Source organism: Lutjanus erythropterus, chromosome 16 (genome assembly GCF_056507025.1).
Source record: "Lutjanus erythropterus isolate fLutEry1 chromosome 16, fLutEry1.hap2, whole genome shotgun sequence".
Classification (NCBI taxonomy): Eukaryota; Metazoa; Chordata; class Actinopteri; order Lutjaniformes; family Lutjanidae; genus Lutjanus; species Lutjanus erythropterus.
In genome coordinates this window covers 7318706-7379409 of record NC_139332.1, presented here as the reverse complement: position 1 = coordinate 7379409, position 60704 = coordinate 7318706, and the positions used below count along the sequence as shown (strand labels likewise).

The 60704-nt window shown below is 38.3% G+C and overlaps 1 pseudogene; it reads left to right on the top strand.

Moving 5' to 3' along the window:
* The first annotated feature begins 31801 nt into the window (after positions 1-31801).
* On the top strand, positions 31802-35504 carry LOC146312690 (E3 SUMO-protein ligase ZBED1-like; annotated as a pseudogene).
* The last annotated feature ends 25200 nt before the right edge of the window (positions 35505-60704 follow it).

Here is a 60704-nt window from a genome sequence, read left to right as displayed (position 1 = left end):
TGTGAAAGTTCAGCAGCAGTATTAACTGTAGATAATAGCATCTATATTCTTAGTAGAAAATAATATCTCGAGTATGAGGCCACCTGAATAAATTCTTTTCACCTGACTCAAGGATGTGCCCTTCACATGGTAGCTCATCAAAGGTTACAATCACAAACTTGCCACTCAACTCTTGAAGATTAGTTTGTTCCCATGGTGGCTGAGGAGTGCTTAAAGAATCCTCAGTGTGCTACATAATGTATCTCAGGTCTACTTTTACAGGCCAGGAACAAGGGCACATATTAATTTTGTGCATACTTGCAGAAGCATGACACCTCCCTATGGCTAATTTATACAGTTTCTGAAGACAAAACTGGTCTTTAGTGTCCCCCTCACAGCCTGGAATCAGCTCATCACATTTCTGAATGTTCTCTTCACTTACCTGATGGTGACCCTGATTTTTTGGCCCGCATCTCAAACAAGCTCAGTGGAGTCTGCAGTTTGCTTCTTTGTTGAATGGAGAGATCTTTACCTTTCTTTACAGCATCACCAATGCCACTCGAGGCACCCTTTCCGTGGGACTGTTAAGTTCAATGTAACATGCTTGAACATAGAAAGATGCAGTAAATAAAAGATGGTTTTGTTCCTGGACTGTGTAGCAGGTCTGACTGATTATATGTAGAACTATAATCTGTGGGCAGGTTGCCCGAAACTCTTTCAGTAGGGGCTTGATGGACTGCCACAGACTGTGTAGAGAACAGCCCCATGTATTGTGGCCTGCTTTAAGCTACCTGCAAAATGATAAGCTTGTATTTATGTACTCAACCTGCAAGCATACATTTCCAAGAAATCGAACGCCTTCAGATTCGGCGAGATTTTGTTTTTTTAGTCAACCAAACTTGGTTAAACTGGCTAGATTTTTGTAGAATAGATTTCTTAAGACATTGATTGTTTTACAACATTTGCAAAGGTTTTCTCTCCATTCTCTCTGCCTTCAGTCCCTTACACTCAAATAATCCATACCAGGTAAGCATGAGCACCCCAAGCACCCCAAGCTAACGATGAGCTTTTCTCTGTTGCCCCCACACCTTACACTGGACTGCTCTTGGGACATCCACCAGGTGCAGGGTGTTGCTCTAATACCTGCTCTTTACTACCTGAGCCACAAGATTGTTAAGTGCCATCTCTATCAAATCTTAAGCATAATCCAAGCTCCAGAGGTAAAGTTCCCTCATGGAATTGGGGAGCACAGCACTCCCCACTTAAGATGCTGATAATTAGTGACTCACTTATCAGAGATATAAAGCTCAAGTCAAAGCAAAGACGTTTTCCTTCCCCAGGTGCTACACTCTCACACATTTAATGGTCAAAACCCCCTGCCTGCTCTCACAACTAGAATATTACAAAGGTTGTCATACATGCCGGCACAATACTCCCTGGCAGCAATCTGAAGCGTTCAACAAGATTTCATCAGACTTTCTAAGCTTTCTAAACTCTATGGGAAAGACAATTTCATCTCTGGCACTACTCCCACTCTGGGCCACGCAATGGGGTGCTTCATCAGACTCCCTCAGTTCCATTCTTGGTTTCAGCTGCACTGCAGGGTGCAGAACATTGGTTTTATTGGCAATTTTAATTTGTTCTGGCAATGAGCTGTACTCTTTAAAGGGAATGGTTTACATCCAAACTAAATGGGTTCTTATATGTCACCTGCCAATATATATCTTTGCTCACCGTGCATAACTGTGCAACCAGCATTAGTCCCTTACATTAGCACCTCCTTCCAGTCCACCATCATAAGAAATAAGAATCATACTCAACCAGCTTATTTCACCCACCATATGATAGCTCCCTTATTGGCCTCCAGTTTCTTATATCCAGTTTTTCTGCTTGAACTTGCCAGTCAAGGGGTGGTCCTGATAAGAGATCACTGCACTATATTAAAGGGCCAGTGTGTAGGACTTACCAGCACCTCGTGATTAAGTTGCAGACTGTAACCAAGTGCCCCTCATCTCACCCTCCCTCTCCAAGAGTGGAGGAGAACCTATGGTGGATGTGAAATTTGTAAAAAATTTTAAAGGCCCTTTCTAGAGCCAGCGTTTGGTTTATCCATTCTTAGATACTGTAGAAACATGTTGATGCAAGATGGCGGACTCCATGGAAGAAGACCCACAACCTCTGTAGATATAAACAGCTTCGAAGAGAACAAAAACACGATTCTTACAGGTGATTAGACATGAATGAAAACATACTTATTAGGCTGCAATCAGTTGCTTAACATCTTATTCAACTGAAATTCTACCTACTCTCCAAACAATGGGGTAAAAATTCTGTATCTGTATTTCTAGATTGCCTAATAAGCCACAGGGCACACTGACATGCACTCTACCACGTAGTCTAAATGGGAGCTAACACAGCTATATTGTTACCTTCAGGGAAGGTGTATTGTGTAAATTTAGCATTACATACAGCAGGAACACATACACAAACACATTGGTGACGATAGTGCCCTCCGTATACAAACAAAGCTACATGCTAACACAACGAGCACAGCAATTACTAGCTTCTGACCTCCTACTCTTGTTATTTAGTTGGCTTCAATTAGGCTTAACACAATTTCTGTTCACAGCCCCCGAAAATTACAATATTAGTTCAACATCACCCCAACCTGTGGAAACCGCCACATTAGCAACAACATGCTAAACTCAAGCTCCAAAACACAAAAATATAAATAAAATATGGAAAAACTTACAGCTTTGGAGTTTGAAGTCAGGTCACAGACAGCCAGTATTGATCTACCACTGAGCTTCAACCATTACCAGCCCTCATTGACAACACTCTGATGGAGTAAAATCCAAACATACCTTGTCATCAAAAATAAACGTGAGTGGATGAACTCAGCTCTTCTGTCATTTGGAGCTGGGGGCTGATGCAGATATTTGTGCTGCTACTTTGTCACAGTGTCCATTAGTTTGGAGCCAAGTAAATAACATCCTAATAGCATCTTCTCTCCTTACTAACGTAACACCAGAGACAAAGTCTCATTGGTCAGACAAGAGCATATTGACAAACCAACTGACCAACCGACAAGAAGGTGTCAGCCCTTATACCTGAATATTATATTGCATTTCTGCCATATTCTGCCAATAGATTCCCCTAAATCTTACACACTAGTCCTTTAATTGTTTGCTCCCTATCCAGCTCCCTGCTTTGTCACCTGCCCCTCTAAAATGTGCCCTGTTTAATGTCCAATCCTTTTCCAATAAGTCCCTTATTTGCAATGATTTTATAACTGCTAATTGCCTTGACTTCTTTATTGCATCTGAGACCTGGCTCGCTCCTGATGATACCATCCCCTTAATTGAGGCTACCCCTGTTAACTTTTCTCATTTTCATCTCCCCAGGCATTTGGGTTGGGGTGGCTGCACTGCTGTCATCCGTAGAAACAGCTGTAACTTTCTTAATTTCTGGTCTAGTTCCTCTGCTTTTTAAAGACCTCAAATGCTTTCTGGTTTTATTCATCAATTTTCTGAGCTTCTTTCTCTTGTTAGGCCCAAATATTCTTGGTGATTTCAACATCCATGTATGCTGTCCTTCTAACCCTCATTTATGTGATTTCCTGATCTTATGGGTCTTAATTTTAAACCAAATTGTTAAATGTGCTGTGCATTCCAAAGGCCATGTCTTAGATCTGGTCCTCACTTGTGCTTTTCTCTCCATAAATGTGAATCTCATTGACTTTCATGCCTCAGATCATAAAGCTACTGTTTTTAATGTTCCTTTATCTTGTCCTACTGGTAAGCCTTGTGCCGACGTCTTGTCATGTATTCTTAATACTTATTATGCCAGTAAATCTTTAATGTGGCAACAGTGCCCTGGTCCCTTGGCTAATTCTTTCAACCAGTATCTGCCTCTCTTTCCTTGACCATTTTGCTCCCCTCAAAGTTAGAGAGAAAATGCATAATCCCTCTCCACGGCCCAATGAGCACACTCCAGCCCTCTAGAGACAATGCAGAGAAGCTGAACGTATATGGAAGGCAAATAGGTTAAGTCAAGTCTCCCCTGACATCCTAAGCAGTCACATGGTCAACTAAGAGACTGCTGTTAAAGAGGCAAGGTCAGCCTATTTCTCCAGTCTGATTTCCACAAATTCCCACTGGTCCAAAATCTTATTTAGGATTATTGATTCTGTTGTGAGCAGTTCCTTCACCTCTATTACAGAGCTCAGCCCTGAATTAGCAGAGGAATTTCTGAATTATTATACTAAACACTCTCTAACATGAAATCCTGTTCCCAGCTTGACATTATTCCCTCTGAACTTTTACTGTAAAATACCTATTGCCAATGTCAGTCCCAGCATCCTATCAATTATTAAATGCTCCTTAGTCACTGGTATTTTTTCCTTCTTCTTTAAACATGCACTTCTGCAACCCATGTTGAGGCAACCTAATCCTGACCTGCTCACCCTCACCAATTGCTGACCTATTTCTATAATAGCCTTCTTATCTACAATTATTGCCTCTAGACTAATTGCTTATGTTGTTAATGGCATTTTTGATACAATCTTTTTTTTTCAGGTTTTAGTGCTACACTCTGAGACTGAGACTTCCTTAATTAAGGTAACAAATGACTTATTACTTCACACAAATAAGGATTAAAACTTAATTCTGGTCCTACAACCTGCCTGCCTCTACTTATTATGCTCCTGTCTATCTAATAGAACATTGTCTGTTGTTGGAAATTCCCCATTTCTTTTTATTTCTCTTCACTGTTGTTCTCCATTTACATGCTGCTTTTAGGTCAGGGCTTTTGTAAACATAAGACACAGTACAATTGTTAACTGTGCACTTAATTTAAGTTCTTACCTCTTTTTTGTCTTGTTTTTGTTGATTGTCTCTGTTTTGTGCTGTGATTTTGTCTTTCATGTGCTGCATAACAGAAACCTGCTGTCAACCTGTTTTAACTGAGTCAGGCCTGTTTAACTGTAACTGATTTTATTATGTTACTTTTAATCTTTTCCTGTATAATCATATGAAAATGAAATGAAATGTTATGCTTCCGATACCCAGTTATATGTCCCGTTATAATTAATTAATCATAGCAACCCAGCCCAGCTTATTATCTGCATTTTTGATATCAATCCCTGGACTCAAAAATAAAAAAAGCAAAACCCTTCTCCAAGGTTCAATGACGACACTCAAGGAGGTCAAGAGACAGAGGCGAAAGCTCCATTCTGGTTCTGCAAGACCTGAGTGCGGTCTTTGATGTAGTAGCATCAAACCTCCTGAAACTTAACAATGACAGAACCAGGCTTATCTTGTTTGCCATACGCAGTTCTTTCAATCAGGTTGTCAGCAATCGTGGAGCCTAACAACATTAAGCTGACTGCAAGAAATTTGGGAAATTTATTTGACTTTGGCTTTGTTTTGATGGCCAAGTAAAGAAGGTTGTTACGTCATGTTTCTCTCAACTTGAGTTACTTTCAAAAATTTGATCCTTCTTATCCTTTAAGGTTTTACGCAGGGTTGTCCATGCCTTTATTTTTCTGTCTACATTTCTGGAATGCCTGCTTGTAATGCCTGAAAGAGACAGCTATTACTCAGGCTTCTCTCTATTGCCTTCAATTTGATCAAAACACTGCTACTGCAGTTTAAGAAAACAGGATTATTCAACTCAAATTCTGGCCTCCCTGCATTGGCTTCCCATTCATTTTTGCGATGATTTAGAAATGTTATTGTTGACCTTCGAGGCTTTACATGACCAGGCCCATAATCTCTTCTGTCCAATGCCTAGCCTCTTAAACTCAAAGCAATCTCTCATTTGTCATTTCTTTCTTCTGCCTTTCTGAAGATAAAACATATTTTGCTTAACCTCTGGACTTGCCTCTTCTCAATAATGTACAATGTACCCCCTGGCACTTATGGAATATGGTGTCCATTAACAGTCACAGAAAATAGAAATATTAAATGAGAAATACTGGATTTTTTTTAAAATTGCACCCTTATCTGGACCTTTGGAGTTTAAGGTTTTTAGATTTTTAGTCATTTTAATATAATACATTTCAATGTCATTTCAATGATTTCGAATGAGTTTGAATTTCGGGCAAATTTTCCTCCGATTCACCCTTCCCTAGAATCGAAAAAGAAATCTGGGCTGGACCTCGGACCTCGGCATTATTCGGTAATGTGATCCCGTTTTAACTTCCCCCAATTTGCTCTTAGAATCATCAGGTTGCCCCGATAATTTCAAACATGTTTGATATTTACAATTTAAAATCCAGATAATTTCAATGGCACAGACGTGAGAAAGAGGTGTTGCCAAGTAATGGTGAACTTTTTTCATTTTCATCTTGATAATATCCTGTAGCTTGTGCATGTTTAGAGAGAAGAGAATCTGCGAAGTTTCTCCTGTGTGTGGTGCAATCAGATTTTAAAATCTACCATGTTGAGCCAGATTTCAGTCAGTCAAATGCATCTTTTTTCTGTCTTTTTAAGGAAATCATCACAATCTGACTAGTATGTACAACAGTAAGTGTGCCATTTTAAAAAACAACTTACACTTATCTCTTTTGTGTAGTTTACCGATTTACTCATTCGTTATTTTCTAACAAGAGGACAAAGGAAATGGAAAGCGTATATGTACACTGTAGCTGAAAAAATCATGCAATTCAATTTCAGGTGGACGTGCACATATGGATTATGCAAAGAGGTCCTGCATATTGCATGCATGTAAATCTATAGTGGATTCATATCCTATAGGTTAAAGAGTTTCAGGAAATGCTGCCAAGTGTTGCTACAGCTAAACTTTAAAATTGCTGCACATCATTATCCATGTTTTAGCCCTGTCATGGACTCAACTGAAGTTGTCATGACTACAGAAAGCCCTGCCAGCGCACATCCACCGCGGGGCTTTGCCAGCAGGACATGACTGCCGGACTGAAGATTGCTTTAATCCACGGAGCTAACCTCTGTGAGGGATTGAAATCAAAAGCAGATAGGCGTCATCGTTTACAGTAGACTGCATATGGACATAATGATGGGGCTTACCCCGCAGCTTACATTTAGCTGCCCACCTTATCAGGCTCACACAGGGTTTCACTCTGGCCTGTGTGTGGCTGTCAGTGCTGATAGAGGCAACTCTCACGGACTGCATGAGTGGCTCTATGGGTGCTGAGACAAAAGAGAAGCTCACCAGTGGCCTGCCTGCAATCGACCAGCCATGGCCTGTCAATCTTACCATTGTAAGAGACAAAACCTCAACGCTTTGATAGTTTTCTTCTCTTTACACCTGAGGTGGCCTAATTATGTGGCAAACTGCTGAGAGCAAGTGGTGTTTTTTTTATTGTATAAATTATATTAATTACTCACCATTATATTAAATAATCAGAAACAAAGTAAACAGTGGCTGATTATAGTTTTCTCTTGTGGAAATAGTTTCTATTCTTTTCTATGAATGTAATCCATTTACAACAATATTACCATGCTTATTAACCACATAACCACATCCACATCTTCAAAACATTACTTAGTTTCAAGTGATGTGTTTTGAAATATTAGTTTGTATTTTATTGTTTCTATGACTCAGGTTGCATTAAATCATAATTACCTCTTTTTTTAATAAATCATGATGTGACAAATGCAACAATATGTTACTTGAGCTTATAGTAAATACAGTAGGCTCTCCAAAATGCCAATGTTTTGTGAGATTAGGAACCCAGTGCCAATTCTTTTATTATTATCACTGCCAGGCATAAGCTTGGAGGGGATCATGTAATCGCTTCAGTATGTTTTATGTCATCCCACGCTTGTGAAAGCAGCATCCTTGAGGGAACTTTTCAAACTTGACATAAATGTTCACTTGACTTCACTAAACACATTTTTGGCCATAACCCAAAAATTCATGCATTGATTATGGCAAAATTACACACTAATAGGAAAAACTGATGACATGATGGCATTTTGTATCCCAAAGGTCTAAGGTCAACTTCACTGTGACATCATAATGTTCAGCTCTCTATCAGTCCTCTGTCCTCCTCTGTAAATAAACAGTCTCTGAGTGAATTATTCACTGGAATCACACATGTATAATGATTAGACTTGCACCGATTAATCGGCAATGCTCGGAATCGGGCCGGTTTTCACGTGACTGGCCTTGACCGGTGACCGGCCGGTCAGCGTCACAAATCCGGTTCTGTGCCCGTCATTGTCACACACATGTTCTGCACGATGGTCACGTCATGCGCGCAGCAGACAAACTGACCGTGACGTCAACACAGCGCTGATAACAGCTACACACTCAAGACACATGCTTGCTTGAAGCTGGTGTCAGAGACAGATTCCAAGAACAAGATAAAGAGAAGACAGACAGTCTACAACGAGACAGAGCAGCTGACAATGTCGCAAAACAGCCGTAAACTCTCTCGCACTTCAGGCTAATGCTAGCAAGCTAGCAGCAGACTGCTGTTCACAGAGGGAGAGTTAAAATCTCACCTCCTGTTCTGGCTGAAGAATAAACAACCTGTGTTGATGCGTCTCCTCAAACATTTTCTCATCCAGACACCTTTAACTTCTGTGTTTGTTTTTCTCACGGCAAAGTTTTACTTCAAACTGTTGCACCGCGTTAGTCTCCGGTTTGTTTACATCTGCTTCCACAAAAGATCACGTGAAATCGCGTCCCACGAAATCCCGCGAGATATCGCGAGATCACGTTCACCCAATTCAGAAGCTTAATATAAAATTATAACAAGGCCTGGTTGTAATCTGGATGATTTTGGAGAAAGTATTAAATGAATATTTAATAGTCAGTGTCTTATTATGAACATATTTACAAGAAAAGTTGCAAAAATGTTTGTGAATGCTGTCTATTACAGTTCTTAGAAAGACTGAAAATCGGAACCGGCCAAAATCGGAATCGGTAGGTCAGACCCCTCAAAAATCGGAAATCGGAATCGGCTAAGAAAGTTGAAATCGGTGCAAGTCTAATAATGATATATGTATAATAACTTCCTTCAAAGTTACAGGTCAATTTAATTTAATTTATGACATTAAAGCTGTGATCAGCACAAAAAATTCCATAATTACTTTTAAGCATATTGTAAATCAAGTGGTCCAAGAGAAAACCAGACTTCTGCCCCTGTTCTTGGCTCTATTTTCAGGCAAAATTTGGCTCGTGACTCAAGAATTTGACCAAATCACATCATTTCACAGAGAGGGGATTCCTGTTGGCTGTTCTACAAATGCAGATGCATGATGCATGCACAGACAGTGAAAGCCTGAGTCAGTGGTAGAATATCCTGCAAGTTGTGATACATTTACACTAACTCCATTGTTTGCAACAGGGTATAGTACAGAACACGTGCGATCACGTCTCAGCTCCACACAAAGCTGCAGTCTCATTATGTCCAATGCCATGGTGCTCATATCAGCAAGTGGCAAAGAGACATGATGGCAAACAGTGAGGAATAACTTTTGAGAGGGGTCTGTGGTATGTATGTGTGTGGTGTAGTCACTTCTCATCCTGCTGTGAGTTGGCATCACAGCTGCCTCTGAAGCCTGGGGCGCTCTGCCACAGGGCTGCAAAGTGCTGGAGAGGCATATTTGAGAATGCAAGGCACACTTAGAGGGACCATTGTCTTGGCGAGGCTCACGAGAACAGAGTCTTGTTTTGCAGGGTAACTTGCCTGCCGTGTGAGCTTGTGGGTTTGGTGGGAGGGGCTTAGCAGAGTAACACATGGAGCAGAGAAAGAGGTGGAGGTTTTTTGATTTGTGAATGTTCCTTTGTTCCCTACTGAAGCTGTCCTGTTGATGTCCCTATTACTAAGCATTATTAATAAGCACCATCAACACTTGTAGCGCATTGTTGCATATTAAAACATTACTACAGTCTTAATGACTGTCTATGACCCATGAAATCAGCACGATGAATCATATCCATGATAAATATATGTACAGTGTATATCTTACTTCAATCATTTGAGCAAATAACAAATTAAGATAAAATTGGTTATTGTGCATTCCACCATAAGAGTTACCTTGTGAGGCAGCTAGATTTACGAGATCATGCAAGAATCCATCTTGCCAGGCCTCAAGTTATCCGTTTGTGTCTGCACCAAAAGTTGTGCAGCCAATCAGCATCCTAGGAGGGACAACTGGCAGCAACAGGCGTGGTTTTAGGTGTTACAACAGCAAGCAGAGTGGAAGTGACTTGTCTCAAAGAAATGATGTCTGCTCCTGAAAAGGTTGTATGGATGTACTGCTCAACATCCATGTCAATGTAAAGGGCCCATGGGCAGTGATGGTTACATTGTTTGAAATGGACATACCTACACTGCCTGACCAAAAGATCCTTCCATTGGATAATTACTGCAGTGATTAATATGTTTCAACTGACAACAAGTTATTTAACCCTAACTGATGTAGTGAGGAGCTTCTCATTTCTTAAAAAAACATGTCAGAAGACATGTGGAAAAGATGTTACTCTGTTTCAGAAGGGTCAAATTATTGGCCTGCATCAAAGAAAACAACTAAGGAGATTGATGAAACTACTAAAACTGGGTTAAGAACTGTCCAACACATTATTAAAACCTGGAAGAATAGTGGTGAAACATCATCTTCCAGGAAGAAATGGTCAGAAAAAAAAATTTTGAATGATTGTGATGGGTAACCAAATTGTATAAAATGAACAGTAGAGCTCATTGCTGTGTTTTTAGTAGTGAAAGTAAGAGCATTTCTACACACAATGTGAAGAGAACTGAAGGGATGGGGACTAAACAGCTGTGTAGCCTTAAGAAAACCACTTATCAGTGAGACTTATCAGAAAAAAAGGCTTCAATTTGCTAGGGAGCATAAAGATTGGACTGGGAGCAATGGAAAAAGGTCAAGTGGTCTGATGAGTCCAGATTTACCCTGTTCCACTGTGATGGGACCATCAGGGTAAGAAGAGAGGTGGATGAAGTGATGCTCCCATCATGCCTAGTGCCTACAGCACAAGCCTGAGGGGGCAGTGTTATCTTCTTGGGTTGCTTCAATTTCAGGTCGAGGTTCAGCAACGTTATGAGCCCAAAAAAAAGGTCAGCTCACTACCTGAATACACTGAATGAGCAGGTTTTTATATCAATGGATTTTTTTTTCCCTGATGACACGGACATATTCCAAGATGACACTGCCAGAATTCATCGGGCTCAAATGGTGAAAGAGAGGTTCAGGGAGCATGAGACATCATTTTCACACATGGATTGTCCACCACAGAGTCCAGACCTGAACCCCACTGGAGAAGATTTCACGCAGTGGTCCAACTCTCCCATCATCAATAGGAAATCTTGGCCAAACATTAATGCAACTCTGGACAGAAATTAATGTTGTGACATTGCATAAACTTACTGAAATGATGCCACAGCAAATGTGTGCCATAATCAAAGCTAAAGGTGGTCCAATGAAATGTTAGTGTGACTTTTTTTTTTTTTTTTTTGGCCAAGCAGTGTATTTTAGTGCACATATTTCAGATGAAGATTTATTAATTGCTTCAAAGTAACTGACACAGAGTATTAATTCCAACAAAGGATATAAAGTATGTCATTCTTGGTGTCCTAGAAAATAAAAAAGGTGCCACATAAAGAAAGGGTGAAAAGGGGACCAACAACACATTTTCATCCAGGGGGCCCCTGAGTGGGTTCATCTGGCAATGCATAGGTAGTTTTATCACTATTTTTGTCCTGTCACATCTCATAAAATGATACAAATTGTGGAAAGAGTGAAATTTCCTTTTCATAATACTCTACGGGTTCAAGTTATACCACTGACCCTCCAGCTGCTGCTCTTATCAGATGTATACATTTCAAGACAAACTGTGAAATACAAGAAAACAAATCTGATAACTGCTCATGTGGATATTGCAGTTAATAATAGGCCTCCTGTCTGCGAAAGATAAAAATAAATGTATGACGCTATATGTTCTTCACCCTGAGATGCCTTTCATCTCTGGGCAGCCCTCCACAGTGACTATGGCAACATACTATCATTCATTTGTATCTGACAACATCAGCTGAACCGTGGTTTAGAAATAAATCCATCTAACGTGTCTGCAGCTTCCCTCCGACCAGAGAACATGAAAGAAACCCTCCCTGAATTGCGTGGACTTGCCCATCGTGGGCCCTGACGCGCCTCATCTCACAGTTCAAAGATTCACCCTAATCATCAGGACACTCTTGCTAATGAGTCCGAGTAGCTGGCGTTGACTCAACCTTCATATCACAAGCGAAATTATTAGATGCAAAATGAAAAGCGAATGTCAAGAGGCGAGCTGTATTTTGTCTCAAATGCCACTATCCATTTGTGCCGCTGCGGCTGAGGAGGTGGTGGTCGGGGAGGGGAGAGAGCGAGGGGAGGAGGAAGGGCCGCCGCAGCTGCATTTCCATCAGAAAAGGTGCTAAAGAAGGTTAAAGAAGACCCACTGAAAGGGAGGAGATGGTGTCTGCATCAGTGACATTTAGATCTTATATTCTTATAAATGGCTGCCTGGTCCATTAAAACAGCCTCCATTAACCTTCCCCCCTCATTAAGTCCTATGGCTTGGTCAATGAAAGGAAGCTGCTAACATGGGCAGTACACTGTAGGGCTGTCCGTGATAGTAAACGAGAGGAGTAATCAGTTTTACATCCTTCATTGCACACAGTCCTCCATTTGATTCAGCAAATAGATTATCCAGCAGGTTTTCATGACTTTGAGGCAGAGGTGGCAAAAGTACACGCATTCTCTACTCAAGCAGAAGTACAAACACGACAAGAAAAAAAGAAAGTACAGGCTCTGCAATGTATTCAATGTATAAAAGTAAAAAGTCACTCTTTTAAGGACATTTCTACCAACTGTTTCTGTGCGAAGACATCTAAACCTCACCTTGTCTCCCTTCCGGTTTTGCCTGGTTACATGATTTTTCATCTCACATTTTTTCTCGTTATGTCGTTTTTGTCTTATGTTATTTTTTCATCTTATTACGTCTTTTTTGTGTTGTTACATCTTTTTTGTCTTGACATGTCTTCATCACAGTTTTGTCCTGATACTTTTTTTCACATTGTCATGTCTTTTATGTCTTATTACTTTGTCGTTACATCTTTTCATCTTGTGACTTCATCTTTTGTCTTGTTGTCTTGTCTTTTTCATATTGATGGTCTTTTACATAGATTTTCATCTTACTAGAGAATTTCTGGGATGGTTACGTTTTACGTCGCATTACATAATTGTTTACCTTTTTGTTACATTTCATTACGTCTTTTTGTCTTAGGTTACTGTTCATCTTGTTAGACCTTTTTCATCTTGATTCTTCTTTAATGCACTTTTTCACACTGTTACATCTTTTATCTTATTATACTGTTTTTGACTTCTTTCACAGTTTTTCATCTTGTTACATAGTTTTTCAGATTATTACATCTTGTTAATGTCTTTTCTGTCTTGCATCATTTTTCGTCTTGTTATATCTTGTTCATCTCGTGACGTCATCTTTCATCTTATGTCCGTTTTGTCTGATGTCTTTTTCATCTTACAGTCTTTTATGTAGTTTTCTGTCTTGTTACATAATTTTTCTGATCGTACATCTTGTTTCTTGTCTTGTTTTGTCTGTCCTATGTGTTTTTCACTGATAATACATCAAGGAATTGTCTTTACTATGTGGTACTGTTCCATCCAGAAAGTACAGATATTTGTGTAAAAATGTATGGAGTAAAAGTAAAGAGTTGCCAGGAATATAAATACTCAAGTGAAGTACAGATACCTGAAAAATCTACTTAAATACAGTAGTGAAGCATACATACTTAGTTACTTCCCACCCCTGCTTTTGAGGATTAACACATCTTTGAATACCCATTATTTCAAGCCAACTCTATCATGTTGTGTAAAATGTTTGGTATAGGCCTCAGATCCAGCCTAAAGTGCTGGTATTGATATTGATGAGTAAGCAAGTCCATGCACCAATCCAATCAACCCATAAAACTGGACCTCGCTATTTCCCTGCAGCATCCTGTGTGCCTTTTTTTTTTAAACCAGAGCCAGACTGTATGACAATGATAATTATAGCACATCCACACAGAGTTACTCATAAATAGTTATTAATAAATAATAATTATGGTCAAGAACTGCACGGTGGTACAGTGGTAAGTACTGTCAAAGGCCCCAAGTTTGAATCCCAGTTTGCATGGGTTACCATCAAAAACATGTCTGCTAGGTCAAGTGTTCTGTCCTCCCCAAAACACCTGAGACTGGGAACAGTCTTGGAGAACAGAGTTCGCCTTAGAGCTGTGAAAAGTAGAGAACTTATAGATCGAGTTAGGAGTAGAAATACGCAATAAAATGATAGCTATGTAGATATATAGTGATATGTCATCAATAGTAATAAGAAATCAGTGTAGTTAGTTTCATTCAAATGCATTAAATGGCTCATAAGCAGCTCATTATATACCTATTTTCCATGGGGGATGCACAAACAGCCAATAATTTAACAGGTGTGTGTGAGGACAACAATAGAAACAGTGTGGAGTGGGAAAAAGAGTGCTGACAGATTGTGAATAAAAAAAGGATTGGTCAGTTCACCGGTATGGCAGTTTTTTGTTGTTTTTTTCCACGTTGGACAGCTGTCAGAGGGTGAGGGGCTCGGACATCTGGAGGGAGCTTGGAGTAGAACTGCCCCTCTTTTGCATTCAAGGGAGCCAGCTGAGGTGGAGGAGCTGGAATGCCTTGCTGAGGAGAGAGACATCTGGAATACACTGCTTAGCATGCTGCCACTAATGCCAAACCCTGAATAAGTGGTAGATGATGGATGGATGGATGGATAACTATCAGAGCACTGTTGAAACCTCATGATAGACTTCAATTATATTGCCAAGCAATGAGGCTCACTTATAAGCTTACTAACCCACTTGAAAGTTTGGTGCAGAGAACTTTTGTTTCTCAGAGACAGATTAGCAAACCATGACAGAAGGGAAAAAGACGGGATCGATTCCATAAAAGCTTGATAAAAGAGGATTTCATCAACGTGAAAAAGGACAGTTTTCTGAGATGTCTTTTTACACACTGCCACACAATTCTGCCCAAAGGTCAATTTAGAGTCTAGGCTTGCCCAAGAAACCCATAGCTTTTGAGCCAGTCGAACAATATAATGAATCTTATACAATGAGATTCCCTTTCACCCTTTGTGTTCGGTTTCACAACAAGTCCATTATCCAGCCCACCAGATTGTGACTCAACTTAAAATGCCCCATTAGTCTCATGGTTAAAATGTGGAGTTGGATAGAATTAAAGGCTGAGGAGAAATCAATAAACAGCAATGCAGCAGGGGTTTTATTCCCCTGTAGGGCAACAAGAGGTTAAGTAGGGTATTTGTAGAATCCTCTTTTAATTTAAAGGTAAGGAGCTACATTAAAATATTTCTAACTGTATGCAATGAAATAAATGTTAGGCAAACTCATATTTATTATGCAGGAATGCAAATTGGTCAGGGGTAGAAAAGCTGAGAAGGCTACATTAACACAGAACTGCTAACTGGGTTCAGAGATTTTCTTCTTTTAAAATAAGCTGCTAAACGCTAATTTTTGATGACTTTTACGATTACTCTGGTGCTGGTCACAAGCATAAACAGAATTACAAGGTTAAACAAAATAAATTACAATAAACATACATATAAAATCCAAATTATAAATAATAAATATACAGTTTCTAACAAAAGTGAGTACACCCCTCACATTTCTGCAAATATTTAATTATATCTTTTCATGTGACAACACTGAAGAAATGACACTTTGATACAATGTAAAGTAGTCAGTGTACAGCTTGTATAACAGTGTAAATTTACTGTCCCCTCAAAATAACTCAACACACAGCCATTAATTTGTAAACCGCTGGCAACAAAAGTGAGTACACCCCTAGGTGAAAATGTCCAAATTGGGTCCAAAGTGTCAATATTTTGTGTGGCCACCATTATTTTCCAGGCGTCATTATCATGTTGGAAAACTGCCCTGTGGCCCAGTTTCTGAAGGGAGGGGATCATTCTCTGCTTGTATGTCACAGTACATGTTGGCATTCATGGTTCCCTCAATGAACTGTAGCTCCCCAGTGCCAGCAGCACTCATACAGCCCCAGACCATGATACTCCCACCACCATGCTTGACTGTAGGCAAGACACACTTGTCTTTGTACTCCTCACCTGGTTGCCACCACACAATTAGCTTTCCTGTGTATTTAGTCTTGAGTCTTTCCCTCCAACAGTTACCAGTTTGTCTTCATGTTTTGTCAAGGGCCTCAGCCTTTGTGTTTTCTCCAGTCTGTTTTGGATATTTTGGATTTTTTTCCATCAATATGTCTGTTTGTCTGATTGCTGGTTTGCCTTTGAGCACGTCACACCATGTCTTCCTTCTCTCTGTTACATTTTCTTTTTGACTTTGTATTTTGAGTTTTCAGCAATAAATCTTCTGGACTTCATAGCTCTGCCATCGGAGTCTGCATTTTGCATTGATTTCTTCGCTTGACAATTGTGGCAACATGAGCTAGCTCCAAAAACTGAAAATGGATAAAACTTTTAAGAATTATAGCAGACATTAGACACTTTTATTAGTAGGTCTAGCATTTTTCTGGCATTGATCATTTAAAATGTAAAATTGTTTATCTAACCCTGCTCTCCACAGTAGTACTGCAGTCTAATTAATAAGAATGATATAAAATAATCTCAAGGCAAAAGCTGCATTTAATTGCTGGTCTAGGATCAGTGTCAATACCCCAAATGTAATATAAAACTATATAAAAGAACAGTCAAACAGTTATCAAAAACAAACTTACATTACATTAGTTAGTGATTAGCAAGTGCAAGCTAGCACAGCAGCCAGCTGCTGTGCGTACCTGGTCTATCGTTTACTATATCAAACATGTTTAATAGAGGATAGAATACATGTAAAAATTACCTGTAAAACTGCTTGGTAAGAGCTGTCTTGTGCATGCATTACATGTTGTACACATGACATGTATTTATCATCTACTGCAAAAAACTGAGGCTGAGACTTGGTGTGCTCTGTTGAGAAGGTTGACATTATGTTACATCCAGGTTATTGTCACTGTTCACTGTAAATGGGGGAGGTAGTTAACTATGTTAGCTAGCTTGCTAACAATTCATGCTGCCTCCAGTTTGATCTCTTACCTCATACTTTCTAACTGGAAGGTTTTTTAGTGTTCAGTTGATGTCTTTGTAGTTTTATGGCTGACACATGTCACTGGCAATTTCCACCTTGGCTTTGGATGCATGTGCGTCCAAATTTGCATCCAAAGCATCAGATGTTAGCACTATATTATCTTTATGGAAGTGAGTTCAAATAGGCAGGCTCTCGACCCTCCACTGGATCTGCACAAATTATATAGGTGACCGTTGTTGAATTGAAAATGGCAAATTCTGCTGAGGTGTGACAAGTTTGCATGCTTTGATTATGTAATTTGTTATTAATATAATTTGGCTAGAATTTATTTAACTGATTCAAATGTAAAATTAATCGATGCTCATCTCATAACTATTATGTACAGTGTTTTCATTTCATTGGTCTGATAACAATTTGGAACTTTGCATTAATCAAATGGGTGGCTACAGCTCAAGTGACAGAGAGTGGTTCTTGCTTGGATTAGTCCATATGCTCCGTATGTTGAACAGTCCTTGAAAGAAGTGTAGTATTTCCTTTGCTCAAATCCTAAACTAAAGCTTAAAAAAATACCTTAACATTTATGCACAGAATGAGAACTGGTTTTAGTCCTTCATCTCTTCCATTGGACGCATGTTAGGAGGGGATCTTTTAATGTTCTGCATGAACAGGAGGAATGATTACAGCAAGCAAAACTCTGCTGATGCACTCATGCTGCAGCTCTGAGTCTTTTCCATCAAATCTGACTGTACATCCATTTGCTATAAATGGTCAATGGCTTGACATAAATGTCTCTGCCTGAAATGTCATTAAAGTGCCTAGTCAAAGCAAATGCACATCACATTTCTGAATTATTTAAGTCAGTAAAGCTGCTTCTCATACACACACCATAAAAACCTTGAACCAATTTGCAGCAGTCGACACTACTTGTCAGATAGCAGCATTTCATCTGCCACTGACAGCTGCTGACACAATGAAAAACATGCACCTGCACATCCAGTGACGGAAAGTGATAAAGTACAACTGCTGTGTTCATTAAAGGGGTACTATAGATTATGTAATATGGGGTTGTATGAGGTACTTATCCATAGCCAGTGTATTACCTAAAGAAGATGCTTGTTGGCACGCCACCAGTTTGGAGAAACAGAGTGGGGTACCAGCACAGAAGTTAAACAGTGTACTGCCTTGGACAGAGTCAGCAGCAAAACACCACTTATAAAAATGTCCACCTAACAAAATCAACGTCAGTTGAAGTTAGTGATGTGCACAATTAGTTAAGATACAATTTGGTTGTTATAGAATGTGATTAACAGCTTCAAATAGCTCTTAACACACACAATATCATAATCAATTAGTAAGCTAAACTCAATTTAACTGTTTTCATGAGAGTTTTCTACTTCTAGAGTAGGCCACTAGTCTAGACCAGTGTTTCCCAAACTTTTTGCTGGGGACCCACTTTTTAAAAGTGACAAACTATCCCGACCCAAGTCACAATAAGCCTTATCAATAAAGTCTGGGAAGAGTTCATTCGTGCATAAATGAATGATCTTGACCATTTCCACATCACCTTACATTATCTTGATGCTTTATTGAAAACATATACACGTTAAAACTTTTTTAAAATTTTTGAAACAAATTAATTTAGGTTTACCGGGAAAACAACATAGGACTTTCATTAATGGGAGAAAATAAGTGCATTAGAATAAACAAGCTCTTGTTTTTCCCCCTTTCAGCTGTAAAACAATATACAAATTGTAAATGTTTTACAAATAGTGTTCTGTAGATATAAATCTCAGAATTTTCTCCATAGTCTTATATTTATTTGGGGACCCAAATAGAATCTCCTGTGACCAACCTGTGGGTCCACACCCAGTCTTTTGAAATGACTGGTCTAGATTAAACTTTCCTGAAATGATTCCTTAATTTAAGTGTACGCTATATTTAGAATATTTTCACAACTTTACTTTGCTATCAATCAGCTTTTTCCACCTGGAGACAGCTTTTATCTAAGCCTAATGTTGCTCTCTTCAAACCAACCAAACTCCATAGCTGAAAACAGTCATTTTTCCCAAAGCTGCCAATCTACCGCTGCCTCAGTTGGGTTGTTTGTTCGCGTTATTGCTTGACTTCTGTGAAGCCGAACTATCCTTTTAAAACAGTGAAATCTACTGTAGGTAATACATTGACTATATAAAGCTCATACTACCCCACATTAAATAATGTGGACTAACCCTAACTAACACATGCAGAGATTATCATATGCTGCAATCTTTATCCACACTCGCTGTGCACTTTCACTTTGCATTGTTGTTATTAGCAGGGAGTCTAGGAAGAATGGATCATTTCAGTTGGTGGAGAGATCATTGATTTTCTGACTGATTAAAAAATCAGCACTCAGAGACTGATTGGTGCACCTCTGTTAGTAATCATTACCTGCTCCAGCTACTGCCAATTATGTGTGCAGGTGCACTGGGAGACTGCTTTTTCAATTTCACATTTCTCTACAAGAGGGCTTTACCCTTTGCTGCTATTGATTCTCCTCCCACAACAGCTTCTTTTATTCACAAAGAAGGCGAGAGTACCAAACTTCACCTTCTCTCCTGCCCAAACACCCACCAGGAATCATTTAAAAATATGACTGTTTAAACTTTTGAAAACCTTGACATATACAACTTGATTTTCCATCATTTTTCAGAGTCATAAAATGTGATGTACCCATCCTTTATGTACTCCCACCACATTTGTCTAATGTATCTAAAACTGTCTATTCCCCCAGATCTGACTGCTGTAACCTTTACAGCTTTATGTCCTCAAGCACTGTAAAGTCATTTCAAAATGGCTGTAATAATAAAAGATCACATAAGAGATTTTGGCTCAATGTTCGGCTCTTTCTTCTCACAGAAAGACAGACAAATTGGACCTGAGGGGGCTTTTTTATGTGCAGTTTTTAAATGTTCATTTAAATGTTCATTTAGGCTGTTTTTCAAAGTTTTCCAGTTACCTCTCATATCCCAAATCACAACACAATAACTGCTCATTGCTAGTGATGACTGGGATAGGTTAAATGGGATAGGTTAAATCTATGTGCAAAATATCCATCCGTCCAGCTTCTACCACTTATATAGGGTAGCATTGGCCACAGATTAAGCAGGGTATTCCAGACGTCACTCTCCCCAGCAATGCTTTCCAGCTCCTCCTGGGAGACCCTGAGGCATTCCCAGGCAAGGCAACATGTTTAATCCCTCCAGGTCTACCTTGGGATCTCCTCCATCTTGGATATGCCTGGAAAACCTACGAAGCAAGGTGACCATGGGGCGTCCTAATCAGATTCCCAAACTACCTCAGATGGCTCCTTTGAATGTGAGCTCCTCACCCTATCTCTAAGGCTGAGCCCTGACACCCTATGGGGGAAACTCATTTCAGTCACTTGTACCCACGGCTTCATTCTTTCAGTCACTACCAAAAGCTCATGACTACAGGCGAGGGTTTGGGTCACAATGAACCACTAGCCAGTGACCACTGAATGCCAACTGTCTGGTGTTCTTGTACCAAAACAGACCTTGACAGCAACTAGCAGCTTGCACTGTTTATATGCAGGGAATTTTGTCCTGAAAAGAAGGCCAAAAAAAAAGGAAAGAAAAAAGACCAGAGTTTGGCTGAAATCCTGGATGGAGAGACACGTAGGACTGCATGACCAACACAGTGAATTTGAAGTGAGTGAACTTTGTAAAATGAGGCTAACTTCCTGTTTCCCAGTATGTCTCCCTTGGGCGATGCAGAAGTGACATCATCGGTCAGATGTCATTCGCAAACTATCAAACGTGTTTAAAGACTGTGAAAAGAATGACTGGCAGCTACTAGATCTGAAGCCTTCAGATTATCGTTCTTGGTGTCATCACTTGTTACAACCAAATGTACAGCAATAAAGCTATGTAATACATGATGTAGACTGCACACTGTTCTATATGCTGAACTGCATCTGTCAGTTGTGGATTAAAAGGACACCAGCTGTATGGGTGGGGCACCAAAAGTCTTGATGATTTATGATGAAAAAATTCCAATCCTTAGTTCAGATTAAATTGTTGTATTATGTCACTTTAAATACAAACTACTACACCTCTCACCTTAGCTCACCAGGCGGAGCGAAGGTATAAAACCAACAGACAGCTGCTGAGTTCCAAGGAGCTCTGGAGAGGTGGAGGCAGACTGGAATAACCACTGGTGCCAGATTTCAGCTCAGATGCTGACTCGTTTTACAGCAGGAGGAGCAAACAGTTTGTTTCTCTTGACTTTTGGGATTAAAAAGTGGATTTAATTTCAATCTTTCTTCTAAACCTGTCTGCAGCAGAGAGCCACGGAGGAGCTAACCTCTCTGTGAGGTAATAAGTTTCTGTCCATGTTAACTGCTGACTGGAAGAAAAATTCTCTAATGTGATTTTATGAATGCACAGCGAAGATAGGAGAAAACGAAGAGACTGGAGGGACATAACACAAAGAACTGAGTCTCTGGTGCTCACTAGCTGTTAGCTAGTTGCTAATTAGCTTACAGCTGACTGTTCGGAGTTAATAAATATATTTACGCAAATAATACAAGTGTCCCCAAAATTATCCCGCAGTCAAACTTCACTTTTTGTGTGAATATGCCTTAATATGTATAAGCTTTTGTCTTCTAACTTTCACAACCATGGTAACCCCAAACATGGTTTCATTTTAAACCATATAGTTCTTTTTCCTTCATGTTGTTAAAAGGTCATTTCACAGCGTTAATCACATGTTAAAAGGTTGTTTCATGGCAATAATAACGTGTTAAAAGAGGCTGACAATGTTTGATACTCCAGCCAAAGGGTACCTTCTGCCTCAGTATCAGACACCGCAGGATGGTGACATTTCGTTGGTATGGGATGAGCTGGAATGAGAATGTGTAGTACATATGTCTGTATATTGTATTCAGTGATTTGTAGCATTTTTATTGGCTGACATGTATTGCTAGCTTGTAAAAATACATTGATACAAGAGTCTGAGGTACAGCTGTGTAATTTCAAAAACAAATTAAGGGATCAATTTGTCAATATCTGTCAGCTCCTGCATGCTTGAAAAGTGGCTTTTAGACATGTTCATTCAAATATCATGTTGCGTAATATATTGTATTGTATATATTGATTTCATGCCAGCTTAAAAACAGAACTGAGTGGAACCTTCAGGACTCACAAGTGATTGGATATGTAGCCAAGATGTGATTAAGCAAAGACTGAAAAACTGAGCATTAAAAGGTCCAGTGTGTAAGATTTAAAGGGATTTATTGGCTGAATATGGATGAAATGGAATTTAATATTCATAAATATATTTTGGTTCGAGTGGCATTACTCACATTAAACTCATTAGTCACATGTTAAGAATTTGAAAGCTTGACAGACCTTGTTAGAGTCTTGTTATGTTTCCAAACTATAATTGAACAACAGCTCTTCAGAGGAGGGGTTTGGCAAATTCGAGTGTTGATCGACTTGATTTCACATGATCTCCTGTGTAGTGCTGGGCGATATGGAAATAATCATATATCATGATATGGATTATTTTATATCACGTTAACGATATATATCACGATATACCACAATAAAGTATGTTTTCAGTTATTCTCTGAAAAGTTTGACAAAAATTTCATTGCTTACTTTTCTCCAACTTTTCTCCAACTTTATTTTGAAGTGACATTTAACTGAACTGTCACAAATGAGAAACATACATTTTCCATACAACATACATAAATTTTCATATCACGTTTTTTTTTTAAATCATATCGGTTTCACGGTATTTGACGGTATTTTTTTTTCATGCAAGTGTTCTTACCCACATTGCCTTCTACTGAGAACAGAATTACTGCAGTTGATTATCTTTAAATAGCCCATTTTACTGTCATAAGGATTGTATCATGTTTTTTTTCATGTCCAGACACAGGTAAAAGCATGACCCCTTCAAAGTATGGTTACCATCACATGGACGACTATACAATTAAACGTCCCCACCCACACTAGTCGGCACCAGAAATATTAGTCGTTTAAAATATTTAAAAATGAAATATTTGTCAATATTTCATTCATGCATGATGGCAGTTATCTGTTGCCGCACGGCACTAGTCGGGGCTGCGTCTCTGTCAGACAGCAGCCCCTCTCACCCAGCGCGTATGAACCGATCACCATGGCAACACCGGATGTTTACATCAGCGAAGTCGGACAGATGAATGTAGACTGTGACAGAATAAGCTGATATATATTCACTCGACTGGGGAAACGTGACCACATTAAGCACATACACAGACATAAACCTGCAGGTGGAGATGCTGCTGCTGCTACTACTAGCTGCTAACGTTAGCCACACTGTGTGTCAGGCTGGCAGCTAACGTTAGCTCTGGGTCCTTTACCTGCAGACACTGTGACCCTCTTCAGTCTGAAAAGGTGAAGCATAAGCGTGTAAGGTTTGTATTGTACAGCGTGAAGTAGCACACATTTCAGCGGCATTTCAAGTACGATTTGGCGATTGTAGACTGTGATTGACATCTTCAGATGGCTCTTAATACACACAGTATTTTTTTCAGACAGTGTTTAACATTATAAATTAATAAATTCTGCCTTGTGTTTTCTTAGTGACTATTCTAAATTAAAATTTGCATCTAATCAACAGAGAAATTATTTGCCAGGAGCATCCCTAGTACACATGCTCAAGCAAGCAGACCTGTGGTGTTGGTGTGCAGCTGCCTGCGCAGCTGTCTCTGTCTGTTGCAACTCTAGGCATGAATCTCCAACCTGTTGCGCGTCCATCATTAAGCATGTCGCAAACCCACGTGAGAAGCAAAGAACGTAAAGCAGCGTCATGTTGCAAAACCACAAGACGGAGTTTCTTTGCGAAAAATCTCTTTTTTATTCTTCTTTATTTTCACTTATATAAACTTAGAGTATGCATAGTGACAACACTAATACAATCATCGCAGGCTATTTAATGATATATTTCTTGTAATAATTGATAAAATTAGGTTAGAAACGATAGAAATGATAGAAGAGAAATGGCACGATAGACACTTTTCTATCGTCCCCACGATATGTATCGTCATATCGCCCAGCACTACCCCTGTGGAAGAAAATGTAAACAAACCAGAGACAGACGCGGCGCAACAGTTTGCTGCAGTAAAATTTTAAAAAGTAAAATCTTGCCATGCGAAAAGCAGATGCAGAAGTTAAACGTGTCTGGATGAGAAAAAGTTTGAGGGGAAACATCAACACAGGTTGTTTATTCTTCAGCCAGAACAGGAAATGAGATTTTAACTGTCCCTCTGTGAACAGCAGTCTGCTGCTGGCTAACATTAGCCTGAAGAGCTACAAAGTTTACGGCTGTTCTGCGACATTGTCAGCTGCTCTGTCGCATTGTAGACTGTCTGTCTTCTCTTTATCCTGTTCTTGGAATCTGTCGCTGACACCAGCTTCACGCAAGCATGTGTCTGACTGTGTGTAGCTGTGATCATGATATCACGGTCAGTTTGTCTGCTGCACGCATGACGTGACCATCGTGCAGAACTCGTGTGTGACAATAACGGGCACAGAAACGGATATGTGATGCTGACCGGCCGGTCACGAGTCAGGGCCAGTCATGCTGAAAACTGGTCAGTTCCGGTCTCTGGCCGGTGCATCTCTACTATTCACCAATTTGTTCTTTAATTAGCAATTACAGCTTTCACAAGGAAAGGGCCAAAGGTGAGGGCTGCCTTACACAGTCCTGTGAAACTGAGGAGATTTTTCAGCTCTGTGTTGGCAGGCAGGTAAATATGGTAAACATCAGCTCTGTGAGGCAGTGGGTGAAGCATGTGGCAATGCAGCTGCTGAAGCATATCAGGGTTGGATATGTCATGCCAGGTGAGACTTTCTCCACTGTTGGTTCAGAGAAAACATGACATCCTGTGACCTGACAAAAACGAAAATCAGGATGCAGTCTGTTTTTTTCATTTCAGAAGGTTCCTGTAAGTGTTTTATGTTCTATAAAACATGTCTTCACTGGAAATACTAAAGACCAATGATACTCTATATGGTGAGGTGTTGTAAGATTTAATCAAACCACACTCCTATCTGTAATTATATTTCAGATATCCATAATAGCTTTTCTTCTACTAGTCAAAACTACATTTAAGATAAAAAACCTTAAAAAGTGGCAATTTTAACATTTAAAAGCAAGATAAATACTGACTGCAGATATCTGTAATTTAATTTTTTGTTGTCAAAAACATTGCAGATATTCACACTGACTTCCTCACACAAGTGACGCCACTCTTCCCATTCATGCGCATTGGTCTTTCAATTTCAGATATAATTGTTTTTTGATATCTAGAATGAACATTCTGGATATCTACAACTGCATTCTTAGTAGGAACAACCTCCATTTCAGATATCTACCTGCTCCAATTTCTACTCATCATAATTTTAATTTCCTATATCATAATGAGAAATAATTCTAGATATCCATGTGTCAGTCTGAACGTCCAAAAATCACATTTTGCCCAATAAAAAGTCGTCAACTCTTCCATCAATCACCAACTCTGGTTTGGTCAAAATAAATTTTAATTCACTGCGTGAAAAGAGTGTAAAGAGCCTGACTCTGCAGGCTGTTTTCCTCTCACTCATCACCCAGCTCAACACACTCATGGTCAGCTAAGTGGGTGTGTACTGCACCACTGGAGGAGAGCGCGGTGCAGAGCAGAGGCTGACACCCTGCAAACTACATTAGCAAAATAAAATGACAAATAAAAATCAACCAAAAAAAGCAATGGCTGATTCAGCCCATCATCAATAGACGATACATTCATCCAATCGCCCAACCCTAGTTCAATCCACTCATTAAATTAAGTTTCTAAAGACATATCACCAGCATAGTTGCAGAATTCCCAGCATGCCATGTTTGAGAGTTAAAACTCTCCTGAGACAGAACAAATAACATGAAAACTTGATGTGTGTCTCTAAGACACAAAGATAAGTCATGGTTGCTTGTTTTCGCATTAATTGTTAAACACTGTGGACAAAGATGAAGGTTGGTGTTGAATTCAGTCCCTACTCTCTTACACTTAAAATTCAATAAATTCACTGGGAGCTATTTCACATATTGTTTGTACCAACGCTGGAACAATCCAGCTCACACATTCTTGAGAAGTGGGACAAATCATGTCCTACAAAGAAATGTAAATTATTGATGCCAAGACTCTAATAACATTTCTTAGTGAAAATGTATTCTTTGAGGATTTATATACACAAAATATATGAAATTTATGATATGTTTTAGTTTGCTTTAATTTTTTTTTAATTTCTAAATTGCTCTGTGCCAGAAAACACACTTGTCCCAGTCAAGAATTCACAAAAATTTGAAAATGTGTTGAAAGCCTTCACAACCCAAAACTAAATATACCTACTAATAGCATAAGTAAAAAGAATGTTACTATGACCATCTTCGTTTTTTTTTATATTGTTTTTTAATGAAAATGTTGGTCCTTAAAAGTTGTGTCCCAGATTTCTGTCAACTTCTAAGGGCCCCTAGAACACTTTAGATATGTCTCAATGCCACAGTTCTTCTAAACCAAAGCTAAGTAGAATTATGGTTTAAAATTGTATTTTTTTTTTAGCATTAAGAGAATTCTAAGCAGCATAAACAAATAAAATGGTTACTCACTACAGGTGTGCTGTGAAATGAACAAAGCAACATTTTGTCAACTCTGTAAGACGTCAACTCCGTCAGATTTTCCATCGGACCACGTTGACATCAACATTTAATTAAAAATTTAATCACTAGGAGGTCGGCCCGTAACAAGGTTTAATAGCCAATTATTTTCCAGCATAATTGAAGAGCAAAAAGCAAAACTCCTTCAAAACATGGCCTCGTCCCAATTCTCAAGAATGAGTGAGCAGCTGCAGGCGTTGGTATGAAATGAAGAAGTGAGAAAATGCAAAAGAAAATATTTTAATATTTTTTTAATGTTCATCAGTGCAACTAAAGGTTTGTTGGTTCAGTTTACTACCTGAGGCTTACTGAACATGTTTTCTCAAGCACAACTGAATGAATATCAAGTTTATTTGACCAGAAGAGTTTATTTGTTCTGGATAATACAAAATTACCTCAAGTTGTGTTAAAAAATTTAGTCAACTTAAAACTTTAAGGTAACCCAGACCATAACAAAAATATTTTACTTTTACAGTGTAAAATAATGACTCCAAACAATGTGACTGTACAGGGTTTTTTTATCCTATTGAAGATTATCCAGAATGTTCATTCTGAACATCAACTGTGCAGATCTGAAACTGAAAGCCCACTGCACATGAATGGCAAAAGGAAGAATGACATCGTGGATATCTGAAATGACAACTGTGGATATGAAGAATGTCACTGTGTGCTCTTTTGAACTTTTAAGACAAAATGTCACTTGGGGATGATGTAACGTTGTCTTGTTCATTCTTCGTTGTTTTGAGTGTTGGCTTTTACAGGGGATCTGCAGGATTTTGGATACAGTGTGGGTTTGTGTTTGGAGAAAATGAGCTGTCAGCAAAAAAAATAAAAATAATGGTGGATAGTACACATTTCCCAGCCTACTTGGATGATAAATGTGACCATTTGGACACTAACACATTTATAAATAATTATCTTAATTAGCTAATTCAACCCTTCCGGAGGCATGGTGCCAGTGCTTGTGGGGGATGGCAGTGATAAGGCTGATATGGTGAGGCATTTCTGCTTCACTTGAGAAATGAAGCAACCAAAAGCGTTTTTATCCTTTGTGGATTTGAACGACGTTATCCACTCTTACTTTATGATCTCTGGTGGATTACTGTAACACTTTTACACGAGCCTCAGTCAAATCTCTCCAGCCTCAGTCAGCTTGAATCTCGCAGAATGAATAAACAACTTCACACAGTTTGAGCTTCTTTACACTAATTACCAGTATAGAGGATGTATTTTCATACCTTGCTTGTCACTTTAAAAGCTCCTTTGAAATCTGAAATCTGTTCAGCTCAGGTTTATTAATGTAGCATGCAGCGTACACTGTGGACTGGAAATGCAGACTGTCTAACAATAAATGCTGACAAAAGTTTTTAATGAAAGAAGTTAGAAAAATATGAAATCTCCAGAGGGACCCTCTCATCAGAATATTGCTAAATAATGCCCCTGGTAGTCAAAGATCCTAATACCTCCCTGATGTAGTCACAATAGATGGCAAAAAGTATACATATTATTTACTCAAGTAGAAGTACAGATACTTGTGTAAAAATACTTATGTAAGAAAAGAAATACTGATTCAACTTCTTTGTTCAAGTCAAAGAGAAAAAGTACAGTCTCTGGAATAAAGTATAAAAGTAAAAAGTCTCCCTCCAGAAGACATTTCTAACTGCTGTTTCTGTGAAAAGCAAACTGAATCTCACCTTTTCTCTGCGACTGAGTCTCTCTGTCTGTCTGTTAACTCTTGTCATGTTTGTTTCGTCTTGTTATGTCTTTCACATCATTTCCATCTTCGTACATCTTGTTACGTAGTTTTTGTCTTTGCAACACCCCAGCACTCTACAGTATATTAAGCTTCAGTGCTTTAACTGACCTTAGACTTAAACATAATTTAAATAGATGGTCTACAATCCCATTTTCCCTTTGGGAAAGTGTTAAAAATATACAGATGAATATCTCAGCAATATTGTTATTCCTCTTCAAAGCATCACCCCTATATATTGAATCTAACACATGTATACAAAGGGATTCAATTATAATGAAATTCATACGTAATAGCAGGAAACAAAGATTAAAAATGAAATACCTTAAACCTGCCAAAAGAAATGGGTGGTCTAAATTTACCCAACATGCAAGCTTACTATCAAGATGGAGAGAAATGAAATTAAATTGTGGAGATATAACAGTTCTACCTTTCTCCAAATTAGGGCTGCACGATATTGGAAAAAACTGACATTGCGATTTTTTTTTAACCCTGCAATATATATTACGATATGAAAAAATACAGGAATTTTCACCAGATGACTTGAATAGCACTTTATGTTATGCTGCACTGCTGCCATCTTGTGGACAATTAACCTGCACTGATCTTGTGACTCACTCCATATGCAGGGGCGTGGTCTGCTTTGGCAAACTGATTAAGAACGATTGTGATTGGTAGATCGCTGCGCGCAGTGCGTGTCAGGTACCCTTGAAATTAGATGAGAACACGTTTAGTTCATTTGCCTCCTACATCGCAGGACCTGCAATGTGACTATTGCGTACACGTACATTGCAATGATGATGCTCAAACGATATATTGTGAAGCTCTACTCCTAATATAAAATAAAAAATAAAAAAATATCAGATGTTGAAAATCTAGACAACAGGTGGGTAGTTGCTACACTTCAAAACAAAATTCAAAGGAAGATTTAATTTTCCTATAAGAAATGGCAGCCAATTTAGACTATTTAAGATCTATTCAAAATGTAAACACACTGATAAAATGTTTATTCCAATTGGGTAAATGTGGGGTCAAAACTAAACTCTTTGCTAAGATGACTAAAGTAATTAATTAATTTTCATGTAGTATATCTTTAGCTGATTGGGAACAAATGTGCAAAGATATACATGAAACAACTAACTCAAACTATTGGAAAGAGTATTTACAGAAGGTTTAAACTCAATATTTTAGGACATAACAAAAAAAAATATAAAGAAAAGTCAATCGAGGTTTTGGAGAGAATGTGACGAGCAGACAGCAAACCATTGTTGTATATTTTTGTTATGTCAAGCGATAAATGGCTTCTGGAAAAGCTCTATTAGAGAACTGTCTGATATCATTGGTATTTTTTTTAAATAAAAATCCATTAGTTTTATTAGTTGGAAAAAAAAATACCAGAAGAGGTTAACAAGAAAAATGTTCACTTGTTTTTAATAATTAGAGTAGCAATGACTAAACAAATAACAAGAAACTGGTTAAAAAGTAACGTAACCAACATTAGATGGAAGGATTTTGTGAATAAGAGATATGAAAGAGAAAAAAATCACCACGAGAATTAGAAATCAAGTGCAGATCTTTGAAAAAAGATGTGAAAAATGGTTGAGATATATAAGCTGGAGATTGTTTGTTTAATTATACCCTATGAAATAATGTAAAAGTACTTAGATGTTTTCTATTTATTTTTAATTATTAGATTTTTATCACTTATTTTCTGATGTTGCTGTCATTTTCTTGTTTGTTTTTGTTTTAATTATTTATTTTCCCACATTAACCCTTTCTTTTTTGTTTTCCATATGTACATTAAATAATCTTCAAAAAAACGCAAATTAAAAAAAAAGAAAAAATAACTGAAATTAGACTGGAATAACGCGGTGTTTGAGTTCGCTGTCTTAAGGTAGCTACCACAAAAGTTTACCTGTTCTGCATGAAACTTATAATACCCTTGTAATAAACTGTATAACTTGGATATATTCATATTAACTGTACTGCATTTTAAATAACTGGCCCAAGCCAACTCTTTTGAATTAAAAGAAATACAATATGGTTGAAAAAGTACAAAATTGCCCTTTAATTTAAATGAAACAAAAAACACAAAAAAGCAAATTACTCCTCTAAAATAAATAAAATATACCTCAAAATATTATACAGAAATTACCTTTACAAAAATTTTCAAATTATTTAATTGCCTCAAAAGTATGCAAACAATGTCAGCCTATATAATACAGACATACACATAAGGTGTGATGTGGTGAGGGGTAGGGATTAAAGATGTTCCTGGCGAATAACTTCCCTGTCGATTAAACACAAAATTTAATTTAGACTAGTCGACCAGTCTGACACTAAGAAAACACTCAGAAAGCGATTAAAATTGAGCAGAGTTTATTAATTTATAATATTAAACACGGTCTGAAAAAACACTATGTTTTGGGAGCCATTTGAAGACGTTAATCACAGTCTACAATCACCAAATCGTACTTTAAATGCCGCTGAAATGCATACTACTTTGCGCTGTGCAATAAAAAATGCACACATTAATGTTCAAAACATGACAACAACTCACTAAACGCTTCACCTTTTCAGACCGAAGAGGATCACAGTGTCTGCAGGTAAAGGACTCAGAACTGACGTTAGCTGCCAGCCTGACACACAGTGTGGCTAACGTTAGCAGTGCTAGGCTAAGAAAGTTGAAATCGGTGCAAGTCTACTGCAATATATGCAACAAATGTGTGTCCGTGAAAAATGTTCAGACAACCAATTTATTTGCGCACCTTTGTCTTCATCATCCTGCTGAAGCCACAAAACTCCCGATCCCCCTAGCTAGCACTTCAAGCACTGCAGGTGCTGTTGCTCACAACACACCTCGCCAGTCCTCCATCACTGCTTTTACCAAAGGCTCAACATACAAAGTGGACAGCAGTCGATGGACACAATGCACAATGGCTGTGGCAAAATATATTGCAAAGGAAAACGTTTTCTTTAATACAGTGGACAGCAAGGCTTTCAGAGAAATGGTGGCGACTCTCGATGGGCAATATGTCCCTCCCAGCAGGACATATTTTTCGCGCACCGCAATTCCTAAACTCTATAATCAAATGAGAACTGATCTAGCCTGTGAAATGAAAGAGGCCCGCTTCATTGCTTCGACTACAGATATGTGGTCCAGCCGGGATATGTCTCCCTACATGTCCATCACTGCTCATTACATTTCTCCGGACTGGACATTAAAATCTAAATGTCTCGAGACCACTTTCATACCGGAGAGTCACACCGCTCAGACACTTGCTGGTGCGCTCAGAGAAGGAATGCAGGCATGGGGAATAGAAGAGAAAAAGATAGTCTGCATCACAACAGACAACGGTGCAAATATCGTTGCGGCTGTGAGAGAGCTACAGTGGCCATGGCTTAACTGCTTCGGACACAATTTAAACGTGGCGGTCAACAATTCACTGAGCAAATTAAAAGCAAGAACCGATCAGGCTTTCAGTGTGTGCCACTCAATCAACGCAGCCTTCTCACACTCCTGGCAGAGACGTCAACAACTCCAAAAAGCACAAGAGGAACTGGGTCTGCCAAATCACCGTCTGATAACAGTATGTAAAAAACAAAATAATATATAAATAAATTGAAATAAATGTGTTTTATGGTTATGTAGTGGTTATGTGGTGGTTTTTTATGGTTATGTGTTGGACACTGGTCTATTAAATAGCGACTCATGTTTTTTTCCCTCACATTTAACTTTTAACAGGACTGCGCAATGCGCTGGGGGTCCAAGTTCGCAATGACAGAGAGAATCCTCGAACAGCTATCTGCCATAAAGAGAGTGTTTGCAGATGACAGGAGCCGCAGTAACCTACCCAACATCACCTGGCAGGACATTGCGGTACTGGAGGCTGTGAGGGATGGGCTAAAATCTATATCAGTTTACAGACATCATGTCAAGTGAGAGTGAAGTCACCCTGTCATCTCTGTTTCCGCTGCTGAAGCTACTTGCAGAAACGCTCGCAGAGAAAGACACAGATGCGGAGATGACATCAGCCATTAAACGGGGAATCTTGGAGCAGATTGACAAGAAGTACGACAATGAAAACACCGTACAGCTAATGCAAAAAGCGACCCTCTTAGACCCGCAGTTCAAAGCTACACACATGAATGCTGCCACTGCCAACAACATCCGAAGCAAAATTGAGGATGAGATGGTGGTTGTCTGGAGAGAAGTCACCAAACCACCTGTCACTATCAGGGTGGAAGACGAGGAGGAAGAGAGAGGAACAACAACCAGTCAACCAGCTAAGAAGAAACAGACTCTGGGGTCTCTCCTTAGCAGAGTTGGCCCCGCAGTCACCTCAAGGCCAGAGCAACACGCACATGCTGAAATGGCCATTTACATGCAAGAAGATGTAATTGCGGGCGATGAGCGGCCCCTTAGATGGTGGCAGGTGAATGAAAGCAGGTTCCCCTTACTTGCAAACGTGGTACGGAAATATTTGCCCATCCCCACAACCAGTACACCTTCCGAGCACATCTTCAGTCGAACAGGTCAGGTTGTAACTCCACACCGCAGTTGTCTAAATCCCAAAAAAGTCAACATGCTGGTTTTTCTTGGAAATAACATGTAGGTTAGTAATCCTACCAGCACGGCAGTAAGAAATAAGAGGGTTTTTCTGTTGTTGTTGTTTTTTTTTTGTTTTAAAAGTTTATTATAGGCTAGGCTGCGCTACAACAGTTTTATTTAAATAATCAATGAGCAAAATATAAAAGCGCAAGCTATAAAAGTAAAATACCTCCTCTAGTGCAGCTTTTTAAGTTTGTGTTATTACATTGTAGCATATTGTTATATTGCTTGTATTGCTACTGTAACCTTATACCTGGCCTACATCCAGAGTAAAACGAGTTTTATGTTTGAAAATAGAAAACAACAACCACATTTTATGTTGCAAGCAGTTGGTTTGCTTTGCAGTTGTGCATTTATACCAGGCAAGCTATCTCAATAGCCTATGTTTGTTTTGCATTGTCGAAAGGCTAAGTTATTTCGTGTTTTGGATTAATAAACTGACTTATGAATAATCCAAATTTGATTGCATGTGTGAATTGTTTATGCTTGAATAATTAGGAATAAGGAAATACAGAATGCTTTTACTGTTACAATGTCTTCTTTGTATGGGGCTTGGGCACATCGATTTATTATGACCAGCATTGGGTCTATATTGACATTAGATTGAATTACTCTGAACAAGATAGTCCATGCCTAAGGTGTCGGTAGGAATTTAAATGCAATAGGCTAAAAGATATAGGCTATAGGCCAACCACCGCACTTTTATATTTTTTGTTATAATGACGTTAGGCTCTACCCTGATGTTAAATAATTAAAGGATGTCTGTCTAAACAAGATACCGAAAAACCTGTTCCTGCTTTCATTTTCAGCTGACTGGACTATTGTAATGGTGTCTTCACAGGTCTGAGTAAAAAAAAAAATCAGTCAGTCAAGTTGCAGCTCATCCAGAACAGTGCTGCCAGAGTCCTCACCAACACCAAGAAAGTGGAGCATATTACGCCAGTGCTTAAATAACTGCACTGGCTTCCTGTGTGTCAAAGGATAGATTTTAAAATCCTATTTATTTGTCTATAAAGCACTAAATGGTCTCGGGTCTAAATACATGTCTGATTTACTTGTACGTTACGAAGCACCCAGACCCCTCAGATCATCTGGAACAGGTTTACTCAGTGGTGAAGGTGAAGCAGCCTTTAGTCTCTCTCCTCCCCACCTGTGGAACAAACTTCCTGAATACTAGACGCTGGCTGAAACTGTCAGCTCATTTAAACTTATTTTTCCAGTGAAACAGATGCATAACTTCTTTTTAAGATAATATGCAGCTCTTGATTTTCTATTTGTTTGCTTTCGCTCTTGTTTTCATGTTTTTTTAAATGCAATTTCTGTTATATTTAACAATTTATTGGCTTGCTTTTAGCTTTTGTTTTTATGATCTCAAATGCAATTTTAATGTCCTCTTAATGTTTTATTTTAATGGTTTTCTATGCTCTTGTAAAGCACCTGGAATTGCCTTGTGTCTGACTGGTGCTATAGAAATGAATTTGATCTGATCTGTAGTATCTGGTGATATTAAAAATTATTATTGAGGAAGAAGAATGCTATTTCAACATTAATCCACATTATAATGAACATAATATAAACTGTGCATCTTGACTACTGCAGCTGCATGCCAGGATTAAATACCAAGTTCATCCTGTGATCTGTTGTTAAAACATTTTATTTGATGTTTTAATGTCATGATATTGAGCTTAGATTCTACAGTCTGTTCACGTTTAGAGGCTGCTGTGAGCAACAAAACACACTACTGTGCATGAAAATTCGATTTTAAGAATAATACAACACATGCTATGACTTAATTTTCCTTTTATGTCAAATGGCAACTAAGTTTATTAGTCTATGGCTACTTTACAACTGCACCTTATTCTACATTGCTTCAAGATTAGGGGGTCGCTGCACCCCCAGCTTCAACTTTAGGGGTGGCTAAGTTCACTGTAAATACAACCGGGAGCCTACACACACACACACACACACACACACACACACAATTTAAAAAAAAAAAGCTGCAGGCCTGTATGTCTTACAGGTGCAGTGCGGAGGTGAAGGTGCAGATGCAGAGTCTTTCTCTTCATCGGGGTGAAAACGCAAAGTCTAACTTACATTTCGGTGTTAATCATGGTCCTGGAGAAACAGCTGGTGGTCTGCGAGATGAAACCAGACAGCAAGCGGCGGTCAAATCCTCTTCGGAAATCCCGGAGCAGTTCTCAGGAAGCACAAAACAGTCCTCTCCGGTCAACAGTAGCGTCCTCCGCTCCCGCGACTCCTAAGCAATAGCGTCCTCTTGTCGAGCGCCTTCACTGACTTTAGCTTGAGTTAGCACGCGCACACTAGCACAAACACTTGCCGTAGTCACTCTCAAAGCAGGAAATGTGACTTAGCGTCCACAGCGACGGTTTACTTCTGTTTACTCAAGCATTCACAGACTATCCTCAATAGTATTCCTCTATATGTTCTGTGCTGTTTCTCCCTCTGCATTCATGTTTCTCCTTTCATTCACGTTTTCCCTCGTCTTTCGTGTCGCGTCTTTGGCCCCGCCCCCTTCTATTCGCTTCCTTACCTGCGGCCAATTACCACAGGTGACTCTGACTGACAACCTTATCAACCAATAAAACACTCAAAGGACAATTACGAAATTAAAGCCACATTATGCAAGTTGTCATGTATTTCACGGTTTACATCTGTTTGCCTATTTCTTTTAAAACAGTTTGTTCACAATATTAAAACATTTTATTTACCCATTTACAGAACACTTTATTTGTGATTAAATTATGTTAATCTCAGTTAACCATTAGTTTTTCTTTATTAATCAAACTTGCTTTCAGTGTAATCACATTACTCTATTGTTTTTATCAGACTTTATTGGGAATTAGCTTATTTTAATACCCTTACTTTTTCCACAGGGTGTGTTTCTTCTTTCATCATTCTTGTCCTGTTGCAACATTTCTGTCTTGCTCCTGCCTTTTCATTTTGTTACATCTTTTCCTTGTTTTTGTTTTTTACGTTTCAGTTTACGTTGTTTTTGTCTTGTTTCCTTGTTTTTCTCTTGTTATGTCGTTTGTTGTTTTCAGCTTGTTTCCTTGTTTTTCTCTTGTTATATAGTTTACATTGTTTTCGTCTTGTTTCTTTGTTTTTGTTTTTTATCTTGTTACGTATTTTTCGTCTCATTACTTCTTTTATGTTGCTTTCATCTTGTTACAACTTTTACACTGTTTTTTTCATCTTGTTGAATCTTATTTCGTCTTGTAACGTTATTTTTGTCTTCTTCTATTATTTTCATCTTGTTACATCTTTTATATCACTTTCGTAGTGTTAGAATGTTTTTGTTACGTCTTTTTCGTCTTGCTCCGTTGTTTTTATATTATTATACAGATACCCGAAAACTCTATTCAGGTACAGTAATAAAGTATTTATACTTAGTTACTGCCCACCTCTGATCATCACCTTGCTTTTTGTGGGATAAAAAGGATTTAATTAGCAGCAGTGGATCAAATTGAGCAAAGCTGTGGCTGTGCACATTTGCAGCATCAGTGTCAGTACCCTGCTGACATTTTAAATATTCAGTGACACTACATTTTGCAGCCAAAATGATAATTTAGTTCCATTTTCTTTCTTGTTAAGACTCGCAGAAGTAGTCAATGAGCTCTACTCACTTCTCCATTACGTGCCTCCTCTTCTCCTCTTCTCCTCTTCTCCTCTCTCCTCAGATCTCAGCGCGCCATCTTAAAGCATGTCTGAAGAGTCTCATGTTGTTCCCTGTGACTTGTACATGAGCATTTGAACTTCCCCCTTCCTTTCTTGTCCAGGTGGAAAAGGGCTATCCTGTGCATTTTCATTTTCCCCTTTCTGCTCCAAGGTGAGAAGGGAAAAAACAAAATCAAAATAGTCAAAATAAATAAATAAATAAATATATAAATTAAATAAATAAATGCTTTGTGCCAGGCAAGAACTTACTTATAACTTCAGGCAATTTAAAAGCTAAAAATCACCCAAAAATAATATAATAAAACCGTAATACATCAACTCTGTAGCCCTTCTAAATCAAAGCTAAATAAGAATTATGACTTAAAAATGTATATTTTGATTAGCGTTAAGGGAGCAATTTTAAAAAATAAAATGGCTGCTCACTATGACTATGCTGTGAAAATAAAAACAAAAATGTTGACAAATTTAATTTTTTTTAAAAAATAAAAGAAAAAAGAAAAACTGCTCCAGTGCACCAGCTGGGTGTACGCCAGGGTGTAACATTACGTCCGACATAGAACAGAAAGTTACGACTAGTTTAACGCTGAGACGAGTGCACCACTACAGCTTAAGCCCTGTGTGTGTTTTCCACCTGGGTGTAACTTGTACTTGTTGGAAACTCAGACTTGTATCCATGGTAACTTTAACACAATCACATAGCCAGAAAAGAGAAACAAAGATAGAAGCGCATCTTGTCTACAGGATGATTAAGAAGCTGGCTTTCAGAAGGGAAAGAGTCATCTGTGACGGGACAAACCCGCTCGATACATATTCAGAAAGTGAGCTGATGGAGAGCTTTCATTTTGGTAGACAAGCGCTGTTTGAGTTAATTAGTCCAGTGCTCTCCCTTCAACTGCAGCATCTGTCGGACAGAAACGCGGCTCTGTTCCCCGCCCTGCAGGTGCTGATTGAGCTCAGCTTTTATGCCAACGGAGCCTTTCAAAATACTATGGGAGACATGATAAATGCATGATAATGCTTTCGGTAGAAGTGTGTTGCTTGGCAACAATCATCGACTTACATGTACTCACATCAAGATCAGGCCATTATCAGTCAGGCTTGGTGCACTCGGTGTAAATTCCAATCACAACGTCGGGCGTCCAGCGTAAGAGTCAAGACCTTCGTTTTTAAACTCAGCTGGTGCACTCAGCTCCTGATGTCTACATATAATGAAAAGTTTAATCACTTGGAGGTTGGCCTGCTGTGAGATTTAATAGCCAAAAGTTTAATCTTTCAAAATATATTTTCCAGCATAATTTGAAGAGTTACAATCAAAATACAGTTTTGTCCCAGTTCTCAAGAATGAGTGCCACTAGTCGTCAAAATTCCTAATATCTCCCACATATACAGTTCTTGTCCTTTTTATGGGATGAACAGGTTTTAATGAGCAGGAGTAGATTAAAATGAACAAAGCAGCTGCATCAGTGTCAGTACCCCTCTAATTTTTAATTATTTAGTGACACTACATTTTGCAGCCAAGATGATGATTTAGTTCAGTTTGATTACTCGTTAAAACTCACAGAAGTAGTCAGTGTAATACGAGTCTAATGTCTGTGTGCGAGTGCAGTATCTTACAGTTATGGCGAGTTGTTCGGGCAATTTCTATCCCTCAATGACTCATTTCCTCTCCTCTAAATGATAAACACTCAGTAGTTTGCCATTTAGCGAGCACTAAATTGAGATGTCTGACACTTTCTGAATCATCTCCATTTTGCGTCAGCACCGGGGCTGAATTGCCAACCTGGCGAGCAGGCAGCTGCCCCGAGGGCCCCCGGAGCCTCGCGGTGTGGTATTCGGTTTATGGTAGTTAATTAATTGTAATAGTTCACAATGGGAGACGGAAGCGCTACACGGTTCTGATGGCTCATCTGACAGGTGCTTTTTAGTGAGGCGGGTCAAAGTACAAAAAGTCTTTTAATTAATTGTAAATTTGCTTGGGAATATGGGAGTAAGCAGTACTAAAGCATAATATCAACTGGTATGAAAAGAACTATGAAGTAGATCCCTTTTTTATTACCTGATTTTGAGGTCCTATTTGGAAGAGAGGCCTTGTATTCAAATCAAATTTTAAAAGACTTCCATTGTTCCATATTCTTTTATTGTAAATAAATCCTATAAAATGGTGTAACATTTCATTTCTCAATGGTTTCAGACGTCTCTACATCATGTGTGGCACGCAGTCCCAAGCTCTTTGGTTCCTTCTCAAGTCTTGAAAACACTTCATGGCTCAGTAATTTCCAAAATCAGCTAAATCATCGAATGTTACTCAAGCCGGACATAATAGTTTGTGTTTTAGGGCAAATGAATCCACATTTTGGTGCTGTAGTGCAGTGTCCCTCCATGGCGGTCGGGATTGCGAGATCATTTCCAAGGTGTCGCCAGATGGTTGGAAAACAAAAAAAAAACATAAAATATTGTGGGAAACAGCTCGGAATGAGAGCCAGGAAGGAGCTGTCAGCGACATCAGCCCCATAAGCCCCTTGAGCTGGCCTCAAGAAATGTAACAGCCAACCTCAAGAATGGTTAGAAAACAAAAATGACAATTAACAACATAAACGAGCATGTTCTGAACAGATACAAATGCTAAGAAAAAGCAGCATTTGTGTTTTTTGGAACATAAAACAGCTAACTTAACAAACTACTCAGTCCAGCAAGCATGATGGGAAATTAGGCAGTGCTTTAGTCTGGGAATTTGCTTTAGAATATACACTGCCTGACCAAAAAAAAAAAAAAAGTCATACCCATTCACCGTGGCATCGTGTCAGCAAGCTTATGCAATGTCACAACATTTATTTCTGTCCAGAGTTGCATTAATTTTTTACCAAGATCTTGTATTAATGATGGGAGAGGTGGACCGCTGTGTAAAGTCTTCTCCAGCACGTCCCAAAGATTCTCAGTGGGGTTGAGGTCTGGACTCTGTGGTGAACAGTCCATGTGTGAAAATGATGTCTCATGCTCCCTGAACCTCTCTTTCACAGTTTGAGCCTGATGAATCCTGACATTGTCATCTTGGAATATGTCCGTGTCATCAGTGATTATCCAGTGGAAGGCTCTCACCTATTTGCTTAGTTAAATCCAGGAGGTGATCATTTTTTTAGCCAAGCACTGTATTTCTTTTAGCGTATTTGTGAGATTCAAAGAGTGCATGCACATGAGACCTGTTTGGTAACATCAAACTCTTTTGTATTTTAGCAATTTTCAGTCCCTCCAGGAGTTAGCGGGCTGTTTTGGGATTATTGGGTTCTAAAATGCCTGATTTCATGGCAGCTTTTCTAAAACAATGTGATGTTTTTAGGCATTATTGCAATGATATTGCGAGAGCTATTGAGAATTGCAGAAGAAGTTGCCTTTTTTTTATATAATTCATTAAAAATCAAAGGCAATGTGGCTCTGGGGGAATAAAACTGCTCTCTGTTCTGAGTGTAACCTCACCAACAAGACTGAGGATTACAAAAAGTCTAACAGAATACGCGTTATTTGTAAATGAGTGCTCCTGGGGTGTATTCCAAAAAATCTAAATCTTTTTGGAGCTTAAACTCTCTTAAACTAAATTATAAAATATAAAAGTGCACAGAGCATCAATATGTGTTGTTAAACTATTTTCATCTTGTTATGTATTGTTAGTCATTTTCATCTTGTTATGTATTGTTAGTCATTTTCATCTTGTGTCTTTTACATGATTTTCCGTCTTATGTATTGTGACATCAGTTGTTTCAACTTGTTATGTCTTTTACATGATTTTCATCTTGTTATGTATTATTACATTGTTTTTGTCATATGTCATTTTTGTCTTATGTTTTTTACATCGCTATCATCCCGTTTTTTGTCTTGTTACATCTTTTACATCATTTTCATCTTATTATCATTTTCAAACATTTGTGTTTTTCAAATGTAAAGAGTAGAAATTACAGATATTTGTATTAAAATATAGGGAGTAAAAGTAAAAAGTTGTTGGAAAAAGAAATTCTCAAATAAAGTACCTAGAAAAATCTACTTCTCATCTCAGGTGATAAAACAATCATGGCATGTACTGGCAATAGACATTTGTTGATCAATAAAATGTGGAATACTTTCACTCAGATGCATTAAATGCAAACCACCATGAAAGGATATAAAGAAAATAAGCCCTGGCTCATAAACAGCCGATCATAACTCATAATAACAACTGTGTGTGCTATGTGACAGAAACAACGTGGAGTGAGAAAATGAGTGCAGACGGTTAACAATTCAAGAATTATTAATATTTCCTCAAACATTTTATCATGAATATTTTTCAGCTGTATCTACCAGCCCTGTTGCCACATATAAACCCCTGAGCTTGAGGGAGGAGAGGGAATCAGTCCTCTAACCTATGTCACTGATTTGGCTGAGTGGGAGTTTCCACTTGAAAAACCTGGAAAAGAAAAAAAAAAGCATAAATGGAGTCGCTCTTTAAAAGTGGTCCAGAAGCTAATTTTTACCCAAGGGCATCCCAGCAGATTAATACAGCCATGACTGATGCTAACAGGTCTACTGTTGTATAACTGTCATTTTCACATTTGGCAGAGGTTAAGTGTTGCGTCATGGGATTATTAGTGTGCATGGTGGTAAATAAGACATTAGTTACTTGACAATAAAACAAGTGGATTTAAACATGACAGTTTTGAATCATTTATACAGGTCACCCAGATAATTGGCAAATTCGCAGCTGCTCTTTGATTTCTGTGGACTTGTGTTAAGAATTTGTGACCCAGAGAAGCAGGAAGGTTCAGTGCTGCCATGATAATTATAGACATTTTCGGCTCAGAGGACATGAATAATGGCCAATAGGCTTAAGGGGATGTAATGTTCTTAAGAGCAGGCTACATAAGCAGAGCAAGATCTACTGATCCCATAAAGATTATGTACGTGACAGCAGCCCTGATTACTGCTAACAGCCCACAGTCGCTAATGAAAAGTGTGGGTCGCTGTTAGCAACCGATGCAGATGGCTGTCACGTTGGCAAAAACATCTGATTTATACAAACAGAGGTGAGCAATGAGTTCTGGCCTCTGTGGTTTTATCGTGACCCCTTCAGGCTTGACACAGGGTCTCATTACAGCTGACAATTTGCATAACAGAACCACACATCACATGGATTTATTCACCTACGTTCTTCCGTACTGTATTGAAACCTGTACATATTACTGTATGCCAGCCTGCTAATGTATCTAATGTTTATCACTGCCATGAATATTAATGCATACATCCATTAACTGGTCTGAAGTCGACAACACAATTCAGGTTCATCTGTCAAGTGTTGCCAGGCAGGTTGAAGTGGGCTGAGGCACCATGGGAAAAAATATATTGATACAGTATGTAAAACAGTATGTAATGAGTCCCTAGAGCAGTGGTGGACAAAGTACTCAACCCCAGTACTTGAGTCAAAGTATAGATACTCCTGGTCAAATATTACTGAACCATAAGTGAAAGTTGCTCAGTCAAAATTTTACTTAAAGTACTAGAGTACTTGTTTTTAAAAATACTTAAGTATTCAAAAGTACATGTTTTTAAAAATACTTAAGTATTCAAATTACAAAGTACATTTTCTAATATCAATACACGCTGTATTGTTTTAATGATGCATTTACAGAAGCTTGTAACTCTCTGAAACCATCTAATGATGCACTGATGCTTGTAGAACCACTCTGCTACACAAAGTCTATAGAAACACCTATAAAAACTTCAGCATAGAAATACAATCAAAACCAAAAGGGACAGTTATTGTCATTTTCTGATGTAACTGTATTAAAATCACATCATAACATTAGATTGAAGATAACTGTAAGAAGTTCTCCAAGTCTGTTAAATAACAGATTTCTTTCTGTCTTCAGAGGCAGTATATATACATGAATTATGCTGTATTTTTCACCCCAATGAAACAATCCAACTTTAAAAGCTACCTGGAATAATGAATAATTGTAACAACATCTTGAGATTCAATTTTGTCTTTCTCCTGCCGTCACCATTACCGCTTTTTGTTTGAATGAAAGAGGGAGAGTTTGCTTGTTCTTGTTACAGAGAGCACCTGGATGACGTATTTCCACTTTTACATCAATCCCATTTGAGAGGAGCTACTGTGATTGGTTTTCTTTCTGTGAGGAACACAGCATGTGACCAATTACATTTTAGAAAAGAAAAAACACCAACAGCTGACTTCAAAGCTTAGTCAAAAAGTAACAACAACCTTCCAACAAATGTAGTGGAGTCAAAAATACAATATTTGTCTTTGAAATGTAGTGGAGTGAAAGTAATAAGTTCCCAAAAAAACAAATACTCAAGTAAAGTACAGATACTCAAAAAATGTACTTAAGTACAGTACTCAAGTAAATGTACTTCAGTACTGTCCACCACTGCCCTAGAGACAGTAGTAATAAATATACTAAATGTACTCTCTGCCACTGATAAAAAATATATATCATTGTCAGTTGCTTAGAAAAACTTAAATGTGAGGTTAGTAGGATTTTGCAGAATTTTAGTAACTATACATATATATATATGTCCTACAAAATAAAACTGAACATTATTAATAAACTCTTAATGTAGTGTAGTGTAATGTATTCTTTAAGGACTTATATGTATTAAATATATGTGATTTATTAAATGTTTTGGTTTGCTTTAATTTTTTTTGTAATTTCTAAACTTCCTCTGTGCCAGAAAACAGCCTTGTCCCAGACAAGAGTTCACAACTTCAAACAATTTAAAAATGTGTTAAAACCTTTCAAAATCTAAAACTAACAATACCTACAAATGTTCTATGAATCATCTTTGTTTTAAGATTCTTTTTTTTTTAATGAAAATGTTCATCTTAAAAGATTTTTACATAAACTTGATTTAATCAGGCATAGAAAGGATCCCATGTTTCACTTCCTGGTTTAAAAAAGGTGGGAAAACTGCAAGCACTGGTGAGTTTTCTATATTTTGAGAAATTCATTAAATAATTTTGCTGTCAGATGTGTCTAAATAAGAAATAAGCTAAATAATAATAATAATAATAATAATAATAATTTTTTAAAAAGGTGTTTTGATTAGCATTAATAGAACTCTGAGCAACTTTAAAAATAAAATGGCTCCTCGCTACAATTATGCTGTGAACTGAAAAAAAAAAAGCAACATTTTGCCAACTCCATTAGATTTTCCATCTGATGCAGTTGATGATTTAATTAAAAAAAATTAATCACTAGGAGGTAACCAAGAGTTCGGTCTTTTAAAATATATTGATATGGAATATATGGAACTGGCACTGCTCTGGTTTGGGCACCTAATTTGAACTGTTCACTGCATTCCACAAAGATTAGATTGGCTCAGAACAAGTTGATTTCAGAGCCAAAAAATATTCATATTCAGGTCATTGTGCATCGCAGTCACTGTTGACGACATCGTGGATTTCAATGGTTCTGCATGAAACTGGTTCACTCAGTAGGTCCAAGAATCTTACACGGAACCGATTCAAGAAGCAGAGCTAATTTGGTGGAAAACGGCCATATCAGGTGTGGTTACCAGTGCAACAGAGCCCACATCGGACCATACACAGAGGAGATCATATCAGAGGTGGTTTAATTTTCAAACAAACAATAATTTTTCTTTAGCTGTTAAAGTTTTCTTGTAAACACATTATACATGTTAGAACATAGTTGCTGAAAACATGAAAAGACTGAGAACTATATAGTACTGAGTACTGCTGGTGGGGCTTGCAGCTGTGCAGAGGACAGATCAGAACCGTGGTGCAGACATGCTGTGCTTGGTGGAATCAACTGGTAACAAACGTACCTTCAGTGAAGGTGAACCAAATCAGCCCAACAGTTCACTTCAGCTCACTTCATTACCAACAACCTGAAACAGAAGAAAGATAGAAAGATAAAAAAAAAAACATGTCCAATAAAGCTGCTGGACGTAGTGTCCATGTTTCAGTTTGTTTTCAGGTTGTAGTGGTGGACATGATTTATATACTTTTTTAATCATTCAGATTTGTCTGGGTGGTTAATAACATGTTTCTGTGCTGTGACAAACTCAGAACACACATTTATTGCTGCTTTACATGACCTTTGAAGGGGCAGCATTACAGGATCAGTGGACTCACAACACTCAACCTGTAACAACAGTTGTATATTTCATTCTGCAGCTGCGGAGGAGCTTTTTCTGAGAAAATAACCCAGATGATGTTATCAAGATTTTTCAATGAATTCTAATGTGTTTTGCACCACCATCAGGTGGCCGTTACAGGCAGCTTAATGCATCTCAACAGCAGATTCACCACATTGCTTCCCTTAGTGGGAAAACCAGTGACACCATAGTGATGATACTCTTAGCAACAAAAATGAGCCAACTCTTGAGCACAAATGAAAAATGAATTTGGCCTCTTATGTCAAGTACTAAAAAGAGTGCACAGACTACATTTGAAAAGTTTGTTGAGCTAAAAGGTGCTGGAACATTGTGATCCTCCATGTCTGTGATATTACTTTTAGCTGGAAGGAACAGACAAGAGAACATCATTATACGCTTGTTTTAAGGGTGAACTGAGGTGCCGTGCATTGAGCAGCTGCATCTCTTTAATGGAGCAGTGATGACAAGCCAAATTGTGCGTATGTAAAGCTGATGATCACAGAGAATAAATTCGCCGCTGACTCTTTTCTCTGTCGTCTTAGTCCTTGTTTGTCTTCAATTAACACATGGCAGATAATACACACGCTACCCTAAAGACTTAATAGATGCTAGTTTACATCAAAGCCCCCTACCTGAAAGCTCCTCATTTGCTCACATCAATTCAGCCTCAGTGTTGGCTGCCCTGATTATTCTGATGTATTCCCCACAACAAGACTGAATGGATTCTTTCAAAGAGACACACAAATCATACTCCAGTTAATTAAATGCATTGTCCAATTCATAACATTGTGTTTATCTTCTTCAAAAGATTTGGTTTTTTTTATACTTTTTTTTTTTCTTTCAGCAGTCAATAAAACTGTATTACAACATCAAGTCAAATTCACTCATTGCAGGCTTGCAGATTAAAAAGAAAGATATTCAATATCAGAGCTACACAACATTGATGCAAATCAATCATATTATGAAAAAGGTTATGAGGTGCATTAATTAATCATCTTGCAACAGTGTCGTATAATGAGATGCTGTGGTTCCCTTTTGCTACTCACAAAAACATCGACTCTATACAAAAATTATATGCAGTCAATAGGGGAATAAATAATAAGTCATACAACTAAAACTATTTTTCATGATGAAATGCTGAGGATGAATTAAACAGTTTCACAGCCTGAGGAAGGAAGCTGCTCTGTTGTCTGATGGTATGGCAGTGGGTACTTCTGTATCTCTTTCCAGGGAGGACAGGCTGTGGCAGGCTCAACAATATCACTGATGCTGATTGGTACTAATAGGTGGGGCAGTTCCAGGGGCGGAAAAAGCACATGTATTCTTTACTCATGAAGAAGTACAGAAAATAAAAGAATGAGTACTGATTCAACTTATTTACTCAAGTAAAGAGAAAAACTACAGGTTTTGAAATGTACAAGTTTCGTATAAATGTGAAAAGTTGTCCTTTGAAGGACATTTCTACTGACTGTTTCTACGCAAAAATAACTGAACTTCACCTTTTCTCTGTGGTCAAGTCTTATGTCTTTTACATCATTTGTCCTGGTATGTCTTTTATACTGGTTTAGTACTACTAAAACACTACTACACACTATTGTTTTTGTCTTGTTACATCTTGTTAAGTCATTATGTCTTGGTACATCTTGTTAAGTGGCATCAGTCACTAAATATGATAAAACAGCCAGAAGCCAGATAACTTAGCTTAGCATAAAGATTGGAAATAGGGGAGGACTGCTTGCCCGGGTCTGTACAATTAAAAAAAAAAAAAAAAAAAAAAAGCCTACTAGCACCTCTAAAGCTCAGGAAGAAAGATTTTTTTTAAACTAACATCTATTTAGGCTATCTAAAAACTGCATTTTATAATTAGTATTTTTAACGGATTAAGCAGTCATGATAGAGGTGCTGGTGTATTTTGAGAGAAGCTGTTCATCCCTGCCTTCAGTTTCAGCGAAGCTAAGCAACCAAGTGGTCTGAATCTTATCTCATGCTCAGCAAGAAAGCACAAAAGCATATTTCCCAATATGTAAGACTATTCATTTAATTTACAGGGCAATAAAAACATTTCAGTAAATAAAGCTCATATCTATAAATCAGCCTGTCATTGATATCATGAATCTGAGCTGTTGTGCATTTCAAGTGTCACAACTCAAGGTTTTGCCGTAACAGTATTGTCAGGAGAAAAGAGACATTGACCTGCTACTTGACTTATTCATGATGCTAAATCAATGCAGAGCTGTGCTGACAATAAATACAAAAGACAAGAATGGGGAGAATATGAAAAGACATTACTGGGACAACAGTCTAATTTCTAATCCTGGTACTTAGGCTTTTACCAATTTTACCAATGCCCATTACCATGACAGTAAACATATAATTTTCAAGGATCTAATAAGAACTCTGTCCAAATGTTAAATTTGAGCAGCTGCCGAATATAAATGATAAATTGATGGGCTCCCTGGACAAATCAATGCACCTCCATGAGCCAAGGCTAAAACGTTCTTACCTAAGCATATTGAAGTGTGCTAATGGATAATCCTGTGACGACAAAGAAAAACCAGAAGCAGCAGGGGTAATTAGGCCACCGCTCACTGATGGCTGTGAAGAGTTGGTTCACAGTTGTTGACACCAGTGTGAAGACCCCTTTATGAAGGTCGTGGTCTCGCATTTTGGCTCAGTCTACCCTTGGTCTCAGACAAAGAGGATTATTTCAAGAACAATTGCAGGGGTGTCACCAATTTTCTTGTGCATTATCTGATGTATTTCTTAACAGTATTACTGTAATTGGAGATAAAACTACCTGCACTGTAAAAAAAAAAAAAAAAAAAAAAAAAGGTTGATAAGATTTAAATTTTCATGGCAATGGGCTGCAATAAATTTTTGAGCCCAACTTAAACTCTTTAAGTTTTGAAATGAACTTTAAAAACTGAGCCACGAACCTTATTTGTCTTTTTTTTAGTGTCTGAAAAATTAAATAGTTTTAATTGAAAATATTACAATTTAAACATTTAGTTTCACTTCAATGAAGCTTGAAGTTTATCTAAAGAAGAAAAGTAAATTATCTCAACAAAAGATCAGTAGTTGGTAGAAGTTTTATTAAACTTTAAGAATTTGCGTTGAGCTCAAAACTCTATTGTAGTCAATTGCTTGTGCCTGAAAATGTTTTCTCAACTTCTTTGTTTTTACAGTGTGTTTCAAATGCAACCAATACCTTGGCATCACCATCATGTTACCTTAAATGTCACCAGCATGTGGTCCCAACATTTCCACCACTTCTTGGAGATGCTGAGACAAGAACATTGCAGCAACATCATTACATAAAGTACTGGAAACGTCACGCAGAGGACATTGAAGAGATGTTGCAAAAAGACCATTTCCTGTTATATTGTAACGTGTATATAGCAGAGATATTTTAAATTTCTACAGTTTGTCTGCTCAAATTGGGAGCTGTAATCTCATCATAATGTTACCAAGTGTCAGGATCCCACAGTGTCCCCGTTCATCCTGCTGACGCCTCACACCTGTATCATATTTTGTCTTCTTAAAGACTCATTTTTTTGGTTCTGCAGCTCATAAAAACTTAGTTCTGGGTTCTTACACTTGTATCCCAGCATATAACAGCTGTGTTTGCTGGCAGACAGAAAATGACAAGAGGCACTGTCACACAATACAAGTCAATGGAGAACCATGGATTGTCTATCACCTCTGGCAGGGGCGAGGCTTAAATGCGCTTTGTCTCTTATCACCACCTTGCAGGGACATACTGTGTTGGAAAGGGTCATCCCTCCTCACTCCCATTCACACGCACTCCAAGAAAGTGAATGCAGGAGACAGGAGAAGAAGCTGTGGCTGTCAGGCCGGAGATATCAGCCAAATCTTCTGTAATAAAAGTTGGCTGCCTAAACCACAAAAGAAAAGAGGAAGTGTATGTAAATTCTGCAATGCAACGCTTACTGAGACTGCAGGAACCATGTCAAACATTTATCAGCACTTAAAAGGAAGCAAAAAGAAAGCTAAGCTAAGGGTGTGTGATGATAGTAAAGGTAGGTAACACATGTCTTGACGTCTTGACTTCAGCTCAATCCCCTCAAAGTCTTTTCACGTTCCTGCTCAGCCAGGAAGATTTTACTTTCATGTGGGTTTTTTCTATGTTTTTTTTTTTTTTTTTTTTGGTGAGTAATTAAGATTAGTTTTACATTTTAGGAAATGAGCTTAATTGCCTCTTTTGCCACAAGTTGGCATAGAAGATCGAGTTCAATCTCACTTCTGTGTGTTTGGCACAGAGCTGGAATCGAGTCATGGTTAGCCTAGCTTAGCATAAAGACTGGAGGCAGGGGGAAACAGCTACCCTGGCTCTGTCTAAAGCTCAAAAAGTACCTAAAGGACATCTAAAGCTAACTAATTAACACATGTCTAAAGCTAAATGCTCACTGTGTATGCAGGTATTCTATCTAATGTAGATGTCTAATTAGCTTTCACTTTACCACCACATTTTGCCAACTGATTGTTTGGGCTCAAGATCTGACCTATTAAATGACTATATTATTATATGAAGGTATAATGCTAACCATGTTTTGTGGTACTAAATGTGTTAAGTATTTCTTGGCAAACAATACAATGGTATAATTAAAGCTGCCTGTAAAATCACAAATAGTCATTTTTACATTTCTGTTGATGCGTGGATAAAACAAACATATGGCTTGTTGATTAGTGAGCAGTACAGGTGCTGGTGTGGGTTTTTGTTTGGTCACTTTTCATGAATCCAGGCAGGCTGTTTCCTGCTGATTCCAGTCTTTACACCAAGCCAAGCTAATCAACTGCAGCTCTTTACTTAATGCACAGACATAAAATTTATATTGATTTTCTCATCCAACTTTTGGCAATACAGTGAATAAGCATATTTCTCAAAAAGTTTTTTCTTCAAACTTTAACGAATAAGAATATTTTTCATATGGTCCAAGGGGAAGAGGGGACTGCAGCACACTGATTGATTTGCAGTCTTTAATTTTGCAAACAGACATAGTTTAAACTACTTTTCATCTGCTGAGTCACTCTTATGCTTTTTCTTTTCCCGTTTCCAGCTCAATCAGAGGAATGTGAGGGATTTTTGTCTTTTTACCTCAACTAATCTTATTTTGCCACAGCCTATTGTCCTGTTGCTATCAAAAGTTAATCATTTCCCTCTCTCTGCTGCTGTCAGATTTCATTTCACAGTCCCACTGATGCTACCCACCTGCATTTTATCCAGAGTTTGTGCAGATTTGGGTCTGTCTTTGATTAACCCAAGCTCCAGGACAAAAATGAAATTAAATGGATAGTTAGATAAATTTGAGGTGATCGTTCAGCATACTCCCAGTCTGGGGGAGGAGCAGGAGTACCTGTGTAAGAGGACAAGTAATGTTAGTCACAAACTGCTGTGGACAGGAATAGCAGCAAAACGCTTACTTTAGCTACCTACAAGAAGTGTTTGGTATATTTGGATTATTTTCTCTGCTTTACCTTGCCATCAAACAGCCTTTTCAGGCAGGAAACTGCTGTTATATAAGCCAAATATTACTTTCTTCAAAGCAACCAGACTTCATTGGTAAAATCAGTCATTTCACCTCACAGAACTCAGGAGCTGCTAGACTACCACTGCTGGTTAGGGTGACCAGATGAAAAAATTCAGGACAGGGGAGTTGGGGGTGAGCATGCAATGTCAGAGGGATTAAAATTTAGAGAATAATTTAGAGAAACATCGGACTGTAACTCTGATAATGACTTATTAATATTATGAAGATATGCCAGTCCTGACAATGACATAAAGAAGAGTGTCTTATGCCTGACAGGGGCCATGTAATTACTTCCTTGTGTGAATGAGCATGCATCTTGTCCAGAGCTAATCTTGAATAATACTGGACTGGACATAGCCAGCATTTTTTTTTAATGCACATTTCTAACTGTGTGCTGAAAGACCTCTGTGGTCTGTTTTTATCACTGTTATGCCCTTATGTTTTTATGGCTAGAGGCATTGTGTTTTCAGGTTTCAGAACTTTGAAAATACCTGCTGGTTGCATCTGGCAGTTGTGGTCGCATTGCAGTAGGTGCTTCACCGTCTGTTGTCTGGCAGGGATCTGCACTCTGCTGAATGATAAAGATAAGGTAAGATATTTTTTATCACAAATTCCTCACGCAGTGTTGGCTGCACCCACCATCATGTGGTTTATAATGACAATGACAGAAACAATCCATTAATCATGATAGCCTAAATCAGTGCAATAAGTTAAAACACATCAGTAATACGAAAACAAACTTTTATTAACTAAAAGCAGGAATTATACCTCACATGAGTGATTTTATCCAAATTTTTTTTATGTTATCTTGTTTGTGATATTGTGTGACTTCTGTGTTTTAAAAAGTTAGTTTGATCACCTAACAGTAATAGACCGGCAACTGCAGCATTCTGTGAAGTAAAATGACTGTTTCCCATCAGAAAAGGTTGCCTGACAGCAAGGTAAAGCGGTAAAAATATTCTAAAAATAGCGCACATTTAAACTTTTTTTTAGGTGGCTAAAATGCATTTTGACTGCTGACCCTGCCACAGCAGTACATTGCTTAGCTTACTACACCAGTGCTCCTCTCGGCTTCTCCAAATTAGGGGTGTGTTGACCGTCATCACTGTAGGTAATACACTGACTATGGATAAGTACCCCATAAAGACGCACTTCAAATAATTTGAGGGACATTTATTTCAGGTCACATCCATCCAGACCTTCAATTATAGCCTTATAATCCTCAGATTCTCACTTCATCCAGTGTCTATCAGGGATAGCTTGCACCATGACCATGAATCATTTTATATAAAATGATAAAAGTACTTTGTGATGAGGTGTAATCAGTGAGGGCTCTTTCTATCTTCTCTTATGTTGTGCAGCCTATATGGCACATATATCCATTTCATAGAACTCTCTAAGCCCCTTTTCAATTAGTCTCTGCTGATTGAAATATGAACTTGTATAACTGAACCAGATTGCTGCTACTTACTGCTAATATATAATACATTCAACGCTGGTCAGGAACATTTCAGAGAAAGTGAATTTTCGCCCCTAGAGTTGTCTTGGCTGACAGGTGAATAAAAGAACCATGCTAATGCAAATACAAAAAGATGAAACGCTCTCACACACAGTCTGCACTGCATGCTGGCTCATAACTGAAAGCTTGTATTAAAGTTACTGTTAAAGTTGTCCAGAGGTGCATCATGCAGGAGTTTTCTTCCTCACTTAAACATTTATTTCCTCCTTAATATTTTTGCCGCTACAATTATCAGCAGAGACTCTCTGCACAAGAAAAACAACAGCTATGGCGGTTTGCTCAAAGGGCTGAGGCAGTGTTCAGACGGACCAGTGAAAAACACAACCAATTCATTCATTTCATTGAAACGACACCATAGGCACATTACAGGTTATGATGCAGGGGGCTGTCGCAAACAATTACAAGGTGAAAAACCTTAGGATAACTAATCAAATAAGTGCAAACACAATTTCCTGGAGTTTACTTTGCAATGTTAAAGCTTCTACCCAGGGCCTTATTATCATTGCAATGAAACACAGCTTTATTTTAAAGCACGTTTCATACCCAGGGGTAGCTTCAAGGTGCTGTACAAAGAAGTAGATACAACAGATAAAACAGATAAATCTATTAAGAAAGTAAGAATAACAGAAATAAAAGAATAAAATAAATACTAACAAAATAAAAATACTTATACGCCGTAGCTGATGATCAAGGTTGTTCTGAATAATGTGGCCAAGTTGGAGCATGTACACGCTAAACAGAGGCGGGCTGACAAATGACCCTTGAGGGACACCACAGGTCAGGGGCAGGCGTTTAGAATGAAGGTTCCCAATAGCAACAAATCTAATCTGACGAGTGGAAACTCTTTGTTGCAGCTTGACCATTTTCTAAACAGATGCAGCTCACGCAGTCAGATGGAGAGGTAAGTGGAGCCATTGTCTCTGTAGGAGCTGGGGGGAAATGATAACTGTGGACAGTACAGGGTGTAACTGTTATCTGTACGTACAGCAAGCAAACAGCATATGGCGAAGGACGGCTGCATACAGACATGGGCCCCCAGATCAGAGCCCGTTGTAAAGATAAAATCGTAGCTCATGGTGAATTTGCAGGGAGATGTATCAATATACTAGTGCTGCATCAATTTGTTTCAGATTCATGTTCAGCTTTTTACCGATACAGGCCATCTGAACCGATGTACCCGTATCTAACACATTAAAGTCATTGCATGAGTGAATCATTACACCCCTACAAATAACATTATGATGCTGAGCTCCAGTTGGAAAACATTATACCAAAGATAATTTTGTCCACCGTCAACAAAACAACAAACTGCAGTATGTAAACATGTGGATCAGGAGTCCAGTGTAAAGAATGGTCAGTTGTGCCTACTATTAACAAAGTTAGCGCGCTAAAGCTTAGCTAACATTTGACTTGTTTAAGACTCAAAGTTTAGGGTTTGGGACTTGAGTGCAATGACTTAATTGTGACTTGCGAAACAATGACTTTTTCCCACCCCGCCAGATTGTCTCAAAATGCCGTTAAATGTGTATTTTAACACTCACACTATTACTTCTCTATCTTCAACACTGCTAACTTTACTATGACCGAATCAATGGCCCTGTTAGACTCTCAGGTTAACAGCCTCCTATCAGCAGCTTGCGCAGCACTGATTAGTGCTGCAATAATCCATAATTTCTGTGCATGAGCAACATGGTGCCACACAGCTTTGGAGCCTGAAGTCTGCTTCCCTGGGGGGAACACTGATGAGAACATTATGCAGGCAGATAAAAGAGGACCAGGGGGACTCGAGACAGCTTTTTGTAGGAGGCTGAGAGGTGAGGAGTGAATGGCGGTGCAGTGATTGATCATCAGTCACGATGGCACTCGGCTGTGAGAACATGCTGTGAGTAGTAACACCAATCTTGTCTCTGGCTGCATCAGTCTGCAGCCTCGCCGCTCCCACTGATGTCATGCTGCTTCACAACAGTCGGTCTCTGTCTGGATCCTCCAGCTGCGCCGGCTGCACACTTCAGAGTCAACCAGACGATGAGGAATTCCCCGTGGTAATAAATGCTATATTTGTGAGTGATTGAATAGGAGTTATTTACTTTGCAGGAATGCATTTGGTATGGAGAGTATCTTTCCTGGCATCTGTTTTCTTTTCTTGTATTTCTTTATGACAACAGATAAAAAGAGATGGAAGCGAGAAGATCTAAAATACTTTGGGCAGGACAGTGTGACATAAATGTGGAAATTCAAGTCAGTGATACAATGACACATCTTCATATAGTTTTCATGACATCAGACTGAGTAGCTCAAGTTGGAGAAGTTCTTCCTGAAAAGTTGTTTTTCCTCTTGCTTTGCAGTGACAGCGCTGACCACCAGTCAGCTGTATTGTTTTTCACTGTCTGAGTTTGTGGGTTCTCCTTGTGTGTGTGTGTGTGTGTGTGTGTGTGTGTGTGTGTGTGTGTGTTACCTCCAGGTGCCCTATTTAGACCATCTATAATGCATGAAGTGTGTGCATCTGCTATTAACCACAATGTTAATTCTTATGACCAGGCTCACCTCATCCATTTATTAAGTGCAGCGCCTGCATTTTTTGTTGGTTTGTTTGGTTTTTTTTGGGACAGTTCACCCCAAAATCAAAAATACACATTTTCCCCTGGCACCCAAAAAATACATTTGAGAAATTCAAAACACTCGAAAAGTGTATTTTTCAAAAAATCATGACCAGGTTACTCAAAATCATCCACAGACCTTGTTGTGAGCAGTTTCATGTAAGAACTACTTTCTAATTCCAGTGGATTCTTAAGTAGTTCTGGTTGATTCTACTGCAGAAAGAAAGTATGTCCTACATGAGAGCACTCACAACAAAGCCTCTGGATTATTTTGGGCAACTGGGTCATGTTTTTGAAATTTATTTTTTGATGTTTTGATCATCACAAGCCGAGTGCTATTTAGTCCCGTTATATTGAAGAGAAGGCAGACATCTGTATGGCTGAAATCTCCACAACTCTGTGACTCACACCAAAATAAACTAAATGGATAAATACTATAACAGGCCAGAGGGTAAATTATGCTTTTTTTCATTGTAGGGTTAACTGTCCCTGTAACTGTGATCAGCACATCACTACATGTGAGTCATTTCAGCAACTCTGCTCACCTCCCAAACATGCTGAATCCACCCATAGAACATGTCCAGTGCCACTTTTGGTGTTTAAATTGTGCATAATCTGGGCACAAAGTAAAAGGCAACATGCAAAGGGGCTGTGTTTTTTGCTCTGTTCAATCATTTAAAAGATTGCTTATAGGTACTACATGGATCTTTCATATTTTGTTGATTTTGCAGCCCTCTGTGGACAAAAGCGGTAGTATTTCCACCAGTATAATGACAAAATATAACATCAAAACTAAAATTATCAAAGTATAAACCTCCTCTTGATTCTTTTTAACTGGCTAATGTACTACTCGTTGTAACTTTGGCTAGGAAAGTGTAAACACAGGTTTGTTTCAAGGAGAATCCGCCCCAGTGGCAGTCATTAATAATAACTACAGATCCTCTCATTGCTCATATAGGTCATACACAGGCATCAGTATTAAATTGAGACCGTTTCATAACCAGTTAAAAACTCCTTGTAGTAGCTTTAAAGATTAACTAAATTAAGTTAAACTGCTGTGTTTCATGCATAAATGCACACAGAGCCTCTCTTAATAGGGAGACACGTCACCATATTTCTCCCACCTGCAACCTATCCACTATTAATCAGAATATAAATTTTTATAACCAACAAAGTAACTGCAGTGCTCTAAAAGTACACAAGGGTGTACATACTAGCAATAGCAGGAAAATACTACTGACTTTCACCAGTCAATGCCACAATCGCTTTCTGCTGATTGAAGATATTAATGTTCCAATAACGCACCTGACCACACCTCATACTAAGACCAATGGGCACGCAGATCGGCACAAGTACTTAAACAATGTAGGCGCTGGCAATGAAAGTAACCACTGCGTCGTTCAAAAGCTAAAAGCTGTGAACCGCCTTGCACCATGTGTTTGATGGAGCCCTAATAGTCAAAAGAAAAGTGTTGTTTAAAGTATAATTGTATGCTGTAGATTTCAGGTTTTCTTTCACTGGAACTAAGGAAGCAGCCCCAGAACAACAGTACACTAAAGGGGTCTACCTAGTTTTGGCCACATAGTGTAAAACACTGTTAATTCTGAAAGTTACTTTAAGTCAAAATTTTCAAGCATTTAGGATTTATCTACTTTGTATATTTTACTTGACTTTTTCAAAATAAGCAATATATTTAAATTACTTAATGCTGTAAACTGTAGATAGTAAGAACAATGTAAAACCCACCCCTTCAAATGACCAAATACTCTCGTCCTCAGCTTCTCTAATTTGAGCACAAAAACTTCAAGACCCTGACTGTCATTTTATCTCATTTGCCACTGAGTAAAATTAAAGAAACAGACTAGAACTAAACACATTTGAGAAGCAGCTTCTAGGCTTCTGCTCAGACTTACACACAATACCATAAATATGAGGGCTTTCATATACAGGAGCTGAGTAAAATTGTACTAATCACTGTGTAGCAAGGCGTGGGGCATTTTTCCTGGAAGCTAATTTTCTAAAAGGTAATTGGTAAATCTGCAAGCCTCTTTCTCTTAATGCCTGAGTGCTCCCAAATGGTGAGGTTTTTTTTTTCTTACTTGCCACAAATTTACATAAAACACTCAGTGCTCACATTTTAGCTCGGAGCTAATGGGGAAGATAGAGCAAAGCACACACTCAGGATACAGGAAGACAAATAGAGTGGGCGCTGCGAGTTAATTTTCATTTAAATGTAGTGTAACAAATACTATGAGAATATCTTTAACTTATGAATGATAATTAAGTTCAAATGTTATGTTCACAAGGCAAATAAATGTAAACTCTATCAGCTTTTGCACAAACTTATGTCACATTCTGTCATATCAGTTACACTTGAAAATGGACAAATTTAATTTTAAATAGTTTCTCCACTTTTCAAAAGGTATCAGTACATTGTTTGTTGTTCAGACTCAAACATTATCCAGAGATGGAGAAATGAGATTTTGTGCTTTAGGGAGGCGATGATAGTAAAATTGAAATTTTATTACCTTATTCATTACTGGAAATAATTCTCCTGTAGACAGGACTTTATTTTTCTGGCCAATTGCTGAATTTAATGCCAGATATTAGAAGCTCCACACTTTAATTACTGGAAATTGTCAATAAAAATGTTAACTACACAATCCCAAATTTATATAAGCATTTTTTGATTTGTTATAACAGCTGGTATAGCAGTATCCAGTTTTATATTAAGCCAAACTGGACCGGTAATACCAAATTTTACTACTAGGTGTTGCAGTTTACCCAGCTGCTCCCGAGTGGAACATAAGAAGAGCCCACGAATGAGACATTCATGCAAATGTTTCACAATAAAAGCCTTGCCTAAATATTAAGGGTATTTGCCCACTGAAATGCTAAAGGGATTTTAATTTGAAACTGACACAGGAAGGTTTGAGTCTGTATTAACAGCATAATGAAAAAACTTGAACAGGGCAAACGGGAGGAGATCAAAACAAGGCTGCGTATTTCTTTTTCACTGTAAAATTGAATGCTTAAACTAATTGATTGTAATAAGTAGTAAAAACTTTTTTGAAAATGTTCTTCTAACTTAAAAATGTTGGGTGCCTACAGAATTTTCTTTCTTGTGTTTATTCAACTAGTTTTTGAATAAAAATGGACAGGAATAACGTGTTTTTATACCTAAAGTTATTCAGTTCTCTTAACTTAGTGTAATGAGAAGGGTGAATGAAATTCCCAAGTTAACTTTACTGAAAAAAAATTGAATTGGTTTAATGATACTTTTAATTTAACTGTAATCAGAGAGTACATCTAACTCCAAATGAGCTCTGATAACCTCCAACTTTTGAGTTTAGAAATTCAAAAGAAATGTGGCAACTGATTGCCTCAATTTTGGAGTACTGCTAACTTATTTGGGTTTACAGTAGTCAATAGTGACTACTGACTACTGACAAACTAGCAGGCTAGCTTCTTTGCTAACATAGCAAAAACGTGATGAGCATAAGTGACACAAAGGTTATCAGGGACAAGCTTATAGTAGAATTATATTTAAAACATGTATCCTAACTATAATGATCACAACCTGTTGTGCCATTTAACGTTTATTAAACAGTGGAAATTACATTTTGCAACTCTTGTAACTGTTAGCTATGCTATCTCTTAGCTAGCCTATCCTTCTCGGACCGAATGCTTTCTATTTTCCATTAATCGGACAATCAGTCAATTCTGCAAGATGCATGAGTTGGGCACTTTCCTTGTCTGACTCACCGGATGCAAACTGCTCGTATTAATCCTGCCACTGGTCAGTTGTTTAAAACAGCATCACAGCATCCACCATGTAAGTTTTCAAAGTCCTCAGGAAACAACAGAACAACCTCTGAGTTCTAACCTACATACTGAGAACGGCAAATTAGCACCTGGGATGCTAATAGTACAAATGTAGACAAGCTAACATTTAATGCCATTTGTGATTGGTTTAAAGAAATGCAAACAAGGTAGGGCGTTTTGTTTTGGGTTTTTTTCTCTATAGCAGAATGTGTATGCATGGAGGCAGACCTTTCTCCAGTGCTGAGCGCCGTGGAGGGAGGTCTGGATCTGTGAGACTAGGGGCTCCATGGTGGCTGTGGGGCCTGAAGCTGCTGCTCAGTTGGTTAACAGTATCGTGAGATCCGGCTCTGCTCCATCTACTCTTACTACATTATAATACTGTCTCTTATTTTGTTTCACTTATTGAGACAGAAGTTTGACTTATCTCTTTTTTCTGATTTAATGTCTCAGAATGCTGACTAACCATTAGGGTACATTATTTTTCATACATTTTTCTTTTCCTAATAAAAAGCCATTAAGAAATTATGCAAGAATTCAATGTATTTTGGATTAATTGCCATGGTAATTTCTGTTACAGCCTATAGTTTACAAGGTTAGAAAGAGAAATGGCAGGATTTCACATTTACAATGTTTTTTGGTTCAGTTACAGGCATAGCATCAAAAACCTTGTGAAACTGAGTTGTCAAAGTTAAACATTTCCATTTTACAGAAAAATAGGCTCCACTACCGCATAAAAAAGCACACCTCCACTACTCGAAATTTTAGATTACATCTCTCACTTATACAAATAGTGTTGGCACTAACTGAGACTCCATTTTCACTTTGCTCTGTGCTATCAGTAAGGCTAAAAACCCTTTCAGCTTGTAACGATTGGAGGTGAAATGTGCGAGGCTGCTGAAAGTTAACAGGCATTTTGGAGATTACTTCATCGATAATTTGACATGCTCTTTTAAAGATGTGGGTGACATGTAAGATGAAAGTAATAATGGTTTAAAATATGAGATACTCAGTGAAAATGGTGCTTTAGGCATTTTATCCTCATAGACAGCCATAAGGCAGCCATCTACAGGTTTTATGGAGAGAGATGTAGAAGCTTTAAGCTCTTCTGCTGACCATATGACTAGGACTTGAGTCAAATAAAAAATTTGATGGCTGTGGCTCAATTTAACAAAATCAAAACAGACTTGTAACTTAACTTGGACTTTCACATCAGTCATGTGTGACTTCACTTGGACCTGAACACACTCGATACCTGCACTCAAGCCCAACAAGCTCAACACTTAATTCCCAGATGCACTTAATTCAAACCAATCCAGCATCATCCGAGGAGCTCCACTTGGAACAAATACCAATGGCGTACAAATACTCAATCACAAAATGTAAGAACATTCAACTTCATTTGACATTTGAAGTTGCACAAAGAACAGTACATGGAGGCTTAAGTAGGTTAAAAATGGCACTACAGTTGTTGAAGAGCACATTACAGCTTGTTTAGGACTTGTCAGTCTTGACATGGGACATGGCTGTCTTGATTTAGGATTTGCCTTGGGACTTTAGATCAAAGACTTAAGACTTACTTGTAACTTGCAAGACAATGATTTGGTTCCACCTCTGCTAAATTCAGTGTCAGTAGTTTTTCAGATTTTGGTCATAAAACAAGGGATTGGACAAAGAGAGATTTTTTTTTAGGTGATGACGGCAATAAATTAAATATCAAAGGGTCACCACTTAATCTTGTGGGTTAAATGAATATTTGTACTAATTTTCATAGCAATCCATCCAATAGCAGTTAAGACCTTCCATTAAAAATCTTGTTATCCTCCCCCACACCAGTGTCTTTCTTTCACTCTGTACCAGTTCTTCTTTAACCATTGTGTTGAGTGCTTCAGGCTTTGTCTTCCTAGTGTTGTTAGTTCTTGCTTTTTGGGTATTTTTACTTTTTCTGACTCTGGATCTACCATTTCCCCACTGGAATTGTTTGCCTCAGCCGACCGCCTTTTTGTGTACAAGCCCTCTTTTTGGCAAGTAAGACTGTGTTTTTTGAATCAAGAGCTGTCTAGGAAGGTGTGCCTTAGAGTCCTGTTTCACCTGGTTCACCAGTTGTAACATAAAAAC